The following is a 60,948-nucleotide window of genomic DNA, read 5'->3' as shown; positions in this document are numbered from 1 at the left end:
AAATGAAAGGCATTTTTGAAATTTTATATTTTTATTTTGAAAAAGTAAAATTGTTAAGTGTATTTAATGAAATTTATTGATATGTAAATTTTATCTAAAAATATCTTATAATTTGAAACAGAGGGAGTAAAAGTAAAAATGAATAAATAACAATACTGTAATGACCAATAAAATTTCAAATAAAAAATTAATTTTTTACTTAAAATATAACGCTACAAAAATATAAATAATAATGAATTAATTAATTAATGGGTCTTTTAAATTTATGTGGTATTATCAAGAGAATTTGAATTCAATTGAGAATTATCAAAAGGAAAATAATAATAAAATCTTTCAAATTATATAAATGATAATCTGATCTTTCAAAATGCTATAATTTTATTAAAGTTTTTAGGAACTCTTACATTAATAAATTTTAAATTAAAAAGATTATTTTACCGTTATTGATAAGTTGTGACTTTTTATTTAATTCTTGTGATTTTTTAAACAAAAATTATTATTCTTTAAATTATAGGATATTTTAATGAGAGCATCTTGTTGGAACCCCTTTGCGACTAGTTATGATCGGGAGAGCCATCTACATGGTATTTCTTTTTGAAGACCCATCCACAACCAACAATCTTCTGGTTGGGTCTCCGAGGAACAAGTTCCAACGTACCATTTCAAATGAGAGCATCAAACTTACTGCATAGCAGCATACCAGCCTGGTCACTTTAATGCATCAGCAACATTCGTTGGTTCTGTAGGGTCACGCGAGATGACACCGATAAAAAGGATGCTTGGGCTTAAAAATACGACTTTTAGATCGAGTCACCATGTGGTGACTATGGGTTGAGAACGATCACAAGATGGTGAATAAGTAGTCTCAAGAAGCATGGGAGAAGGACTCAACAAAGAAGGCACCGCGATGGAGGAATTAGATGCATCATCAAATTGAATTACAAATAAATCGTTAGAAGTAGGTTCGGTAGTGTCAATTGGCCCAAGACTATCACAAACTCGAGAGTCACAGTTTGTGGATTAAGGAGTGCTACACCTTGCTATGGACAGATCAGTAGGAAACATTGTAGGACTAAAGGTCCGAATCTCAGTGGGCTGAGCTTGATGTAAAAGGCCAAATTTGAAAGGAAAATCATGTTCATTGAAAACTACATGCCGTGAGATGAAGATTCTTTCATTTGCAGAGAGGCATTTGAAGCCTTTGTGTAATCAACTGTATCCAAGAAAGACACATCTATTAGTGTGAAAATCAAGTTTGTGTTTATTAAATGGCTCGAGGCATGAATAGCACTCACATCCAAAGACCTTGAGGCTATGATAGGACGGGTTTTTGCGAAAAAGAGCCTGAAATGGTGATTGGGCTGCAAGAACAGGAGCATGAGGGCCTTAGTTTTACGTTCGAACATGGTTTATGCCATATTTTTGAACTGAACATAGGCCATCTTCACATCACTTTTATGCTTCAGTGGATAAATCTCGGTAAATATACTAAAATCATCAATAAAATGAACATAATAGCGAAAAACCGTTTGTAGAGAGATGGTCTCCATACATTAGAATGAACAAGATCGAGTAGATTCAATGCATGAGATTCAGATTTATTGAATGGCAAATTTTTCATTTTTCCAAATTTCAAGCCTCACCCACCAAAAAAAAAAAAAAAAACCTTTATTGCCTCTAGAAATGTGAAGATTACAACCATGCAAAACCTTAGCCAAAACACCAAAAGATGGATGTCCTAGATGCCTGTGCCATATTTCAAGTTCCTCACTTGAGGTTGACTTATTTTGAACAATAAAAGAATAAGTATGACTACTATTATTCTAAAAGCTACTACTGTAATTTGGGGGCATCCTTTTTGTTGCCATTGTGGGAATTAACTTAGAGTCCTCCTCCTCCTTCAGGTGTTGCTTGAAGTAATATTATTGTCCTCTCTTCCTTCACAAAATAAAGAGTAGCATGAAATTCAACAAAGACATCATTGTCATTCGCAATCTTCCAAGGTTCTTTAACACATGAGGAGCATGTAGTATATCCTTTAGTTTTAGCTTTTCACCATTATTCATTAATATTCCTGCAGAACCAGTATGAGAGACGGCTAGTATGTCACTATTGCCAACATAGAGTGGAGACTTATCAGAGTAAGGGTGAGTTTTCAAGTTGATCCTGATTATTAGTCACATGTGCAGTAGCACAGCTATCAAGGTACCAATCATCATCATCTACTATCTCAAATGTTACGATGAATGCAGAGTGATAAGGAGGATCTTGCCTTGAGTCTCCAGTAAACAACCGATCATACTGATAGTAACAAGTGGTTTCAAAATAGCCAAACCTGCGACATAGTTGACACTCAACTTTGTTAGCGCCTGGAGGAGTTCAGCCATGACCACGATTACCTAGATTACCACGACTGCCGCGATGGCCGCCACCACGAGAGGGTGCACGTTGATGGTGGTCATGTGCTACAAGGTTAATAGAGTGGGAGCCCAAGTCAAGGTTGCTGAGTTCATTTAGTTGTTGAGGTCGTGCTTCGAACATCAAGAGTGCAGCTTGTAGTTCTACCCAGCTTAACTCAGCTTTCTCAAGTAATTGATATGTAATAGGATTATAGTCTGCATAAAGACCCGCAAGCACCTATGAGGTAAGATCATTAGAGGAAAGAGAGCAACTAGCGAGATGCAAGTTATCTGATATGGATTTCATTCTAGTAAGATAGTCGTTCATGGACATCGAGCCTTTGCGGATTCATTGAAGATCGTTACACAAAAGAGTAACTCGTGCTCAAGTGTGAGACCTAGTGAGTTCCTTTCGATTCGGATAAAGAACGAGAGGAAATGGGCGAAGAAAGGGGATAGATCAAATTGATTATTTTCTACTTCGAGGCCAAAGCAAGCTCCTATTGGTTACAATAGCATGAATGAGGCAACAAAAGCATGAAATTAGAATTAGAAGAAAAGAAGGCTTCGGAGCTTCTAAGAAAGTTTGTGACGAGCAACGACCTTCAGACGAAGATAAGTTTCGGACGAGTGGCAAGCTTTGGATGAGCGACGACCGCTAGATCTGGTTCCATTTTCTTATTAAAAACTTTGTGGCCACGTTCATCTTGAGAGATACACGATGGATCTAGAATGGATGCACGATAGGGCTTCGAAGGCAGAATAATCAGATCTTAAACACAGATCCGGAGAGGACGTAGGGTCAGAGGCAAAGGCAATGAAAAGGAGGGAGGGGGGGGGGTAAGGGAAATAAATAATCTTTTAAAATAAAAATTCTACGGAAGCGTTTTATTGGTAAAACGCTCCTGTGTCTCCACGACATTGTTTTTGGCTCAAGAAAAGTGCCACTGTACGTGTTTTCAAAATTTCCTTTAAAAATAAAAAAATCAATGCCCTGGTACTTAATCCTTATTATTTTAAAAAATTAAACTTAATAACAATAATAGTAGGTTTAATAGAATGAGCTAATCTCTTGTAACTTTGGTGAATCAAAAGGCTTGAATTTTTGTCAAAAAAGGTATCTACATTTAATAACTAACTGCGCCACATAATTGCCTCCAATAAGAAAATATCAGTAAGTAATAAAAAAAATTAAATATAATATGTTAACATTTGATAATGCTGTTGTTAACATTTAAAAGTTTAATATTAACATTTTTTATTAATGAAACTAACTTTGTCAGGATTAGAAAACTTAAAAACACATTTTATAAAATTAAAGGATCATAATAAAATCTTGTGTGATGAGGTTAAATAACTATAAAAGCATAGTTTTGCCTATATGATATTTTATCATTATTCTTTATAAATTACCATACAAATCCAGATAAAATTGGAAATGCCTTCTCTCTTTTTAGTGAAGGAGCCCTTGCAATTCTAGACTGTTGGATTAATCTATACCATTTGATCTAAATGGTTGAGAATTTCACTGGAAACATAATGAAAGGAAAACATAATAAAAAAAATCAGCACTTCGTTGGTTCTAGTGAAAGAGGTTTTAGCCATTTAAACATGAGGTTTGAATTCAAGTTCACTTCAATATAAAAAAAAAATGCCTTCTAGAGAACTATTTTCAATTGAGCTTAACAATGCTCTTATATCATCCAATCAAATAGCTATATGAAGCAAAATTAGTTAAAAAAAAGTTAAAACTTACTCCCTCCATCCTTATATATAAGATGTTTTCTAAAAGTTTATTTTATCCCTAAATATAAGGGATGTCAATGATATTTTTGAGTAATTAGACAATTTTTAATTTATTTTAAAAAATGAAATAAATTATTAATTGTATGTTTTTTCTACCACCATCATGATAGTAATTATGATATTATTAGGGATAAAACTGAAAAATTATTGTGTTTTTATGTGAGTTTAACTAGATAACAAACTTTTATTGATACACAAGATTCGATTAAAAATAATTTATATATAGAGACAAAGAGAGTAAGTACTTAACTTTATATGAAAAATGTACATGTCAACATGTTAAATATATAAGATTAAATATATAAATTTTAAAAAAAAATCTATGTCAAGAAGTAATGACATCTTCTGAACCATGCAACTTGAGCTATACACGGTCATTTGTCTTGAATGGGTTTCAAGAGGATGGTCTTAACGGTTTCTTCAATGCATGTATAATATCTCATCATTGTGCATGATCATCCTCTTCAATAGTTTCCCCTTTCATGTCGGATACTTTCTTCATTTGTGTCACCCATTTATCTTCTTTCTTCAATTCATGTGGGATTAGTGATTACAATCTCCAATTGCCACGTATTGCTTCGGTAATCCAGTCTCATCTTTTCTTCATCTATATAATCAAGTTTCTATATCCTTCCTCATAACTTGCACATCACTAAATTTCTATATAATCATAATATTTTCTCTTTGCATTTACTTGACTCCAAAAATCAGTTTCTGATTTGAATCATAACCAACTCACCTTAGAATCTACACTGAACACAAGAGTCATAGTCTATATAGCCAACTCATCTTAAAATCTACACTGTACACAGGATTTATATCTAACATAAAAATTCTAGAATTGTATTTTTTTTATTTTATTTATAAGTTACTTCTAACTTTTTTCTTTTTATCAGATACTTCTAATTATTTCACTAGAACAAAACAAAAGGTAGTTAAATTATTGATGTTGTCGAAAACAAATTCTCAATTTGTCATTATTAAATGCATTATTTTTAAAAGAGTCAAATGACAATTTGACCCCTAAATTATAGGTGCCAAAACATTTGAGACCTTAAACTCGTTTTTAGTGTAAAGTTATCCTTCAACTTTTAAAAATAATGTAATACCACCCTTATTGGTAATAAAAGTTAACTTTAACCATTAGTTGATCAAAAAATAACATAAGAGGATATAAAAAATTAAAGAATGAGAAAAAAAAATTATTAGTTATTTCTTGTAATTTTTGGGTCATTTTTTATCTACTAATAGTCAAAGTTAACTATTATCAATGGTAAACATTACACTGTTTTCAAAAATTCAAATGGAACATTATATTAAAAATGAATTTAGAGTCTTAAATGCTTTTGAACCTATAATTTAAGGGTGAAATTGCCCTTAATTTTTGTACTTAATAAAACAAATGCAGGAAAAATTCAATAGATTAAAAAATGATGCAAGTAATAAAAGCATAGTGCTGGAGATTTTGGCTTTCAATTATGAATTTATAATATACATTGATAATGTATTGTCGGTAATGTGAACCTTATCTGTTATCCCATTCAACCTTTATCTGTTTAACCCTCTTTTTTTTTTGGGGGGAGGGGGTGGGTTTCCTCTTATTCTCCTCCTACCATTTATATTTTCATTTTCCTTTGCCTCCGCACATTATACATACCTTATTACCCTCTTCACATGCCTCTCGTCCTCTGAACCATTCCTCTTTTTCTCACATCTCCTTTGTTCATATTTCTGCTTTTTAGGATGAATATTTGTCTTCTCTATTCCTTTCTTCTGATCCTCTTGCTTTATTCTTGTTCTATCACTGCTGCTCTTAAAGCATGCACCAACAAGGCTACTCAGTCTCACACCTTGCGTTACAAGTTATTAACATCAAAAAACCAGACATGGAAGGCTGAGTTAATGTCTCATTATCATCTAACCCCAACAGATGACTCAGTTTGGGAAAGTTTATTGCCCAGAAAGTTACTGAAAGAAGAACAAGAGCAGCATGATTGGGCAATCATGTACAGAAAAATCAAGAATCTGGGTTCGCTCACACCACCTCAAGGGCATCTCAAAGAGGTTTCACTGCATGATGTGAGGTTGCATCCCCACTCATCAATCCATGCTCGAGCTCAGCTCACAAATTTGGAGTATCTGTTAATGTTAGATGTGGATAGCTTGCTCTGGAGCTTCAGGAAGACGGCTGGTTTACCCACTCCTGGCAAGCCTTATGGGGGTTGGGAAGACCCAAAAATTGAACTTCGAGGCCATTTTGTTGGTTGGTTTGTTTGATTCAAAATCTTAACTTCTGTTTCATCATATCAAGTTCTTGTTTTCAATCAGTCATATGCAGTGTTTCTCAGGTTGATTTCTTCATAGATAATTAAAGAAATGAGAAGGAAGAGTGTTTGATATAATTTCTTGTTTCTCTTCACATTTGGAAGGACATTACTTGAGTGCATCAGCTTTGATGTGGGCCAGCACACACAATGATAGTCTGAAGGAGAAAATGGCTGCTCTTGTTGCCAATCTTTCTGTCTGCCAGAAAAAACTTGGTACAGGATATCTCTCTGCATTTCCATCTCTGTATTTTGATCACTTGGAAGAACTTAAGCCTGTGTGGGCCCCATATTACACCATTCACAAGGTATGTTTGAAACTTGTTTTTGAGCATATTTGGCTTAATGTTGTGGGATTTAATTAAGCTAGAAAAGTTTGACAGATAATGGCTGGCCTGTTAGATCAACATACTGTTGCTGGAGATCCTCATGCTTTAAAAATGCTGAAATGGATGGTTGAGTACTTTTACAGCCGGGTGCAAAATGTGATTTCAAAGTTCACTATAAGTAGACACTATCAATCAATGAATGAGGAAACTGGAGGAATGAATGATGTCCTTTACAAATTATATAGCATTACGGTAGGTTAGCAATTAACTATCTTCTTGTTTCATTTGCTGGTATGATGTTTTTCACCTCTTTCCTTGACTGATACAAGTATAGGTACCTTGAGATACATAGATTCAGAATTATAACTCATAATTCCCAATACTCGCTCTTATTAAATTCAATTCTGAGAATCTGTCTTGTTAATTAACCTATGCAGGGAGATCCAAAGCATTTATTGTTGGCTCACCTTTTTGACAAGCCATGCTTTTTAGGTTTGCTTGCGGTGCAGGTAGTGATTATATTAATTTCTTTATCATATAGGTTTTCTCTGAATTTAAACCCAGTTTATGGCCTGGTAGTGATTATATTAATTTCTTTATTATATAGGTTTTCTCTGAATTTAAACTGTATTTATGGCCTTACGTAATACCCAAACATTCAGTGGCTGGAAATTTCTCATCAAATTTGATCTCCCACACACACAAAAGTGTCTTGCAAATTAAATAAATTATTTATGCTGTATATAACAGTCTTGCCTTCTAAGTCTACATTATCATATCTTTTGTTATGTCTCTTAGCTTTCAGGATGTTGCAATGTCAGCATCATGATTTTATATTACTTCACGTTACAAAATACAAAGCCCAAGGGTTTTAAAATTCTCTGTTTCTTTTTCCCCAATACAGGCTAATGATATTTCTGATTTTCATGCTAATACACATATTCCAATTGTTGTTGGATCCCAAATGCGTTATGAGGTCACTGGTGATCCACTTTATAAGGTAAACTGCTTCATATAAATGATAACATAAAAGGAGCTATGGTTGTTTATTATTCGTTGCCCTAAAAAACTTATATATTTAATTAATTATCTATTTTGATTATATTATTCATATATAGAATTTACTTGTGACATTTTCTTCTTGCAACTATCTAATGCAACTACAAAAAACAACTACTACAAGGCTTATCTTACTAGGCGGGTTGACAACATGGATTGAGTGATATCATTGTGCTCTAATAAAAATATTGCGAACAATACTTTTTTGGGGGAGAAAAAAGCTTTCACCTTGTGCCCAAACTTGAAAATAATTAACATTTAAAACCCACTAATTTTATGCGTTCATTCTTATAGTTTAATGTGTGATGGTCTCAAGTTTCTCACTAACTCTATTCTTGCCTTTTGCTATGATAGGAAATTGGCACATTCTTTATGGACCTTATTAACTCTTCTCACAGTTATGCAACTGGAGGGACATCAGTTACAGAGTGGTGGTAAATAATGAGAAATGATTATTTTTAGTTTCATTTCGTCCATATAATGAACTTAAAATCATCCATTTGAACATCAATTTCCTACAGGGACAATAAGTAGGAAGTGTTGTGTTCCTTCTTGTTAAGCAGTTACTTGCTGATTCCTTCATGCTCATCTGCTTCAACTTTTTTGTAGGCATGATCCAAAGAGAATGGCAGATTACCTGAATACACCAGAGACTGAAGAGTCATGCACAACTTATAACATGTTGAAAGTATACAACTTATAACATGTTGAAAGCATACAAATTATGAGTTGTTGCATAATAAAAGTTTTCATTACATCAGAAATGAAAAATTAACTACACTTAATTCATTTCTTAGGTTTCAAGGCACCTATTTAGATGGACCAAGGAAATAACATATGCAGATTATTATGAGCGTGCCTTAACAAATGGTGTATTGAGTATTCAAAGAGGTAGAGAACCCGGAGTGATGGTTTATATGCTGCCACTAGGCCCTGGGGCTTCAAAGGCTAAATCTGAACGCGGTTGGGGAACAAAGTTTGAATCTTTTTGGTGCTGCTATGGAACAGGTATTCATATGTTTTGTTTATTAAATAATTCAAATTGTATCAAACTACAATATATACACAACTCAAACTTACATGCTCTTATATTCTCCGCTGTCTTTTTTCTGTGGTCAATGTTCAGGCATTGAATCATTCTCAAAGTTAGGAGACTCTATTTATTTTGAACAAGAAGGGAAGGATCCAACTCTTTACATAATCCAGTATATATCAAGCTCTTTTAATTGGAAATCTGAGTATCTCATGCTTAATCAGACTGTGGTTCCTACTACTTCAATGGATCCTTATCTACGAGTGACATTTACATTTTCTCCTACTAAGGTACCTATTACATTTGTATTGTGTTATTTATGCCATGCCAATTATTAATTATGATCATTTATAATTTTACCAACAATTACCTTAAGCTTGACAAACAATTTTGGAATATGATTTCTGAAAACAGATTGCTACTATCATATTTCAGCCCTGTAGATTTAGTCAATAACAAGAATTGTTAACCACTCAATTTTACAAATGATACTTGCTTTTGCATGAATCAGTTATCAGTCCATTAGAATTTTGACCTCCAATTAATTTCCCCCTATGTAATAACAGATATATATTTTATATTTAATATTGCCCTAATAGATAAGATCCATATATGATGCCAAAAATTTCTCTCGACTTGACACAGACATGCAGTAGTTTGCCCTTATTTTATTTATTTTTTTTTAAATTGCTAAACGAATTGGCTGAATGACAATTGATGGGGTATACATTGAAATGTTCACTTTTGCAGGGATCTGGTTCTTCTTCCACATTGAACTTCCGGATACCAGTGTGGACTCGTTTGGACAATGCCAAGGCAATACTAAATTCTGACACCCTATCTATGTTATCTCCTGGTACTAGAACTCTTCATCTAGAATCTCTCAGAAAAAACACGGGAATAAGAAGTCTGTCTCAACAAAATTTCTTTTATCCCTATAATTTCAAGCACATGTTTCTTAAATCAACATATTACTGTCACATTTTGTCTTTTTATTTATTGAACTCTTCATTTTATCTCGTGCACATTTAGGAAACTTTCTGTCAATCACACAAAAGTGGAGTGCCAGTGACAAGTTGACCCTTCAATTGCCCATTACTCTTAGAACTGAGGCTATAAAAGGTACTAATGCATGTATGCCAGTCACTATTATCACTTTCAAGAAAAGAATTTTTTTTTTCTTATTACTCATTATGTTTTCTGAATTGAAATCAGATGACAGGTCAAAATATGCTTCTATTCAAGCAATTCTTTATGGTCCATATCTTCTTGCTGGTCATACCAATGGTGATTGGAACATTACAGTTAGTTCAAATGCATCCATTGATGACTGGATTACTCCAATCCCTGCAAGTTACAATAGTCACCTAGTAACTTTTTCTCAAGACCTTTCTGGCTCAACTTTTGTTTTGACCAACTCAGATCAATCTCTTAAGATGATAAAATCACCTAAACCTGGAACTGCATTGGCTCCTCATGCAACCTTTAGACTTATCTCTAGTGAATCCTCCTCAAAAAGGTCTTCAACAATTGGAGAGGATTCTATTATTGGTGAATCAGTGATGTTGGAACCATTTGATCTTCCTGGAATGCTCTTGAAGCACCAAGGAGCAGAAAATAGTAATGTCATTGTGGATCATTCTTCCAATGGTGGGGTCTCTAGTGTTTTCAATGTAGTAAAAGGATTGGATGAACAAAAGGGAACTATATCATTAGAATCAGAAAGCAAAAAGGGTTGCTTTGTGTGTAGTAGCGGCTCTGGTGCAATTGTGAAGCTCAAATGCAAGTCTAAGTCTCATACTAATTTCAAGCAAGCTGCTAGCTTCATAGCAAGAGAGGGACTAAGCAGGTATAATCCTATCAGTTTTCTGGCTAAAGGAGCAAAGAGGAACTATCTTTTGGAGCCATTATACTCCTTCAGAGATGAAACTTATACAGTTTATTTCAATATTCAAGCCTCCTCTAAAGAGTGAGTGGTGGGGAATTGATTTGAAAGCAATAGGTACCTCAGCAGAAGAAAATGACAATGTCACTTCTAGGTAACAATCCCATGGAGTAGTTTGTAGTACCTTCAAAAAAATGTTAAGAAGATGAAGAAGAGCTTGTACTGGATGATTATGTAAAGACTTTGGTCCTTCCTTTTTCTTCTAAACCGAAATAAATAGAATCTCCTAAATCCAAAAAAAATTTGAAGAGGTGACCCAGGAAAAAAAAATGAGAACTTAATATTTTTAGAAAAAATTAATCTGCAAGTCTTTATAGTTTTGTTAAATTTTAAATTAGATCCTTGTAGTTTATTTTGTTTTAATCAAACCTTTATAGTTTAATTTATTATATATGTTAACCCCTAAAGTTTAAAATTAATAATGAAGTATAAAATTTTATAAAACAAAAATAATCTTGGAATTTACAAAAAAATTTAATTTAATACCTTGTTTACAATTTTATTATTTTTTATTTAAACTCAGTGCATAAAAAATAATTATATAAACTTTGAGTTATAAAAAGTATTTAATTAATATTAAATTTATATAATCATATAATAAAAATATAAAAGTTCTTGATTTTATTTTTTTAAAAAAAATTAAGGACTTTAACCTTTAAGAATTAAAAAATTTAATTGATCAAATTATAAAGACTCAATTAAATAAAATAAACTGCAGTATTCTAATTCAAAATTAAGTAAAACTTAAGACCTTGTTGATGCATTTTTTCATATTTTTATTAACACAAAATATTTTTCTTGGTTACATCGAAAGCATTTAAATCTCTCTACTATTTTTAAAAATAATTAATAAAAAACATTAATTATTTTATAACATTAATAATTAATAAAAAGCGTTAATAAAAATAACATTAGTTAAAAAAATAATTATTCTTATTAACATTTATTATTTTTCTTGGTTACATCAAAAGTATTCAAATCTTAAATTTCTATTATCAATCCATCAATCGTTACTACTCGAGTTAATCTATGGTAGATATTACTTAATATTTTCAGTCTCTTTACTATCATTTAGGAGAGATTTTCTAACTTTTTTCCTACTCATGTTATGAAGTCTAGTATGTGCAGTTAAAAATATTCATTTTATTTAATGGTGGTTATGTAGAGGATTTAGGTTCAAGATTGGAACATTGTAGCCTGCGGATGAAAAAATATATTTAGAAAAACGACTAAAATTAAATCAAACTTGGTATTAGGGAACACCAAGTTATTAAATAAATTTATTTTTAATTTATGATGAATTAGTGAGATAATATTTTGACCAAAAATGAGATATCATTATTTAATTATCATTTTTATCATGGGAATATCTTCAAACTACATAATCTTTGGTTAACATTACTTGATCCTTTTTTCTCATACTATTAGACCAGATTTCCTTTTTCTGGTAATACATGGTTTTTAGCTTTGGGCAATGAAAAATTACTTTGATATCAATTAATATATTATATATATCATATCAAATATAAAATTTGTGATAAACTTTTCACGAACTATGAATAAAAAAAGTTCATTCCATGATTTATTTACTTGTACCTATCTAACTACAAGAAATTATTGTTATTATTATATTATTATTTAACTATTAATTATCACATTATTGTTATTATATATTGAAACATTCTTTTCGAGCAATGTAACTGTATCTGATTTTCTTCTTCATGTTGTTCTTAGATAAGTGCCTTTAATTTTGACCATATTCACAGCACCCACGGATAAACAAGCGTCACTAAACCACATGATTTCTCTCGTGTTTTTTTTTTTTTTAACCAATTCTCTTTGGGTTAATATAGGCCCTTCCATTTTAAAATTCAATTCCAAACGCACGGGTAATTGTGTGTAAACATTTTCTTTCTAATTTTCAATGCAGGGGTTCAAGGCATAGATGTAAATCCCTTTTGATTTGTATTTGTATAATTTTTTTTAAGGACTTAATTGTAAAGGTAAGAATGCTTAATTATGATTGTGATGGACCAAGTTCCTTCGGCAGTTCTTTCTTAAACCCTACAAGAGTAAATGTGTGTTCAGATTAAAAAATTTACAACTAAAGTTAAAATTCAATTAAAATTAGTAAATTGATGTTAGAAAAAAAATTTATGACTTTAATGTAATTTATATTTAAATATTTTTTTTTATAAATCAGTTGAATAAATTGAAAATTATTTAGATGATTTGATTCATAAGTCAGCTAAGATATATAATGATAAAAATGAGCATAAATTTTGTTGTATATATTTTTGTGACTAATTTAATATTTTTAGAAAAAAATCATATACTTTAGATTACATTTAAAAAGTTAGACTTAAAATATCTAAATAAATTAATTGTTTAAAAATCAAAATTTTAAAAAAAGAGCATGAATGAAATGATAAATTATAGTCTATATATAATTAAAATTTAATAAATAGTCTAACTTGATCTTCTTTAAAAAAATTAAACTTTAAATTTAAATTTAGAAAAACAATATATATAAAATGAGGTGTTAAATATTAACTATTAACTATTATTTATAATACTGGATTACTCTTGCAAAAGCACCAGTAGTTCGGTCTCAACCTCGCCAAACGCTATATTTCATCGACACCACCTTCTTCGACCTCATCTGCAACATTTTCATAGACATCACCTTCGCCGTTGACAACACATTCCTTCTTTACTTATCTTGTCTTCTCCATGCAAGTCAGCTTTGCTATGCTCTAGACTATCTCCGTTCGTGCCAAAAACACCATGAGCACTGGTTCAATCGACGAAAGATCAGACAACAATAATGGTGAGCATAATCACTAGTCAGATTTGCAGTGAGAGATCAAATGGTGACCAGCACACTCATAAAAGTAGAGACTTGTGAAGGCAAAGGAAGAGAAATCATGCCACTCGTAAATGAAGAGAGGGAAGACAGCACGATAAATCAATGCGAGCAACACACTGCACACACGGTGAAAATCGGGTCTCAACAACGGTGGCGGTAGCGACTGTAGCTGTGATCTCTCATCAAATCCAACAAGGTTGGGAGTATGAAGGGCGAGCCAGAGCAACCATAGGAACGGCAATGATGATGATCTGAGTAGAGAGCAAGCAACTGAAGAGAGAGAATAAAAAATTGAAAAAGCATTTGATGCTCCAACATTCATATATTTGGACACCCAACGTTATGGAAAAGCTGGATGGTTGAGGTTTGGCAAAAACGTTGGTTTGAACCCTAACTAAGGTTGGTTATTTTTTGCTATCCATACATGATAAATAAGGCTTTTAAGATCCTAACTTAGGTTTGATCTCTCCTAACTTAAGATTCAATCCAAACATGCTCTAAGCCTTATAGAATCTCAGTTGGCCGAAGCTGTAACAGCATTCACTTTATGTTGCATAAAAATGTTATTCAAACGCGTAAATAACATTTAATATAAAGACTAGTTTCTCACTGTATGTACTGTAATTTTAATCAGCAAGTAAACCTACTTACATGCACTTCCGACGGGACCCAGCTGCACTGACTCGTCTAAGTAAAATATGGCCTCAACCCAATTTAGCAGAACAATTTGATTCACAAGGAACTAACACGTTGTCCAAGTGGAAGATATGGCAAACACTTGAAAAAACTACATATGCTTCTGCAAACTGCATACAAATCATTCCACAACTAACAGATTGTTTTTGGTTAATCCCCCACCAATAGTGGGAAACTCCGGTGAAAGCTGCCATTCACCATCCACCAAGAATTTGATCTCATACCTGCACAAGACATTTATAGCTCAAGAGAAGACTCACGGCTATTAAAGGACCAGGTTCGAAACTTCATTTAGTTGAGAAAATGGCACCTTCCTGGTCTGAGCATCAATGTTGATGAGAACTTTGTATAAGAACCATCATACTCTGGTGATAGGTACTCTCCTTGGCTCCAACCATCAAAGCTGCCCATTACTTGCACGCTCTTAAGAGTTAAGAGCAAAAATACGACAGAATAAACAGATAATTCAGACGTTAACCAGACACAAACTAAATACCAAAACATTATATAAAAGCTTAGAAATGCAGTATTTCACAATAATATTATAGATTCTTGGGAAAATGACAAATAAATTCCCTCAAAATAAACAAATGACCAAATAGCACCATGAAATGTGGTAATTGATATAAAGACTTTATATTCTTTATTAACTTTAGGTATTAACAACTATGTTTTTTATTATTTTGCTTAGGGTCAAAAACATAATTTTGCCCAAAAAAAAAATTTGTCAGATAAGTTCTTGGGGACTTCAAAGTAACTACTGCCTTTTGTGGTACTTATTTGTATTTCGATGGGATTTATTTGCCATTCTTCCTAGATTCTATTCACTGGCAAATGAAGCCAATGTTCAGTCCTATATACAAAATTAGTTGATTCAGATGATATGGCAGCAAAAGCAACTTTGTTGACATTAAACTATCCACTGTTTCCATGATTCAGATTAAAGTTTCCATAGAATAAATGAAGGACTATCTTCCATATTTACCTCAGCCATGCCAACCCAAAATACAGGAACCTCTTTGGATTGAACTGAATCTACATCCTTTATCTGTTCCTTCAATTTCTCATGCACAGCTTTGGAGGCCAAACCATTGCATATGCATCGACAAAGACATGGAAGAGGCAACAATTTATCAGAACTAGAGAAACCCCTACCCCCTCGAGTAACATATTCAAAAGTAGGAAATTGCATGTATTATATAAAATGAATACATAATGATCACATGAAATCAAGTAAATCTATATATAATTTTCCTGAAATTTATTCATTAGCATTACATAAATGGACCAGTTCATATGGAGCATGCAGAAGAACTGCAACACCATTCTACCTTCTAAACGAGAAACAAGGTGAGATTGAATATATTTTCCCTTGATCTTCCTTGAACCTCCTGGAATAGCAGACTGAGCTATTTCTTCAGCAAGTTTGACCAAAGCCTTCATCCAAAGCAAACATTATCAGAGATTCGCAAACAATATTAATCAGCTGAAAAGAGTTTTAAACATCATAGAGGAAAAATTTACAAAGGTGTTTGTCATTAGAAATCGCAAATTAAACTGAGTAGAGGATTAAATAGCATTTAATTTATAAGATGACATATCATTATCTCATTCTCATTATCATAATATTAACATTAATAGCTTTCGTCATCAAAATCTTAATCGAATTAAGATTAGCTATTCAAACGATTATATAACTACTTATAATAGTTTCAATCATCAAATTTGATTATAGAGAATATAACACCGTAACAGGCAAAGGCAAGCATCGTCAAGGTACAACTTCAGTAACGATGTAGGAGGGAAACATGACCCATAATTCATTACGAAGGTGGAATTTGTGTGCTAATCTCAAGTTAGAACAGTTCACACAAAGCAAGATTAGTCTAATGTCATCAATAGAACATGAGTACATGGGAGCAGAATTGGTAATTCCCACAACGAACATCATAGTTACAAATAAAGTGCTGATATATTTGGAGCTTTCAGAATCTGAATTCAGCCAAAATTATAGAAACATGAAAAGTTAAAAATTCAGGAAAAAGCAAAGGCTGAGATTAGTTTTCATAACGCCCTTCCACAGAATTTCATGACTCAAGCTCAAAGCAATGAAATGAAAGACATTATGATAAAGACTCATACAAAACAAGACACTCCCTCTGGTTCTAATTGTAAGAGCTTTTTACCAACTTCACAGAGATTAAGAAATAAAGTTAATAATTTGCAATTAATGTGTTAACAATTTGTGATAGTTTTCCTCAAATACCCCACTTATTTAATTCACTCTATTTAATAATTTCCTTTGCAGATTGCAGTGTAAAAATGGGGCATTGAATAGGGGTACTCCAGGAAAAGATAATTAATGTGGTAGACAAAAGTGGATGGGGTCTTACATTAAGGACCAAACCAAAGTTCTCAACGGTTTCTTACATTTAGAACTAGAGGGTGTAGTAAAAATCACAGACTGCTGGGCATAATATTAGGCAGCATATATCTTTCAAGAAGAATGTTAGGCAGCATGAAAACGGCACAGAAAGTAAAGAAGTTGAAATTGATTTTAACCTGAACTTCAAGCTCCATGACAGCAAGTTCACTTTTAAAGTTAACCAATGATTCCTCCTTTATTTGCAACTGTAGATAACAGAGATCAATATAGGATGGCGGTTTCTTATAAACATATAAAAGTAAAAGAGAAGCGCATTATTCATAAATCACGAACATAGCTCATCCATTAGATTGCATGCCAACATTTTTTTTTTTTTTACACATTCTTAAATTTGAACGGTGGAGCATGGTGGCCACACCTAGTTAATATTCTATTCCCTACAATTGTTTTTATATTTTTACAATGTAAACGAAAGAATCCCCACAAAAAATAGTTACAACATGAAATCAGGAACCATTATTAGTTGAGTTCAAAAAGGACCACCAACTTCCACGAAGAAAATAAAAATTAAGAAAAGACCAAGAATTAGAATGCACAAGTCTACCCAAACACGCTACGATTGATTAACTGATTCAAAAAAGATAAACATGCATATGGCATTAGATAGTTAGATTGGATAACTTAATCTTTAAAGCATCTAATTTGGTATGTGTGCTCCAAATTTATCCCAGTGGATGAGTCAGCCCTGACTGGTAATTAATAAAACATGTAATTGCAACAATTCCCATTATCTGAATGGACTTGCAGTTAGCCTAATACAGAAAATCAACAATATCAAAAGACCTAAAAACACTTAAGAAATTCACACTTTCTTCCACTTTGACGTGATATACAAATCCAATTCCACTTGTCTGCTGTTTTTCTATTAATACATTTTATTTTACCAATAATACAGCCATAGATCATAATCTTGTTTTAGTATCATATAGGGAAGATGCAACATCCAAATTAGTTGTCTTGATAAAACATATTCTGTTGCTTTTGATTCTAGCATAGACATCTAAGGTAATGTTCAAACCGATTGCAATGCATGGGACCTGAGTTCCACATGAGGGGGTATGGGTTCTAATGTGGAATTAACATTGACCTCCTGTTCTCTATCCCCATGAACTAGATTTTGACGTATGGCTGTTCTAAACATTCCAATTATTTCTCTAGCCAACCATTGACAATCAACCACGGAAGATATCTATATAGTTTGTGAGCAAAACGCAAACCTAATATATTCAATATTATAGAAGATTGAGAAGAAACCCAGACTCTTGAGAAATAGTTATACGGAAAAACCTAGATTTCAAATTAAGAGCAATCCAAAATATCTGATCAGACCTGTCTTTTGAGGAACCGATTATGTTGGTTGGCTTCACTAAGCTTCTTTGTAAGCCTCGCTCTCTCAGTATCAGCAAGTAGTGCTGCTATCTTTTCGAGAAAGAAAAAGATCCAAGTAGAAAAATTAAATCCAACAGAAAGCACAATCATATTGTGCAAGAAACAGGTAAACTTAAGTAAGCACAAATCTGCATGGGAACTCAACCCTGTAACGTGAGTTAATAGATTTTTACCATTCCTCCTTGCAGTGGACAGTGGTAATAAACAGAAAAGATGAAAACCAAATATGATCATTATAAGAGTCAGTTGTGATCAAGACAGATTTTCTTTTTCAAGTTCTGCACCTTACACCAATCCTTCCAATTGACTTCACTTATTGTATATAGAGCCTTGCAAAAATTACTGATTGATAATACATCTCAAGTTATGCACTTCATGTCCTAGATTAGAGTTGCATTTCTACTTCAACTTTTACAATTTACAGAATCCCTGTGACTAGGAGCATATAGGTGCATCACCTTTCATACATAAATGAATAAAAGAAATAGTAAAGACAGGAATTGATTTTTTTTTTTCCAATTTATAATGGAATGGCAAGAGGCTATTATCTGAAATTCAGAATTATTTGAGTTTTACGATAGCAGGAAAAGAGAACTGAGAGCTCCTGAAAGTGATTTTAAAAATTTTAAGATATAATAGATCCTGCTTTTAAAAATAATTAAGGAAAATATTAGGAATTCCATATTTCCCTGAGGTAGATTAACAACTAGCAGTCATTGGCCTTTCTGTAGACATCCATGTAGTAGAATTGGAAATTACCTGTTCACTTGTCAGTGGTTGTTCCAAAATCTTCTCCGTCGAGTCTTCAGATGCATCCTCATCTTCATCAGAATCACCTTCAGACTGTAGCCATGTAGACTCATCCAAACTAGTTGCCATAGAATGTGCTCTATGGAAACATGGCCTATTTGGATATACTGCATTTAAGATTGAGATTGGGTAGGAAGAGGCCAAGCCTCGATAGCCCAACCTTAAACTCAGGGCAGTCATATTATAAGAAATTCTATGAGTGCTTTCCCACCCCGATGTTCTTGATATTCTTGAAAACAATATTGCCTGTGGCTGGGAGTCCAAACAACACCTAATAAAATAAAGAAGATCGTAATTTTTATAATTACTTTTTACAAAATTACTAAATTGAGTTTACTGTACTGCAGTACTGTAGAATGAAGCATATGAGTGCAATATCACAAAAGACAAACCTCAATAATATTAATACAAAGAATTCAAACTTTGGGTGGACAGGAGGAAAAGGGAGCAGACTAGGCGGGGAAGAACAATGGTGATGTTTAGACAGCTGGTCAATCTGTAAAATTAACTTCAAATATGCTTACCTAGCTGTACTTATCTCCATCTTGAGGAGTTATATGTTAGGTAGTACAAGCTGAAAAGAACACAAAGGGAAACATCAGCTATTGGATTAGCAGTCTAGTAACTAAGAAGCCATGCTGCAAGGATGATACTATTAAGACGGGATGAGAAATAAATCATAGACAAACAAAATTTTGTAGACATATTGTCCTCTTGCAATGAGAAGCCATTGCTGCGCATGAATAGCACAGAAGTAGTCCCATGTAGCAACAACAGTACCGCATGTCACGCAGTTTGCAGTATGCATTCATCAAATATTTTCTCCAAACCAGAGGAAAAAAGACAAATTGCATTCTATTATATAGTAAACCTCTCCTCAAATCCAAGCGAAGCCTCCCCAGGCACATGCTAATAGAGAGGGGAGAGCTCCACATGCCCAGGCATTCACTCTGAGGCAAGCGAGTACAGAACTGCAAATGATCTTGGATCATGCAAGAATTAAATGTTTTGCTACAAGTAATTGACAGAAATTCTGTCAATACCCGTTGAAATTGTGAAAACTGCATCATTTAGTCCTTGTCTGAGGAATGCTAGAAAACTACATAAATAAAAGAGGATTTCTCAACTCTAGACTACCCTTTCAGCTGGAAGGGAATTAAAGAACGCACAGGAATCACTACAGTGATAACTAAAATGAGCACCGGACAGAAATCAATGCTCGCTTTGAGACTTAAAGTCTTGATACAAAATTAACCCGTCTCCCGGAAAATTATAGGGTATCATGCTCCATTATGAAAGGAATACGAAAATTCTGTCATCAAAAAAAAAAAAAAACACTTACGGAAGCGTACATATTCTAACACAGAAAACGAACCATCGTGGAAGCGGAAGCAAACTATGGGGCACCGTGGCAATTGAAAGCAACGAATGGAATAGGGTTAGCATAGGCACTTACGGAGTAGAGGAGGTTGAGGATTAGCACGCGCCGGCGCTGTGCATTTCAGTCGCCTCCGTCACTCCATACTCCTCGGGTTTCGAGTTCTGAATTCGCGGTCGAGAAGGAGGGAAAATGACACGTAATGGTGTAATCATGCCACGTGGCGAAGCGGAGGCCCTTGATCATCATCATGTGGGAATTGGAGTGAGTGGACTGCGACTGCGAGGCTTGAGGAATAAAATAACTTATGTGAACACTGATTTACCAAAAATACCCCCAGTTTTTTTCCTGGTTTTTTATCTTGTATACAGATGTCAGATGGTACTGTAGATCCGACTTTTTCGTTTTAAAAAAAAAATGTTATGGAGCACTAGAATTGGTAAACAGACGGGCCTAACTTATATGGGCTCGGCCTTTATGGACCTAAGCCCGAAAACTCAATTACCCTAATTTCACCCAAAAGTTGAAGCTCGGCCCTTTTTCAAAGGACTCAGGGCCGAGCCCATAAGCTCGTTTAAGGAAAAAAAATAAAATAAAATTTAATATTTTAATTTACTTAAAGTATTTTAAAATTTAAGATATATCAAATCAAAGTCTCACATAATTTAAAAAATAAACACAAGATTTAGAAGTTTAAATAAGATAAAGACAAAAGTCATTATCAATGCTAATCAAAATCTCCCTCATCACCATCCATAAATAAAATGTTATTTCCAACTCTGTCATAGGTTTGACTGAGAGTGAGAGACTGAGAAACCGAGTACAAGTGTGCTACGTAGGGTTTTTTTGGAAGCTAAAAGTCCAACCCCAATTCGGCCATTCTCCAAAGTCCAATATAAAAGCAAAAAAAAAAAGTTAAACAAGCTTAGCAGGCCATCCAAGCCCGAGCTCCTTTTTTAGGGCTTAAAAGGGTCAGGCTTCAAAACCCGATTATCCTAAAAGTCATCAAATTTTTAAATCCAAACCCTTATTCAAAACGGGCTAAAATGAGCGGCCCATCAAGCCTAGTCCTTATTCTCAACTCTAACACCCATCTAATGTTCTCTTGCTTTTTTTATATTTTTATTTGTTATTTTTTTAATATGATATAGTAAATAAAAGAGGAAAAGAATAATGTGGGCCTTGTAATAGAAGCGATGCATGTGAGATTTACGAAAAATAAATTGTTGATACAAAACTTATACTTAAAAATGAAAAAAATATTTTGTCTATTTTTATCTTAATTAACGATAGATTTCATCTATTTTTTTAAACCTATATGAACTTTTTTTAACATGGATAGTTATAAAATATAAGTTTTGTTTATTTTTAAGATTTTATTTTCATCTACCTAGCCATTAGTTGAATGTTAAATCATGTATATTGAACTAAAATACCTTTATTTAAATATAAATATTATTCAAAAATCATTTAAATTACCAAAAAATTAATTTGCATTATTTAAATGAATTTATTTTGTAAAATTTTAAAAATATTAAATATATAAATTTGTTAAAAAAGATATTCAAAGACGCAGTGTATGGATTCAATAAAGAGAAAAATAAAATGAGATAATTTTTAATAATTTGAGGTAGTTAAAATAATATAAATAAACCTGAAAACTCAAATTGTTAAGAGTCAGACTTGACTATAAATTTTTTTTATATATTCAGATATTTTAAACTCTGTATGAATTGAGATTTTAAGAGTAATGGAGAAAATGTAATATTTTAATAACCTTAGTTTTTTAAAAATTAAAGTAATGTGGTTTTAAAAAGTTATGTGTAGGAGCTACCATTAAAAATTATGAGCTAAGTCTAGATTTATAAATTTAAAAATTTAAGTAAGGTGTAAAAAATAATAAGATTTTTATATTTTGAGAGACCATATTGGATTTTATACTAAAAATTAATGGTGAATATAAGATTTTTAGTAAAATAATAGGTGTTGGATATACAAAGAATTTTTTATATATTCTCTCCATTAAAAAATATAATGTGTTTTTTTAGGAGTTGAATGTTTAGAAATATAAGATAGTTTTAATCATTTAAAATGTAATCATTGTTTTTTTTCAAACTTACCCCTATTGAATAAATCGCTTTATATTTATTTTAGAGTGAAATTTCCTATTAAATATAGATAAATATAAAAAATGAGATTAATTTGAAAACAAATAATCACTTTTATTGAGGGTGAGTTTTAGCTATAAATACCTTATATTTTTGAACGAAAAAAGTATTTATTGTTAACACAAGGTTACAAATCAAAATAGTTTGTGTGAGCATATACATATATAAAATAAGTTTTTATTTATATTCTTCAAATGCATAAGGAATAAAAATTTATTACTCTATTATTTATATGTAAAAGTTGATTATGATTTGAACACTTATGAAAAATATTGATGCAATTATGTACCTCAAGTATGAGCAACAAAATTTATCGGCTACAAATTAATTACATAATATTAATAAATTTATCTTTCACTGTACACCTAATCTTTTCTTAATAATTATTGTATTGCTTATAATGTTTATACATATGATTGATAAATGGTAGCAAAACATGAATTATATTATTTGGTTGACTTAGAACCATTATAATTATGCTTTATAAATAATATTATCATATAAACTACAGTACGTTTTATTGTAGTATATGTTTTATTTTCCTTAAAGTGATACACAGGGTAACACATTTTAGGAAAAAAAAAACAAGTTAGATTATATTTCAAATTGCAGGATGTGAGAAATTTTAAGAAATAATGATATTTTTTAATATGTATAAGAGTATCACATAGAAGTCATTTTTTATAAGTATCATCTTGTTAAAATTTTAATCTTATACTTACCGATTGTGAGGATATTTCAGGAAACAAAAAGATGAAGAAGAAGTGTTTTTTAAATTTTAACCTACACAGGATAATACACTCTAAAATGAAATAAGTTATTATTTATATTTTTAATATGTATGAACATGGAAAATTTTAAAATACAATATTCTTTAGATTTTAATTTGCACAAATTAATAAATTATAGAGTAAAATACACTAACATTCCTTTTATTTTGTTAGAATTATAAGGACTTCTAAACTTACACTTTAGTCTCATTAATCAAGATTATAAAATTTAAATAAATATAAATATAAATTATACTGACTAATTTATCTCTTATTCCATTAAGTTTTTTTTTTAGATATGCATTTGAAATATTATTTTACTAAACTTACTCCTTTTATTAAAAAATATAAGACATTTTTTAAGAGGTTATGTCTTAAGAGTTGGATATTAAAAAATATAAATTATTTTTAATGTTTAAAAGTTTAATAATTGATTTTTTTTTCAAAAATGCCCATAATGAATAAATTATTTTATATTTACCTTAGAATGAAACACCCAATTAAATAATAAATATAAAAAGATGGTGTTATTTTGAAGACAAAAAACTACTCTATTTGAGATTAGATTTGATTAAAAATATCTTATATTTTTTAAAAAATTACTAAATAAATTAATTTGTATACTAATAAATTTAAAATATAAATAAAAAATTAAAAGAATATATCAAAAATAGTAACTATCAGTTAATGATTAGATGGGTGAAAATGAAAACTTAAAAATAGAAAAAATACTCATATTTTGTAACTCTTAACCATTGATTTCATAGAAATTTTAAAATTTAAAAATATTTATAATGGAGATAAAATAAAGAACAAATATATTTTTTACTTTAAGAATATTAAAATATTTTTTAATATTTATTTTATTTTTATTCTCAAAAGTTTAAATATTTTCGTGCATCACGCACGAGGCATAGATCTAGTTTAACTAAAATTGATTTAATAACCTATTTAATAATCTTCTTTCTCCCTCTCGATCTTGATAACTCCTCTCTCTATGTCTTTCTAATAATGAGGGAGGATGTCAAGTAGCTATGATGTCCTATTGTAGAAAAATAATTCTAGAAAATGAGTAGACACACGACGAAAATTAGCTGCACAAGATCAAGCTTGTTTAGCAAGCACGTACACAACTTCATTAGCATCACATGAAATTTTATGAACTTTCACCCTCCAATCCCAAACTAATAGAGCTTGAATTTTAGAGATGACATTTATATTTGAATGTTGGGCCGTCTATCATTGACAGAATTAGGTTTAAGAATCACTTAATGGTACCTAAGATCCCAAGCAAGTTTAAGACCCTACAGACACATCCAGAACTAAACAATCGATAGGTGATCACCATTCATATTAAGCATGAAATGATCTTTAAACCACCCCTTAAGTTCTAACAAGCACCACCGTCTCCTCTCTTTTTTTCACTCATGCACATATTAGATCTTTTTTTTTTTTTTGCATAAAGATTATGTCTTAATTTACACATTTGTAAGATGGAGATTAATTTTATGTTTCATACCTTAATTAAAGCCGTCCATCCTTTCCACAAGGCCTTTGTGACTATTACGATGAATCAAATATCAATGCATCTATAATAATTATGACATTATCAATTATCAATTATTCTAATTCATAATAATCATGCAACTCATCTCAAATTTTGATAGGTTTATAGGACCTACTATAATTTTGATTTAAAATATGAAGTTAGGTAGTGTTTAAAATGCTAGATTTGAATTTTAGATCACATTTAAATTTATGTATTTAACATTTATTTGAATATTGTAAAAAAATTAAGATAATATCGAAATCCATAAATTTTTAAACGATCAAATAAGAGATTTGGCTCAAATTTAAATTCAAATCCACACACACATATACATCCAATGATAGCATAATAGAGCTGTTTCTTATGAACATTCATTCTTTTAGTACATCTTCTTTCCAACAGCTAAGGGCAATCTCATTAAAAATGTTGAAACATTGCAGACACCTCAATGTCTGAATTAGTTGTCCCTGTAGAAAGAGGTTGAATTTTGGTGCTCATTAGATTGATAAAATCTGAGTCATCAAAAATTATTTTTAGTGGTTTAAATTTAAAATTTCTAACCTGTAATTCTTTACATAAAACTTATTTTTTGCTAAAGTGACGGTCATAAAATTATTTTTAATTTCAATCTGTACCTATTAAATTAATAATTTATTAAAAATATGAAAAGACAATTTTATTAAATTTAGATTGTCCAAATACTGATGCCCATCACTTTAAGATATCAATCAAACAAGGTCAAATTTAAACAGCTCAAATTAAATCTTTGCTTTTCAACTTCTGCCAGTGGAGGGGGTAACGAGTGAGTGTAGCAGTCTTTTGTAAATGAAATGGGCCCATGAAAGGTAGTTTGTTTTTCGGGCTAGCCTATCGCTTCTTCAAGCGACGACTTACATTTGTTTGGCCCATTAAGTTGTCTTAACATCAAAGAAAGCCCAATGGATCTTCGCGCATTTCTCTTGTCCCGAGCTTATTATTTTCAGTGTTTTAAAAACCAAACTGAACCAGTCAATTTAACTGGTTAAACCAGAAATTAGCTATTGATCTAGTTTGATTGACCCCTTAGAACAGGCCATAAAAAAACCGGTCAATGATTAAAAAAATTGGTCAAAAATTTAGAAAACTGGTGGAAAATCAAACCAGTTTCCTTAAAAATCGATCTAAATCATTTAAAAATTTTAAAAAATTAACTTAAAGATTAATTAAAATAAAGAACAACCAAATAATAATTAATATTAATCATGTATTCATCAAGAATATATCATTTTACCAAGCATTTATTAATTTTTTTTGAAAAATACAAATATTTACATATATTTCTTATTTATTTATTTTACATAAATTAAAAATATATTAATTTTATGTTAATCAGTTCAACCACAGTTGAACTAATGAACAATGAACTAGTGACTAGTCCGATTCAATAATCAGTCTGATTTTTAAAACCTTAATTATTTCTCATATTAAAACTATATGTATATAATTGTTTTCTTTTTTAATGTAAATAAAAATCTTCCTGTTGAGCAATTTCTTAGTATATTTGTTTGTTTGTTTTTTTGAGTTCGGAGTCATGCCATGATTAGGCATTACTCACCTAAGTTTTTGTTTAGCCCATTAAGTTGTTAGGCCCGATGCATCTTTGGCATTTCTCTTGGCCCAAGCTTATTGTTTCCCATTGTTAAAACCATCTCTATGTAATTGTTTTCCTCTTTAATGTAAATAAAAATCTTGTTGTCGAGCAATCTCTTATTATCTTTGCATGGGTCCTTTGAATCCGGAGATATGCCATGATTATGGTGAGCTCTCGAGGTACAATTTATCTAAATTTTTGTGCATTAAGAAAATTATTCAAGCTTATAAGTTATACTATTTAATATCTATAAGTCATTATTAGTGTGGCTCATCTCAAATTTTGTGAAAACAAGGGACCCATGATAAAGTTAAAGTAAAATTGTGACAGGAAATTTCTCAGTATGCATATTGAAAAGAAATGGATCATTTGGCTTTCTCTTTATTTTCCGATCGTGACTAGAAACAAAGAAAGATTTACATGACGTGAAGCGCAGTTTTATTTATTTATTTTCAATCGCATTCAAGTCGTGTTCAATTTGTTTTTTAGCCATCAAGTGGCGTTTTTATGCTCCCAAAAAATTACTTTAATGTTATATTTATCTTTATCTATAATATGTAAAAGTTGTGCTGTAAATTTATAATATTTCTATCACAGTCCATCCCTTTGATATTATCGTCAAAATTGAAGCGAATAAAATAAACAGATTACATAAGGCATTATACATTCTCAAGAGTCGGTTTACGAAAAGACACACAATATATTTTTTTTTTTTGGTAATTTACTGTTTTAGTGTTGTTCCCTAATTTGTTTTTTAATAACTACATACATTTTCCTGACGGGAAGTTCGGGAAAAGATAAATGTTACTATGTACTATTTATGGTTTATAAATATGAATAAAAAATTAATAAAAGATATATCCATTGGGGTTAGAGGTGGGAATCAAAACAAGTCTAACAGTAATGGGCCTAGTCCTTATGGGCTTGACCCTTAAGAACTCAGGCCCAAAAATTCAGTTACTTAAAATTTGATTTAATTCTAAAGCCTGACCTTTATTTACAGGGCTCAAGGTCGAGCCATTAAGCTCTATTTCTTGAAAAAAAATTCAACATTTTAATTTAAATATAATATTTTAAAATTTAACATAAAATAAATTAAACTCTTATATAAAATTTAACAAAAGATTTAAAATTTTAAATTTAAGATCAATGTAAATCTAAATCTTTCTCATCATCATTTAAAAATAAAATATTATATCTTTCAGATGTAGATCTACTTGTTAAAGATAGAGGTAGAGATTTAATGTTAATTATCTCAATAATTTCTTCTTTATCAATTATAATAAATATTAATCAAATTATATTATTGTCAGTCAAATATATGTATGTATGTATATACATATATAAGATAACTTAACTTATCGGGGTTTAAAAGATCACTCGGGCTCTAACTTTTTTTTTACAAAACTTATCAAAATTAGACCTTTAAATTCAATTACTTTTAAAAAAAATTAATTTAAAAAGTTAAAATTTTTATTTAAATAAGACTTTTAAACTTCACCTTTATTCTCAATTCTAATTGGGGCTCGTTCGATAGTGTAGCAAGGAGAATCGCATTAGTCCGGGTTGTAGTGTAATACTGACCCCTAACCCTAGAAGCATCCGAAAGACCAAAACGTGAAAACGACAACGCAACCGCCCATGCACGTCAATTGTATGGCTGCGTTTTGTGGATTGACAATGTTTTATTTTCCCCCATCTTTTTGTTATGACGAGAAATAGGAACGAAGACTAATTTTTATTGCTAAATCAATGCCAATTAAATTTGCTTTATATGTAAGAATTAAATCTCAACCTTCGACTACTTGTTCAAAGAATAGGTCAAAAAACTACTTGTCAAGAATGATAACTCTTTTGTTTTCTAAATTATTATTAGTATTATTTAAATTATCTCTAGTGATTACATATATTAAAATGGGTTTTAATAAGATACTTTTCAATGCAAACAATTAAATGAGGTATTCTAAAAAAATAGTACACACTTTTTTACAAATAACTAACCTAACTATTTTCTTAATTTTGACTCCCTTCTGTCCAAACACTCTTAAACTTATAAAAATATTTTACTCTTTAATTTTTCTTTTCACTAAAAAATAAAGTGTATTTAAAAAATATAATTCAGAGCAATTGAATAGAAATAATATGGAAATAAAATTAACTACTACATTTTTATAGAAATTAATTATCAAATACGTAAGACATATTAATATAATTTACGTTGATGACAATTACTTTCTGTTCCAACTTTGCTGGTTGCGGTTCTCCTCCTTCTTGTAGACCCACACCAACGCCGCCGATTCGTTGTGCAAATTAAATTTGTCTAGTGATGTCCAGTTAAGAAAGTCACATCAAATCAAACAAGTTGGAGGAAAATGACAAAAAAACATTCATGAAATGTGTAGATAAGAATTTAACATCATCACGTGATGTTTAATTTTTAGTTTCTTGTGTTGTATTTTAATTTTTTTATAAAATTATATATTTGCTTTTAATTATTATTGTTATTATATGATGAAAATTGACTATTTTGCATGGAGTATTGATTAAAGCGAACTATAAAATGACTATTTGTTTATCAATCAACTAAAGTAATTATTTTTTAATTCATTTATAAATTATAAATTTGGCGTGAAGGAGTAGTCATTTTCTTATGTTGAGAAATGATTATTTTAATTGATGTATTGATTGAAACGGAATACAGAATGACCACTTATTTATACAAATTTATTTATCAATCAACTACAACTAAAATAGTCTGTTTTAGAAGGAAGTATTCATTTTTTTAATTCATTTATATACCACAAATTTGGCATAAAAGAAATAGTTATTTTCTATGTCGTTCGAGTCAATGGCCCAATTAAAATAATTATTTCCTAACATATAATAGTCATTGATTTTTAGTGTTGCACTTGACCAACAAAAAACAATTTGTAAAAAAAAAAAGTCATTTTCTATTTCATTTTAGTTAAAAATTTAATTAAAGTAATCATTTCTCAACGCATACTAGTTATTAAGGGCAAAGGTGTTATTTTGTCAAAAATAAAAATGTCAGACATGTTCTTAAAACCCAAATAACAATTGTCATATTTCCTGATGCTTAGTTGCCATTTGCATATTTTGAAGGTAATTTTTTGTTATTCTCCCTCAAATTTAATTTAATTGCATGTGGAATTATTGCTTTAATTATTAATTTCTTCCATCTCGGTGAGCATCTTTTACATAGAGGATACATGGAGGATTCCGCTTGATTTATATCTCTTTATTTATCCTTTTTCTCTCAAAGTATATCTTCATTTATCACTAATCATACTATCTATATATAAAATTTAGGAAAAATACAATAATTGATCTTTATAATTTTATCGAGTTTTGCTTGTAGGTTATATAGTTTTTCAGTATTTTCAATCCTTATAATTTCAACAAGATTGAGTGATGTTTGTTCCCCAAGTCTATAATTTTAGTATTTTAGTGTTTTCAGTCCCTGTAAGAATTGAAAACAATGGGAAAAAATACAGGGACAAAAAGAAAAATTTGATAACACTATAGAAATCAATAATTATGTTTTTCCAAAATTTATAACAAACTACATGTAAAGAGGATGACAAACTTTTTAAACTCCAATGTTCTAAGAAACCATATCAGACTAACTTTTGAATCTAAAATCAATTTTGAGTTCGATTTGGTCTTGAAAGAAAACCAATCAAAAACTAATAAAATCAACCTCAAATCAGTGATTGAACTAGTCACATCTGTAATTAGATTCAAGTGTGACTTCAGGCTTGTTTAGTTTATGTTTTTAAAAATACAAAAATTGTTTGTGTTTGGTATTCTTATGAAGCATTGTGCTCCTTTGCTTGTGCTTGGCGTAGCTTTGTTCTTAAATAAGATGTTAATCAGTGGAGAGACTAGTCATTTACATTTCAAAATCAATTATAAAGTGAACCTTAATGTAGCTAGGAAACAACTTAGGTCATCTTCTTAAGAGCTTGGAGGAATTGCTAATGAGCTTAATCCAAATGTTACAAGTTACTAAAATGAGTCATTGAGTTGTTTATCTAAGTGAAAAAAATAGTAAAACTACAAATAGAAAATAAAGCTAAAGAATTAAATGTAAACTCCTTAAGTGGAACCTTGGATTTTAGATGTGTAAAAGAATCCTTATCCTCAATTGGTTATCGCATTTTCATTATTTTCCCCCTTTGGCTGAATAGAACCTCCTAAGTAGACTAACCTAGGATGTTAAACTAATCTAGTTTAATTCTTTAATCCATCAACTAAAATCATAGTTCATTTCCCTAGTTGGGTTTTAGAGTTATCAAAGTGTCTTGTTAGCTTTCCTTTAGGATGAGCCATGGGTTGAAGTGATTAGATTATGTTACAAGACTATGTAAACCCTCTCTAGCCTAATGTAAGTTCATCTCACATAACTATAGAGGCAAACCAGGACAATATGAATGATCAAAATGCACAAGTATTCATTCCATTGATATGAAAGTATATCACATGTTTGTTAAAAGGATAGTAACAAAGCCAGGCATTCTCATTACAAAAGAGATGAATTTCAACTAGAATTACAAGCCACCAATGTATCAATCCTAGACTGAGAATCAAAACATTGAGTAAAATGAGAAAGCTAGGGTTTAGAGGCGTCATAGCCATGTGAAGTCCTTGGATACATCCTCCATTTCATCTTCTCTCTAGGATCCCATGTAGACTTTAGCCTTCAATTTCTATCTTTTAAGCTACAATGGATTCTCTTACTTGGCCAAACCCTTTCATATCCTTTAATAGTGATTAAAGCCTCCAATCTTGGTAGGAACACGTGATAGGATGAACTAGATGATAGGAAAAGAATAAAGGTGATCTTATGTGATTTGGTTGACAATTGAGTGAAATATGAAGGAAACTTTTTTGAGAGAAAATTGAAAGACCAAGAGAGAAAATATATGATTAAAGTGAGAAAATGAGTAAGAGAGCGAATGAAATGAGACTTGGCCGAAAATCAACAAAAGAGAAACTAAAGGAGAATAAGAGAAAACTAGCAAATGGTTATGGTCTTCCAACTTTCATCCTCTGTGGCTGAAACTAACTTTGGATTTAGAGGGAAATGGTGATGATTCCAATATTTTAATTAATCTAATGTGATGCACCATTCCATGTTTAGCATACACCTCTTTGTTGTGCTCCACAAATGCATGGGTCATAGTAAATAATGTAATAAAAGTAAAGTATCATTCTCTCGAGAATTTGTTTAAAAACAATTATCAAACAAAAAACTCAGCGAGTTCAGTTAAGTTAAGCCAAACATAATTAGGTGAAAATAATTTTACAAACTAAACTAGCACTAAAAAATAAAGAAAAGAGAATGATTCACAAACTTCAAGCACAAATTGAAGCCTAAGATTATTTATCCCCTTGCATTTCATAACACCAAAATTATCTTATCTTATAAATACTTTTAATAAAAATAAGTGCTAATCTAGGATTTTAAAAATATTTGGACAAGCTCTCTTAAGTCATGAATAAGTATTTAATTATATTAATTGCTCAATGTTTATTACAATTAATAAAACTCAAATGTAAACACTAACCTTAATGTAGCTATGCAAGGCTAGCAAGTATATCTCTATCTTACTAATAAAAATATTCATTCAATATGCGAATATCTAGTTGTTGCACTATTTTATCCAAGTTTTACACTTAACCTAACCCTCTCAAGTATCAATCAAGTGAACCCAACATTTAAATGGTGGCCAATCACTTAGAAGCATTAAGGAAAGAGCAAAACAAGAATGCACACGCGTGCGCACATAGATATATATATATATATATATATCATTAATCACAAAAAAGAGAGGAGAAACTTTAGTATTAATCCATACAAGGGTTTTAAATAATTCTAAAACAAAGAGTTTAGCTACTCATAAGCTTTCACAAATTATAAATACACAAAATATTTAGACACATTTTAGATTACAAAAGAGGAAATGGAAGAGGAATAGAAAAATCAAAGAGAATAAATTTTAAATGTCTTTAAAGCTTCAATCTTTTGATTCCAACTCTTTCAATGCCAAACCCTAGCACAACCAAACCCCAAATGTGTCTCAAAATGAGTAGAATGCCTTTTGAGTCAAGCTCATAGCATATATGTATTTTACCCAAACATTTTCAGATAAATAAAATGGAGCGTTTTGTTGATAGCGATGAAAGTCACGAGCGAAAGTCATAACTTTAACAATTTTACACTATTTTTACAGCTAACAAAAATTATTCACTTTGTACTTAATTTCTTCATCCAAAAGCCTTCCAAAAACATCAACAAATAGTCAAGTCTTAAACCAAAATAATACAAAATTAGTCCAAAATTATTAAATTAAAGCCAAGAATGTAAACTCAAAGCAAAATGCACATTTTACTAATTTGGGCAATAAAAACATATACAAATGAGCTAAAATAGGTTAGAATCTAAGAAAAATATGATAAAATAACATGAAATTTTAAGGGTTAACACTCTTTCTCTCTTCATATGTCACGCCTATATGCTTCTCATGTGCTTCCTTGAATAGCTTTGCATTATCTCTACATTTCTTCCTTTTAATTTCATCTACATCACAATTTAATCAAATAATCAATTCAACCATAGTGTGACATTATTTGATTAAACTTAGGTAAGAAATTCAACTTCACCATAGTGTGACATTATTTGATTAGACTTAGGTAAGAAATTCAACTTAGGTGAGAGTAATAATAAAGAAATGTGAATATAAAAGACAATAGAAGACACAAGTATAGAGATGCATACACTTGATCACAAGTTTAAGACAAATGAAAATCCCTTAGAAAGACAATTTTAAAATTTGTAATTTTGTAATAATTCTCAACTTGAGATGAATCAAGAAAAAATAATTCCACCAATCATTTTAGCCTATTGAAAGACATAATCTCAATGCTTAACATGTAAATTTGGAAAAAAAGTCACTTTTATGCCTAAAATGCCCCTAATGCAAGTTAACACTACATTTAGGCAAATATGCACAAGAGAAGCTTAATGACTCAATTAAATACATAAGATGATTATTTTAGACTATAAAATCTATTTATAAAATGAGTATTATCAATCAGCTATTATAATTTTTCTAGATCCTTTACCACAATTTTCTTAAAGTTCCTAAGCTATCAAGAATATTAAGAAGTGCAAACATTTACAAAAGAAGTAATTGTTCATTCCTCAAGAATAAGTATAATGTAGGTTTTCACCTTAAAAGATATGAAGTAATCGATTTAGTAGAGGTACTTTTGAAAAAAAGTAATGATTACATTTTAAAAAATTTAAAATGTCTTATATTTTTTAACATTTAAATTTTTAAAAAATATTTTATATTTTTTAATGGAGGAGTTACTAAATTTATTTGGAACAATCGAGATGAGTAGCACCAAAAGTTAGTATTTGGATTAAAAAATTTATAATTAAAGTTAAGAACAATTGAGGTTAGAAAAAAAGTTAGTGAATATAATGTGATTTATGTTTGGATATCATTTTTAAGTCAGTTGCAAAAATTAAAATTTATTTAGATGATTTGATTCAAAAGTCAATTGAAATGTAAAATAATAAAAATAAACATGAATTTTCTTATGTATATTTTTTATGGCTAATTTGATATTTTTAGGAAAAATATTAAACTTAAAAAATAATTTTATTTATATTTTTAAAAAATATAAATTTTATGATACATATTTTTAAGAGTAATTTGATATTTTTTAAAAAAGAATATTATTATAAATATATTTTAAAAAGCCAATTTGGATGTATAATGAATTTTATTATATATACTTTGGTGACTTAATTTAAAATTTTTAGGAAAAAGTAAACTTTGAATTACATTTTAAAAAAAAGGTAGAATAAAAAACATTTCATAGGTGGGGTATTTTTGCGATCTAATCGGCAATAACTAACTATTAAACACATATTTTGTATATTAAAATAATTTCACTTAAAAAATCATATTATTAAATTACAATTATATCTTTTTTTAGCCAAGAAAATTACAATTATATCCGGCCGCCAAAAACAAAAAAATTCTATTATATTCAACGAACCTAGAATCTCCCTACCATACACGTGCTACATGTTATATTAAAAAGATATACTATTTAAAATATACAAGCAAAGAAGCAATTTGCGAGATTGGGAGGAGAGAGAATAACCCGGCACATGTTGCTTCTTTCAAGTTTCAACCATCATCACCGCGCGTTGAAAGAAAAACTCCATCCCCCAACTTCAGTTAAAACGTTCTTCTAAAGTCTGACGCCCGTTTACATTTTTCTTTCCCAAACAAAATTTTAATTAAGATAATGAGCTTTTTATTTTTTAATTGAGGTCGAGACTTGGGAGGTAATTCAAACACACACACTAGTGTCACTGTAAAGTTGCGGAGAAACCACGGCAATGGTTATGAAGGAATCATTGGAGTTGCAGTGTGGTGAGTCCCCCGAGGCCGAGGTGCCTTGACTGAGACGACACATAATTAATTCTCATTTCATAACATATCCCCCGTTTTTTTTTTTTTCCTTCTTTCTGGCTTCTGTCACGTCAGGACCACCCATCTTGAATATTCAACGTGCGATTTCGTCTTCGGATGATGTGCTGCTGACAAGCTTAGAAATCCATATTAGAAATTATAAATTTCTAATACAGCCTGTAAATTAAGGAATATCCATATGTTTTGTATTTAGCAACTGCATACTATTTTCATTTATAATTTGACAATCATGAGTAAATATATATATTCCTTTATTTTAAAATATAAAATATTTTTTTAAAAAATAATATTTTAAAATATAAGACGCTTTGATAAAAATAAAATTTTATTAATGATACTTTTTTAATATTATCCTTACCATATATTCTCTTTTTTTAATATTCTTTTGTCAATAAAGTATTAAATGAAGAGAATTTTTAAAATTTTATATTTTTATCTTAAAAAAGTAAGATTGTAAAGTGTATTTAATGAGTGAGATTTTGTTTAAAAATGTCTTATAATTTAAAATGGGGAGAGTAATTAAAACTGTTTCAAATTATAAGATATTTTTAGATAAAATTTTATATATCAATAAATCACATCAAATACACCTAATAACCTTATTTTTTTAGAACAAAAATATAAACTTTTAAAAATATCTATTATTTAATATATTGAAAAGAGAAGGGACGTAAATTAATTATAGAAAGAAAAATAGTAATATTAAAATTCGCGTATTTACTAAAACTTTAATCTATCCAAAGTGTCTTATATTTTATGATGAAAAAACTCCTTTCAAAGTATCTTATAATTTGAGATGGAAGGAGTATTATGAAATAGTTGATGTTTGAGATAATCATCTTTTTAAAAATAATTATGATCATTTCAAACATACTTGGATGTATTAGAAAGAGTTTTATCCATTTCAAGCGTGATGTTATTTAGAGATGATTTTCCTGAGATGTGATGCAAAGATGAAATAAAATGGTTGATGATTGATGTGATGACTATATGTAAGAAATTGAGACTTGATATTTAGAAAAGCAAATAAATATATGAATTGGTTGGTTCATTAAACTTCTATCAAAAATTTTAAAGTTCATATTTTTAATACTTCACCTCTTGATTGTATAAATTTTTTATACGTTAATATGATACATCATATCATATGGTATGATTTTCTTGTGGCCTTTTATTAAAAAAAATTGATACTTGATTTTTTGTCTGCAGCATGATATACCTCTACTATTCGCATAGTAATACGGACTTTCTTGTAGTTTTCTAATATTAACCTATTGTGAATTTTAGGATGACTGACAATTTTTTTTTAAGGAGAAGAGTCTTACTCTGTTAATAATTAATAATGTAATGGAGGTGCAAGTGACGGAATGTAAGGGTGTGATCAGAATAAGCATAACTTGATTTTATTGAGAAATGATTTATAAAAAGATTGTGAAAACTTAGTGTGTGTCTAGATATGATTTGCGAACCAGTTTTTAACTGATATAGTAATGTAGGTAAGAAGGATCAATTGTTATTGAGATATTAAATCTTATTTATTATCCCTTACCGTTTTCAAGCAAGGAATCCATTAAAGCTTTGACAAAGACTCTAGAGGAATGAGCCTTTGGCGTGGCATACGTGTCGTTTGTTATCATTATATAGCTATGATGACCTGAGATTTTGACGTTTTGTTTTGTTTAATTGGAATATTTTGAATAACACTTCGGTTTGATTTAAATTTCTTCCTTTGGGTTTGGATGACTTTTGTGAACGAATTGTTTAAACTAACAACCATTGTGGACTGAACCCAATCGTTGAGAGTATTATTCATGACATTAAACTATTAAATACCACCCTTAAGCTGCTCAATTTTTTAAATAATCTATATTTTATTTGAATGATCAGACACATTAATGTATGACTTTATAGTTAGTGGAATAGAAATGGAAGGCATGTTGAAAGAAGGCTATCTAATTTATAGAATTCTATGTCTGGGCGTTTCTTAATAGAGAAGAGAAGAAGCCCGACAAAAAGTGGTCAGTGACGAGTGAAACTGTGATAGTCATGGGATATGAAAAGGAATCAAATATAAAGGCAAATGTTTAATGTTTGCCCCTTTAATCTTCATAGAACAGGCAGAATATTAATTTTAATCTTATTTATAAAATTTTTATTATTTTTTACATTCATCTTATTCTTTTATTTTTATTAAATGCTAAAAAATTATTAAATATGATTTTTTTTATTTTTATTAAGAATAAATGTAAAAATTTATTAAATTTTAAAAGAAAGTTAACGAAATTTAAATTTTTTATTCTGATAAAATGTATTTAAAATAATTTATAAATAAGATAGAGTAATTATAAAAAAGAGAATGTTTAAGTGTCTTATAATTAATGCTATTTGCAGACCTCTCCGCATGTATATATTATTTTAAATTTGAACGAAGGTCACGAGAATTTGTACTCTCTCGCGACTGGAGCTTTGACTTTGAACCAAAGTTATGGCCAGTTTATTTAAAATTAAAAAATAAATGATTTTTATATAGTTTAAAAATTGTGTAAAAAATATTTATTTTATAAAGATTTTACAAAAAGCAAACATTACTTTATATTTAATTATAATAAAAAATAATTATTAATTAATTATTTTTAAATTTTATGATATTCTCTTTATTTTTATTTTATAAAAATAATTTATTTTTATATTATTTTAAATATGCTTATCTTGTCTTTTTTGAAGTATATTTTTTTTCATCGTATTAATTACTTTTAAAAAATATTTAAAATAAATTCTTAAATGATAAGAAGTATGTTTTTTTTTTCAAATTTTGATTATTTTTAAAATTTTAAATAAAATATAATAAAAAATTTATAAAATAATTTTTTTAAGAAATAAATGATTTTTTCATGAAATACTCTAAAACAAACAAGCCTTTAGAAATCTCACCGGCCTCACCGTCACTGCCATTTAAAAATTTATAAAAGTTACATGAAAAAACATTGGTCTTTGGTGGGAGATTTATTTACACTTAAAAAGTTAATAAATATTGCAATTTATTAAAACTATACATTTTAACAAAAATAATCAGAAAATTGATTAAGGGCATTCTTTTATAAAATGTGTTAATACTTAATATAATGAGACTAAAATGATTAATGACGTCAATATAACTTGTTATTCCATTTTCAGATTATTCAGCCATTTGATCAAAAGTTTGATGGAATCCTAGTTCATCTATTTTTAGAAACTTCTTGGATTCTGTACTGCCATATTCAGCTTGAGATCTATAATCTATAACCTATAAATAACACAACCTTTTATATTTTTTTTTACAGAGAATGATAATTATTTAATTAAGTACTTCATAAAAAAGTTAATATTAAATTATACTTTTAAATATTTTAAGTGCTGCAATATAGAAACATGAGTATAATTGAGAAAATTAAGCTGCAATGAGATCTGATTTAGTATTAACTTTTTTAATGAGTACTGTGATTGTCATGATCTTTTTTTTAGGCATTTTGACTTAGCAATGCATGGATATCATTCATCAATTATTCAAACATTTAATTAAATCCATTTCAGCCAGGCGATGACTAAGGTAAACTCATTTACAGATTTGCTTCTCCCAATCAACCTTCCTATATTGTTGTATACAAATAAATTTTAGAGTAAAATGTTTTGATCATCCTTTTAGTTCACCTAATTAGCAACACAGACACAAAAATGAGAAATAAGAAATTAAAAGAAACAAAAATAAGAATAGGAGAGTTAAAGTAGCTGAAATTTTACATAATTAAGATATAGAGAAAAATTGAAATTATAAAGAAATCATTATGAAACATGAATTAAGATTTGGATCCAAACTCATGATTTTTACATATTCAGAAAAAGAAACGAAGGAAGATAGAAGGTAAATGATTTAAAAGGTATCTAGAGACATTTAATGCAGTAAGTATTTGATAATAAAATGTATATTTCACCTTTCATTAAAAAAAATTAGAATGGAATTATGAAAAATGCACCTATCTAATTTTTTTTAGAATTTTTTTTAATATTTATTTGTGTTCAACTAAATAAATAAGTTTCCAATTTTTTTTATAAGCAAGTTTCCAAATTTTTTAATATCATAAATATCAAACAAGTTCAGAGTTATTAACAGTAGTCATACCATTCCATGTGCTAACCTTTTTATTTCATTCTTTTCCTAACATTTTCAAGAACCAAGTGGGGCCTTTAATATTAACACTAAGAGAGAAGAATTGTGATTGACCAAGTCCAACTACATGTCTTTCATATTTCACATGAAGAGAGAAATAAAACGTATCCTCCTTGTTCGACCTAATGCTTTTGTATTACATGTGGAACGAGAAGGATGGTGCTGTACTCAAAGTTGTTTCAAAAGCTGCTATGAATTACTTGGCTTCGTGAGTCAACAATGGGTGGTACGTGGGAATTAGGCCCACGAGAAATGTCAGATGTTGAATGCGGAATCACCAAAAATGATAAGAAAGTGCAAAGCATATAATCTCTTTCTCCCTCAATGCTCCTACGAGCCATAATATAAAATCATGTTTTAAAAGTTTTATTTAATCTAAAATCTAAAATATTATTAGTATTATTTTTTTAATTGTACCGTTTCTTTATTAGGTAATTAATAAGAGTGTGTTGAATAAGTTAAATGTCATATTTATCACACAAAGGAACATAAGTAAAAGATGTAAAAATTTTAGAAAATTAAGATTTCAATTAATTTTTTTAATATAAATTAGTCAACAATAACTTATGATCTTATATCATAATTTGAAGGGAACATATAGTTAGATTTTTTTTTCCATCATGATCTTTGGAAGAGCGGTGATATAGATGTTCAGCAAATTTGCTCATATGATAATCTTGTAGATTTGTTTAATAAGATACTACCAACTTCAATATTTGAGAAGTTAGTATATGGAATTGGAATGCGCAGATTCGGAATATAAGTATAATGTCATCAGGAGGAAGGAGTGATATTGTTACCAAGGGGAGACTATATGGAGTAAAATCTTATGTTGTACTCTTTTTCTCTTTCTAATGTGTTTTGTCTTACTGGGTTTTTCTGAAAAAATTTTTAATGAGGCAAACATTAGTGAACATTTAAAATATTGTGTACTTTTTTTTTCCTTCACTAGGTTTTTATCCTATTGAGTTTTTCTTAATAAGATTTTTGAGACACAACGTTTGTTATGGATATCCAAAGGGGAGTATTATAAATATTATATTATGGATGTCTATAACTCATAGCCATTAGGATTTTTTAATCCTTAATGTCCTTATGAATGGCATGAAAAGAGTTTCTAGTCTTAATACGTTATAATCTTCAAATATTACATAATACACATTATAGACCTCATTATATCTTTGTAACATGAGGTTAGGACTTGAATAGTTGGAGGCCTATAAATAGAGGTTATGTCCAAAATATATATACACTGATGAATAAAAATTCTCCTCTATTGTTTTCTGTCTATTTCTTGTATTATCTTGTCCTTCTTCACCTTCATATTAACTATATTTTACAATAATATACATAAAATAAATAGGTTTTTACATCGTGCAAAACTTAAAAAATGGGCTTATTTTTATAATTCATAAATAACGCAGCTTATTATATATTTTTATTTAATGTTAATATTCATTATATGTACATATTTTTAAAATAAAAAAATACTTACATGAGCGAGCGTGAGAATGAATGACTGATTCTGAAGTTACATACAACACAATAATACTCTAATACTGAGATTAGGAAACAGTCCATTTCCAGCGCGTGGGACTGAGTCTGAACCAAAACACAATCAAAACTCTGTTTCTTGCACTTAGACAGTATTAGTACTTTGTGTTTCTTCAATTTTTTTTTTTTGGCCAAGAAACAATTAATCAGTATTTCTTTCATTATTATAAAATCCTGACTCCTCTTCATCCGCTCCTCATAATTTGTCATTGAAGTATTCGTTTGTGACCCACGCATCACCTTTCCCTTCCGAGCCAAACGTCCTCTTTCTCCTTTCCGTCGCAACCATTTCATCTTTTCTTTCTGGTTCTCTCTTTCTCTGCTGCCTTTCTCTATGGAGAACTTGAGGGTCTGCTCAGAATTCGCGTCCACAGAGGCGTGAATCTCGCTGTCAGAGATGTTGTAAGCAGCGATCCTTACGTTGTCATCAAAATGGCAAGCAGGTAATTCAATTTTCAGGGAATTTTCTGACGTCTTCTCGATATGGCTTTATCTAGGTGCTTTTCGGAATTTCGGTTCTCTGTTTTAGCTTTCTTTCTGTGACGGTTTCTCTTGGCTTGTTGACTTTGTTTCTGGTTCAGGGTTAATCTTTCTGGTGATTTCCGTCGGTGATCTCAATCGTTTTTGGTCTATTCTTCTATCTTTTCTTGCTCCTTCATTATCTCAATACTTTACTTTTTATCTCCATCATTAATTTTTCTGGCGATTTCCTTCTCTAACCGCGCCGGCTTTGTTTTTACTGATTTGACTTAACCAGCTGCCAAAAAATTTATTTATTTCTCCTCTATATCAAGTTACTAATAATAGGCTGAACAATTCCGGCTACTTTTGTCGTCAGAAGAGTAAAGGCTTTCTTTTAAGTTACAAACAACAAATCATCACGCATTTATGTCGCTGCACAAAAAATTAGTCTGATAAAAAAGACTGGATTTCCCTTTGCCGTGCCAGTTCAATTTTCCGTGGCTGTGTTATCATTCATAGTACTCATAAATTACCCCACTTTGGCCACATTGTGGGGATACTCGTTCTGGTGAATGTATGTTAATCTGCTTAGCATATTTAAGCTCTGGGATTTGGTTGTGTGGTGTTAAACCAGCTTTACCATTGAATTAAAATGAGATAGGGTGGTAAACTTGTAAATTTTCTTGCTGTACTTTCAAGTGATGTTTGCATATGATGTCTGATGTAGAATTGAAGACTCGAGTGGTGAAGAAGAATGTCAATCCTGAGTGGAACGATGATTTGACTTTATCTATTGCAGATCCTCGTCTCCCAGTCCATCTTGTAAGTAATTGTTCTTTTGAAACTCTGTAGTGTAGCCCGTTGAATAAAATTTGGGATCATAAAAAAACGAAATGGAACTTGAATTGACAATCTGTATTAGTCATGTATCTGAAGCATATTCCCTGCCAGTATTTAATATCAATCAAGCTACTTTGCCATTTTTCAGGTCTTAGTACTTGTTGGGTTTATGATTTGAAGACTCAATTTAAATCAAATTCAATAAAAATGAATTCCATATGGATATGATAATCAATGAATATCTTTTTTTCTTGTATAATTGTATTACAAATAGAAGGATGTGAATCTTAAATCACGATCCCACGACCCAACTTACTTTTACCATCTAAGACTAGCTTAGGTGGCTAATGAAATGAATATATGAACACCAATATGTTAGCTGTATTTGGGGCCATATGAACATAAGAAAACACTGAGACCCTATTTTGGTTACATTATCAACGCATTGAACACTACTTGGTTATTGGGGTTCACAAAATCAATGCACTGCTTGGTTACAGGGGAATTCTTGACTACATATATAATGTAGTGACAGAATGCAGAGCCGGCGGGTGTTAAAAAAAAAAAAAGAAGAAAAAGACATGGCGTATAGGGAGTCAATTATCAAAGTGAGTGTTTCAGATTTTGAGATATATTGAGATACGTATTTTGGGTAATTCTATTGGCTTTTTACCCCAGCCAATTGTACAAGGAAACTTTCAGGTTAGTTTAATTGGTTAAGTCTAATTTTGCAGACGTTGACACATCGTTCGCCATCTTATGATGTGTCGTAACTTGAATAAAATCAAACATTGCATTGGTTTGTTAATGAATATAGTATCTTGTCATCAAGACGTTGAATTTATGCCATTGTAAACATAAAAATACGCGGATCCTCACAATCAATGCATTGTTCAGTTACTGTATAAATTCTTAGCTGCATATATAATTTACACGCTACCTATGCACAGAATGGATGAACACTTTCTGAAAGTTAGTGTTTTAGATTGATGAGATTCATTGAAACACGAATTTTGCTCATTGTCTCTTTACATCAGCTGGTAAGGGAGCTTTGGCATTAATATCCTCCATTTTCTTGTGATTGCAGTATGTGTATGACAAAGACAATTTTTCAGTTTTGATGACAAGATGGGGGAGGCTGAGTTCGACATCAATCCATTTCTTGAAGCTGTGAAGATGAAGTTGAAAGACCTCCCAGATGGAACTATCATTACAAGAATCCAGCCAAACCGGCAAAACTGTCTCGCTGAAGAGAGCCATGTTGTCTGGAATGATGGCAAAGTTGTCCAAAACATGGTTCTTAGACTGAAAATGTAGAGTCTGGGGAAGTGGAGCTCCAATTGCATTGGATTGACATTCCTGGTTCCAAGGGTCTGTAGCTTTGTGCATGACATGATCAGGTTCCCCTCTCTGCCTTGCACATTGTAAATACTAAATACTGAGACATGCCATGCAGCCTCATAAGACTCTACCATGTTCTTTCATTTCTTCTGTACTTTATCTTTTTCCCTTTTCACATCTAGTAAGAACAAGCTCAATGTGTTTTAAGTGTTTTTTTTTTAATGTTTTATCTGTAGTCATCTGTCATAAAAAACATGGCTGCAACTAGGGGCGAAGATTTAATAGACCAGCCATCGGCTGTTTGTGTTGCCAGTGTATGCACATGAGCAGCACTAAATTAGTTGGTTGTTAAGTTTTGTGATGGGCGTGATTTAGAATATATATATTTTTTAATATGGCTATCTGACAGAATTAGATCCAAATATTGCCGGGTTCAATTGGAGATAACTCTCAAAGAAACTTTTTTTGCATCCTAGCGGACAGGAATTAGATAAATCATGTGTTAACTGGTCATAATCTCTTCCATTAAACCCAATGCCTGTTGGTGATTTAGAATGCTCTATCATACAGTTGTTCAACAATTTTAAATATTAATTTTTGTAAGTGAAAACTATCGATAATTTTCTTGACAGCAATATTAAACAGCGATGTCTAATGAAGAAAAGGAAGATATCCGTGGGGCAAGCGTCCTTTGTGGAGTCTTATCTTTTTTTGAGAGATGATATGTGAAGGCGTTTTATCCTCGATGAAGTTATTAACAATTTAAAAGAAAATTCAGAAGATTCTGGTCCTAAGTCCTATCTTTTCCCTGTGTGTGACGTTATACTTATTTTTCTAATATTTAATTTCTATTAAAAATGGCTAAAATACATTAAAGGAATAAAAATAAAGCTGCACAGAGGTATCACCAAGGGTAAGAGATTTTTTGTTTTTAAATAACAGAGTAATTGAGATATGTTCATACTGTCAGCCCCCATGCTCCTTATTTTGAATTTCTTCTTTTTTAAAATTGGACCAGAAATCATCCTTGATAAAAAGAATTTGGGCTGGAAACATTGGGCCGAAATGACAACCCTCAATTTGTTCACCATGAAAAGAGGAAATTAGTGTTGTCAATGTATCAAAAAAATATAGTGAAAAAATAACCCAAAAAAAAAAATATTAATGGGAGTTGAGTCTAGGAGAAGGGTTTAATTTCTCACAACATGATGAATTAAGGCTGGAATTCTGCTTAAGAGAAGTGCTCAACAATGCCTCAAACAAAATTACTTCCAATAAGAGATACCTATGGATAAAAAAAAAATTCAAATTTTTTTTTAAGAAGTCCCGCTGTTCTTAAAAAAATATGGGTGAATATAAATGCACTTTGGTGATGATTGTCAGAAGTTCACTAATCTTAAACAAAATGCTCAATGGAGCTTTATTTTGGGGATGAACCTTGGGAACTAAAAATAAATATTTATCTTTCTTTCAAGAGAAGAGTTCAAAATTTAATGGTCAAAAAAGGAAAATATCAACATTGCTGTAATAAGCTAATATGAATTATATCTATCAAAAAGATTTTCCTCAAATTATTTAATTGTATAATTTCGCAGTATATCATATCTATTCAAAAGGGTTTAGTTTTATATTTTCCTCATATTAGGAGGGTACAAGATCTATTTTTCCTCTACTTATCCAAGTTATTTACTCTCATTACTCGTTGTCTGGATTGTTTGGTTAAATTTGGATGATTTAAATTCAATATTTTTGAATAAAAATGACATTAAACTATTAAATAAGAAAATTTTCATAATAGAAAATAACTAATAATTTAAAAATTAGCATGGAGTTAAGAAAGTGAAATAGCCCACATTATAGTCATAAACAACCACGAGCCCATCCAATCCTTACAGGACACAAGGCTGGCTTGATATGATGATATAATTGTATGTGTTTAGAATCTAATGGAAAAAATCCATGGCAGGAACAACAATAGAACTGCTACAAGTATATGCGGGAGGAAGCCTCCCTCAGGTTGGGTGACACTAAATTGGCAGTGAAGAGTATTACTGGGAGGGCTGGAGCAAGTAGGCTCCTATGCACTATCAATGGAATCTAGTTGCAGTGTTGTTATAAAAATAGTATGTCTTAAGCACAAGTTTAAAGGAAGAGTTTATCTTAAAAAACTAACTTGTTGGGTGTAAGTCTGTCTTCTACTTCTCATTTTCATTGCTTCTTTGCTTCCAATGCTGCCTCTTGCCTCCCGTCATGTCCTCCTTCGATAGCAAATACCAAGATGAACTCATTGCCAATGTTGCTTATATTAACACACTGGGAAAGGGTATTCTTGCTGCCGATGAGTCAACTAGTACAATTGGCAAACATCTTGCCACCATTAACGTTGAGAATGTTTTGAAACAAACAAGCTTGCTCTTCGTGAGCTCCTCTTCATCGCTGCTAGTGCCCTTTAATACCTTGGTGGTGTGATCTTGTTTAAGGAAGCTCTATACCAAATATAGCTTTAGGAAACCCTTCCCTTCGTGGATATGTTGAAGGAAGGTGGAATCCTCCCTGGTATTAAGGTTGGTAAGGGTACAGTTTATAATGCATAGAGACTGATATGTATATTGGATATGATATATATTCAATATGTTAATACTTTCATTTTTAAATATAGGATATGATATGTTTTAATACGTACATAAATTTACCAAAGAATTATTAAAATATTAAAATATAATTTCAATTAAAAAAATATCCAAACTAACATCTATTGTACTTTTATTCTATCTATACTTAACTACCTATCACTTAATTTCTATTAATAGGTATAAGATGATATAGTATTAAATATCTTTTCCTTTTCAACTATCGTCTGTAAAAATAAACAACTTTATATCTAGTTTATTAAGATATATGTTTGTTACTCCAAGGTTGTCTGTTCATTTTTATTAATGTTTCACATCTTAGACTTGCCTTGCTTAATTTGTATTCTTCACTTTTCCTAGCTAAGAGTCACAAATTAGTATGAACACAAATTAAGTCTTCTATACTTTTAGGGTTTAACTTTTCTCTTTTCATTAAATGGATGAATAAATAGGTATTCCAATTCCTTTTATAATATGATGAAGAGCAAGGCCACATTAAAAACTTGTCCTTTTGAAGCATCGGCCCTCAATCTAAAAGTATTGAATATCCATCAAAAATTATTTTTTTAAAATTAAAAAATGATAATTAGAGATTTTATGAATATGTATAGAAGAAATATTAGTAGGGATACAATAAAGATATGGATACGTGAGGTATTTAAAGTTTTGGTCTTTACAAGGTACAATAGAGCCTGTTGGAACGAATGGTGAAACCATAACTCAAGGTTTGGATGGTCTTGGCTTAACGTTGCCAAAAGTAGTGTGAAGTTGGTGCACAATTTGCTAAATGACATGCTGTGCTCAAAATTGGTCTAAATGAACCATCTGAGCTTGCTATCCACAAAAATGCTTATGGCTTGGCTCGCTGTGCTATCATATGCCAGGAGAACAGCCTGATTCCCATTGTGGAGCTTGAAATCTTGGTTGATGGACCTTATGACATTAACAAGTGTACTGCAGTAACTGATCGAGTTCTTGCAACTATACACAAGGTGATGAATGATCAGCATGTGCTGTTGGAGAGTACTTTATTGAAGCTTGACATGGTGACCCTTGGATAGATGTGAGAATATGGACCAATCTGACTCATATGAGTTGGCCCATATAAGTTAAGAGAATACAAGTTGGGTTGGGTTCAACCTATTTTTTATATGGTTAAAAAAAATTTAAATCTAACCCAACCTTTAAGGATTGGCGGGCTAAATGGGCCAACTCGCCAACCCATTTTTTATTTTTTTTAAAATACACTTAAATAATAAGTTTTAATTTGATTTTTTTTATGATTCATTCTAAATATACCAAATATTATTTTATAATGTTTGTACAAAATATATAAATTGATACAGTTAAGTAAATCGTGTTGATCTGGTTTATATTTACAAAATTTTTTCTTTTCTCTTTTTTTTTTTTTAATTTTTTTAACAATAATATGAGTTAAATGGGCCAACTCTACCCATCGGGGTTAACCCATATAGTTCACGGGTTATGTAGTCTGGGAAAAAAAAAAATTTTTATTTGAGTTAATTTTTTCAACCCAACTCGACCCATATGACCAATTATTTGGGTCAACTCACATAATTCAACTCTATTTTTGGCTCCACCCTTGGGTTAGATGCTCAAAAGGTGACACCAAAAGTTAATGTTGAGTTCATTGTTAGAGCTTTGTAAAAAACTGTTCTCACTTTTATTTTTTTTGTCTGGTGGTCAGAACGAGGAGGAGGCAACCTTCAACTAAATGTCATGGGCACAAACTTAAAGAGAATTTATTATAAAAAATTAACTTATTAAGTGAGAGAGCTCTTTATATTATAAATCTAACTCAACTTATAAGTTTTTTATGATATGAGACTCGTTACATATGGGAACTTGCATTTCACGACAAGCTGAGTATGGCTATTGTTGATAGATTACACATGGCTTGGGAGTGTGGCTTTAGAAGAATCAAGTTAGACGTTGACTGTATGATTGCCCTTAACCTCCTAGCATAGGAAAATACCTAGCCTAATTCCTATGGCAGACTGCTTGGGTAGATACATTCCCTGCTACATCGTGATTGGGCAGGTTGACGTAAATGACATGTATCATTAAGGCAACAAAGGTACATATTTCTCAGCCTCGTTTGCACTTACTTTAGATAGAGGACAACACTATTTGTGTCAACCTCCTGATGGTTTGAAAAAGATTTTGGACGCTAATGCCCTGGGCGTAGGACAACCACGTCTTTGCATTAACACATCCTAGTTTTGATCTTTCCTTGTTTCAGCCGAAAAAAAGAATCTGATAAAAAAAAAATAGTACTGTGTGTTTTAGAAATCCGTTCATCTTAATCAAAGTGTGACGAAAGTATGTGAGAGTAGATTTATTTCAAAAGTTGCAAAAGCTATTTTTAATGGGCTTTCAAACACTCGTGCGTGATGCTTGATAATAACATATGTCTAATAAATACTGCGGCCAAATCTAAATTTTAGAAAAATCGTATTGAACAATTGTTGGAGTACATTATTTGCCAAAAAAAAGACTAAAATATTTTGAATTCATTCTTAACTCCCCTACATCATATCTAAAAGTAAGATTGAAGGATAAAAGACAAAAATTTCCCTCCTTAATTTCAGCTTATAAAAATATCCCATCCATCCTAATTTATAAGGTATTTATGAAAATTACACATATCAATAAAATTTATTAATTATCCTCTATAATTTTATTTTTTTAAAAAATAAATATCTAAAAATACCTTTCATTGCTTGTGAAATGATATTAAATGATTGCCACAGCCTGTTTTTTGGCCTTTTGACTTTTGTCCATGTGTAATCTAAATTTCAGTAAACGTCTTTTATTAGGCTATAGTTTTGAAATGAGGGTTTAAAGCATTTAATTTGTGATAATTATTTGAATCTCTGTTTTTCGTTGGATGAAATTTCTGTTGTGTGTAGTTATTTATCCAAGGCGGTGGAGGAAATCAACAAATTGAGATCTTTAACAATAATCGGCGAGATCACGCAAAATAGTAGAGTGGGATATTGGAGAAGGAGACTAAAAATACGAACACTGAGAGAAAAAGAAGACATTGTGGAGTGAGAGATTGATGATTTAGCCCTCCCTGAAATAGCCCTATCAGTCAGCGTTCGCATTTGGTGCATCGAGTACGAGTACTCATTAGGCCAGAACATTTCAATATAAAATACTCCTTTATTTAAAAATAAAAATATTTTTAATTAAATTTCACTCCTAATAAAATAATTATTTATTTTTAAATTAATTTTATTTTTTTATATATACCCATACTAAATATTCTATAATAAATATAAGTCATTATTAATAGAGACACTTTAAAAAAAGATAATAATTATATCTCAAAGATTAAAAATGCCTTACATTTTTAAACATCCAACTCATTAAAAATGAAAGGATTAACTTTATCGTTTATTTAAATTAATTTTTAAATATTTTTTAATATTAAATTTATTAATATAAAAATATAAAAATTTAATATTAAAATCTGGACTATTTTTAATATTTATGAGGGAATAATTACTATGATACTTATCACTTTCCACGAGATCTGAAGCATTTAAATTTAAAATTTTTTATTTTATATTCTTAAAAATATAAAATTATTAATAAATATGTTAATATCAATATACTAATACAATATAATCTAAATATTTAATTTAATATTAAAAATTATATTTTTTTAATATAATTATCTAGATATATTTTGAACAATTTAGATATAATTTGAGAGATATAATTTAATATTAAAAAATTTATGAATTTTTTAAATTAATTATTTAAATGTACTTTAAATTGTTTAAATTTAATATTAAATTTTTTATACTTTTATATTAATAAATATAATATTAAAAAAAATTTAAAAATTAATTTAAATGAATGGCTATATCATTGTAGAATGAAATGAAGGGCCAAAACATGCTGGCCCGAGCATCACGGATGCAGACACTTGTCAGTCACATTGCATGTTTCAAAAACTACTCTTTACTACCTTCTTCAAATAGCTCGATATATATTTTTTTTTAATTCAGATTATTTTTATAATTTTAAACAAAAACCAAAAAGTTCGCCCTAAGTGATTATTTTGTTAAAAAAAATGCTTTTTTTTTTAAATCTAAACAAATGGGCCCTCAACTTCAATATCAATAGTGTGTAGCATCAAATGGAAATACAGAACGTTATATTGCCATCTGTTCAAAAATTATGCCTTTCTTGTGCCTTGATTTTTTTTTTTTGGACGGAAATGCATCCGTATTTTTTCAAAGGCAACAGCCAAGAGGGAAACATAAAGATTCTAAACAGAGCGCAGAATAAAATTGCAGGGCCCTAACAAGCAAGACAAAAGCAAAAGCAATAAAATCTGGCAAATATCCAATCCGTAGGAAGGAGATGAGCCTTCTACAGTGGAACCCGAGATTCCATGGCATCTGAGATTAGAAAGGACGATAAAGAGAGTGATGGTGAATTTACCCACCGAACTGGGGACACTTCCTAAAAAGCATCAGCTGCAACTCCTGCAAGGAGATCAGCAGTATAGTTTTCTTTTCAAGAATTAAGAAAAGACAATAGACACTCCAGTCTTAGAGGCTATAGGCTATAAGGTTCAGGGTGTCTGAGATAATCTCACAACAGCTCCAATCATACTGATCAAGACAATGAGAGGCAATACAATTGACAAGAACTAATGAATTAATCTCATGAATAATATCGTCAATCCCATTTCATTTGCTAACGTCAAAGCTCTTCTCTGAGGGCAAGAGCCTCAGTCATAAAGGCAAAGATAGATCTAACTTTGCCCATAAAAGCCCATATAAAATTTACAAACCAGTCACGACAGATAATGCAAATAGCAGCTTCTCCACTCTTGACATTATAGGCACAATCACGGTTAATTTTCAAAGTCCCTACAAGAGGAGTGTTCCAGACAATAGGCTTGGGAGGAGACCCAAGAACAAACATTAGATTCACTAGAATTCACACTACAGTCCTAATATTTTGGCGTAACAGTTGCGCTTGTTTAATGAGCCAAGAGGGATTGGGATCTATTTGATTGAAGACTTTATTGTTACTAGATTTTCCAGATCAGCCATAAAATCCAGCAAATAAAAGCAGCATCATAATCATCAGATTCTGCTGCATTCACAAGAGAGCTCCACCAAACATCAAAGCTCTTGGTACTTACTTTGTCAAATTTTAGACCAAGATGATAGCCAAACCAAACACTTTTAACCTAGGGGCAGAAAAGAATAAGTGTTTAATGGCTTCCTCTCCTTTAAATTACATGAAGGACATATCTTAGAATGGCAGGCCTTCCTTGACAAGTGCTTCATTAATTGCTTCAGCTTAATTAAAATTCGCCAGATGAAATGAGTAATTTTGAGAATAGCATTTAACTTCTAGATTTGCTTCTAAATCTCATTGGGGATGCTAAATGAAGGGCCAGCTTTTGGCTGTAGGGCACTTCTGTTTTGTGCATCCGTCCTTATATCCCAGCTTCGTTGCATGAGCACTATTGCGTGCCGCAGTCCGTACCAATTTATCCTCATCTCACAGGAAGGTATTGGCAATTGCAGTATAGAAGAAATAATCTCATCGTCACCAGACCCATGAAAGGAGATAAATCCCAAGCACCATGCACAAAAAGTTAAGACGCACGCCCCTTATTAACAATATATATATATATCTCACAATCCGTGGCATAGTAAAGAAATTGCACATTAGGTACCCAAGGATCTTTCCAAATTCAAATAGATCGACCATTGCCCAAATTCCATAGCAGATTATTTTGAAGAACATCCCTTCCATCCACAATGCTAGACCAACACCAAGATGCTTTATACCCCTTCTTTGCCTCATAAAATTCATTCTTCGGAAAATAGATTCCTTTAAGTACCTTAACCCAAAAAGCATTGGACTTCGAAAGACTCACTATTAGCTAAACGGGCATCGTTCATCTTGACAAAATCTCTAAATCCCATCCCTCCTTCATCTTCAGTTTTAACAATTCATCCCACGCTATCCAATCTGTGTCATTGCCTTCCCACCAAAAATGAGACACGATATTGTTCAATTCTTTGCAAGTCTTAATAGGGAATCTAAGGCAGTTCATAGGGTAAACAGGTGTAGAATTAATGACAGCTTTTACTGTAGTTTCTCTACCTGCATACAAGAGTTTTCTCGCTCCACCCTAGCACCTTCTTTCTAACTTTTTCCTTGATATAAGCAAGGGGCTTGATGCTTGGCCTTCCCCTAAAGATTTGGAATTCCCAAATAAGTTCCCTAGTTTTCCACCTCTTGGATGCCCAAAATTTGACAAACTCTATCAGTCTATCTTTACAGTCACCAGGAGTATCGTTGGAGAAAAACATTCCAGATTTGTCAACATTAGCCTCCTCAACAGAAGTTGAACCGCAAACTGTCAGAATCTTAGCAAGCTTTTACAGTTATGGATCCTGCTTCATGAAGAAAAGGGCATCAACAAAAACTAAAAAAAAATGAGAAAGTTCTAGGCAATTATTGCTATTAATACCCTTAATTCTTTTAGTTTTGCTAACTCTTGGTAATCATACAAGATAACAATTCCGCCACAAGTATGAATAGGTCGGGGTAAGGGGTCTCCCTATTTCAATTCCCTTCCTGGATTAACGTTAGCAACTTTTTCCCCAGACAAACACACGTTGAGAGAAACAGATTCAACATAAGCCATTATCAGATTCACCCAATCGCAGCAGCAGCCAAATTTAAGGAGAGTCAATTTAAGAAAATCCCATTCTTCCCTGTTATAAGCTTTGCTCATATCCATTTTGAGAGCAAAACTCAACTTTATTTTCTTCCTTCGTGAATAGTGATATACTTCATGGACAGTGATAATAGTTATCGTGAATTAAACCCCTCAAACTAACGCACTTTGATTAGAAGAAATGGTTATCAAGAATAGGTCTCATGCGGTTTGCTCAGATTTTTCAGATAATCTTATAAGAATAGGTCCTGTATTCCATGTTTTCGCGTATATTTTCAAACACTTTGGTTTTTGGAACATATTATTTATGTTAGGTTGTGTTTGGATGGGTGGATTTAAGTTAAGAATTTAAATTTAAAATTTCATATTTAAAATCTCAATTTAAATTCATAAATTTTAAATTTTTTGTTTGGATGATATAAAAAATTTCAAATTACAATTAAAAATTCTTTGTTTGGATCTAAAGTAAAATTTTAATTTTAAATTTTCAAATTCTATATTTGAATTTAAAAGAAATTTGAAAGATTAGTTAAATTTGATGATTTGAATGGCCAATTTCTAAACGAAATCAAACAAACAATGTCGACTAGAACTGTGAACAGGTGATGACCAGGATAAAATGTCCAACCTCTACTGGGATTGGACCTCACAATGGTGGGGACGGGACAATTGACTTCCACCAGAACCAGACCAACGATGACGTTGGGGATGCCAACTTCCACTGGGACAAGGTTGATGATGACATGCAACAGACAGCCAACTTCTACTGAGACATAATTGACGAAGAGGATGGGGACCGAATGACTGCCTTTTATCGGGATTGAACCGATGATGATGATGAGCATCGAACGGTCGACTTCCACCGGGACGAGACTGACGACGACAACAGGCATTGGACCAGAAGTTGCCCTTGTAGTCCAGGTCATCGCCATTGGTTCGGTCTCAGTCGCTATCGATCTAGTCCTAATGGAAGTCACCAATGCAGTGCAAGTCATTGTCGATTCGGTCTCGATTGTCGTCGACGGTTCGGTCCTTATGGAAGTACCTTGTGCGGTCTAGGTGGTCACTATTGGGTTGGACCTTGTGGAAGTCGCCAATGGTTCGATCCCGATGGAAGTCTCCTATGTTGTCAAGGTGGTTGTCGTCAGTCTGATCCTGTGGGAAATTGCCCGTTCAGTCCCTATGAAAGTCACTTGTTCGGTTCTATTGTCACCATCGATCTGGTCCCAATGGCAGTTGCCCATCCAGTCCCTTTGTTGCCATTGGTTCGATCCCCGTAGAAGTCAGCTGTCTCGTCCTAGTCAATAGTGGCAGCTTATTTCTGTCAACTTTAGTGGTTTGGTCCAATTACTTGTTGGCTGGTCGATCATGCCTTCATACATTTGAGTCAAATTACAGAAGAGCTTGAGTTAAGATATGAAATAATAGGGGTTTAAAATGATTTTAAATTACAAAGAATTAAGGGAGAATTTGAGATTTGAATTTGGGTCAAATCTAAATTTATGTATTTTTAATTATTCAAACAATGAATTTGGCTCAAATTCATATATAAACAATGGACGGTCTAAATCTATGTGTATCCAAATATAACATTAATATTTTTGATATTTTATAATTCTAATTTCAAGAGTTCAGTTTTGTGCCATCAAGTGATGAGCATTTAGACCATCCAGATTTTTATATAATTTGTTTTTATTTTTTATTTTATTTATTATAAAAATTATAATAAATATAAAATAAAAATTTTAAAAAATTAATATTGAATTGGATCATTCAGATTAAATATGTATCATCCAGATTGATGATCAAGTAGATTTATTAAAATTTTATATTTTAATAATATATATAAAATGTAAAAATAAATATGATAAATTTGGACTATCTAGATTGGTCATCAGCTGATGAACACTGAAATTGAAACCCTAATTTCAAGGTCAACTTTTTTACTATTATTAAACTTTAAAGTTTATGCTTGATCCTTAAGGCTAAGGGTTGCATTGTAAGAGACTAACTCTTTTTTTAGATATATCCTTGTTGGTTAAATTTAATCTTGAAATTTAGCTGTGGAGAGGGAATTGGACTAATTTATATACTCTCTCAAGCTCCATTTGTAATCACTATTTACATAAAGTAAAATAACAAAAAAAAAGGCTAGCATGGCTGGGATTTTCTTTTGTTATTGATTTATTTAGTAGTCTAAGGCCCTATGCTTAAGTGGCAACATAGAAGTGAGAATTATTTATGCCACATTAATTTATTAAAGCTAAGGTTATCAAAAGCTTGGTTAGCTTAGCCCTACATGAGCCACTTAGGCTCAACTATTAAGTATCGGACAAGAGTCAAGTCTTATCTTGCCTAACTTGACCTAAACATATTAAATTTTTTAAAAAAATTTGAAAAATATTTTCACCATGGTATTATTTTTTTTGATCAAGAGTTATTATGTACTATATTATTTTTATATTTTTTATCATTACAATTTTTTAATCACTTTCAAAATTCAAAATTTATTTTTAACTTAACATTATGTAAAGTAATTGATACCTGTTGATTATATGTAATTTCTAAAACAATTACTTTTGATCCTAATATTATTTTATAAATAATATTTTAAATATAATATTGTATTTTTCATAAAAAATTTTTGAGTTTGGCCAAACGCAGCTTGAACACCTAGGCATTGAGCTAGCCTAAATTGCATATCAGGCTAGGTACCGAGGCAAGGGCGATGATTCCCCAACCTGACTCGTGTGTGCCCCTAATTAGGTTTTACTTGTGTGTTAGACACAAAGAAGTTTAAAAAAAAAAGCTTATTCAATTATGGGAAAATGTATTATCAAATGTTGAATATTAAAGAATTAAATACGCATAAAATTCAATAAGATTTTTTACATTTTATTCCAAAATAACCAACTTTTCAAATTAAATTATTGTAAGGGGCTTTTTTCATTACATCAGAAAATTTGAAACCTAGTAACTATTCATTTCAAGTGAGCAAGGTAAGTCATCCCATTTCTATAATTGTCAATTGCTGCTGGTCACCAAAGTAGAGGGAGTACTTTTTTATATAAAAAAAAGAAGAAAAAACCCAAGGGCAATAAGATCAACTAAGGTTATTGTGATCCATTTTTAAATACGCGTGCCTGGTTTGTAACTTTCTCCGTGATTCTGCCTAAACACATTCTTTGACATTGACTTTTCAATAGCTGCTACTGAAATAAATAAATTGGCTTTTCAAGAGTGAGGCAGATTCTGAACTAAACACAGGAGGCGGAATCATAAAAACTCTTGGCTCTTAAGTAACACTTCATTTAGGATCTTAAAGATTTGCTTGCTGGGAGTGATACTACGTATGATTCAAGCTACCATGGCAGCGGCACTGGGCAGGCTTTTGCAGGGACGTATTAAGCTTAGCCAAAATTGTGCAAGACCCAGATTTGACGGCAAGCAACTCATGAAGCTTGGCCTTTAGCTGCTGAATAACTTTTCATGTACTGATTTTGTAACACTTTAGCTTGCTAGCTGTTCATTGTTAGTTTATTACAAATGCTGGCATCTTCTTGTCAAGTGCTTTGCCATTACTTAGATTGCTTTCATCGACACGTGGTTCTCTTTCATTTGATTTTTGCAATGGCCACAATGATGAATCGGCTCATAATTCACGTCAAGAGAGGGCAGGATCTTGCTTATCACAATGTCGGAAGCAGCAGTGTTTACGTTGTCATCAAAATGGGCGAGCAGGTTTTCCAATTTTGATTCTGTTCTCTTCCTCATTTTTGGACTTTTTCTGGTTTACCTTTCTATCCTTGTTTTTGGAATGGTAGGAACTTCAGCGCCTTCTTTTTCTTTCTTTCTCTTTCTTTTTTCATTTTTAAAAATTATGCGAACTAATTTGTAAAGTTGCTCCTTGAAAAGAGGGCAGGGGACCAATTCACACATCCTAAATCAACAAATTTAAAAAAATCTCACTTGAATCACCTGACAAAGCTGAACAAATTCTCTTTTTAAACATGTTTTCCATCATCATTCATTGCCGACCACTTGTTATCACTGGCCAATGGCTATTAATGCCTCCCGCTACCTCACTGGCGTTGTTACTGAAACTACCATCAACAATCACCAGCCATTCGAATGAGTTTTGTTTCCCCACTTTCAAATTAAATACGATTATTAAAATGGAAGTCAAGCATGCTCTTAATCTTGTATACTTACTTTTCTCATTTTCAATTAAATTTGCTTACACATTCAAGCGCTGGTATAGTGTTGAATTAGCTTTAAGATTGAAACTATAAATGAGATAAGGTACGTAGCAACGTCGTGCAAGTTTCTAGCTGTACATTCAAGTGATGTCTGCATATAATGTCTGATGCAGAAATCGCGAGACTCGAGCGGTGAAGAACGATGTCAATCCTCAATGGAATGAAAAGTTGACTTTCTCTCTGGAAAAATCCACATTTCCTAGTCCAACTTGTAAGCCACCATTTTATGCAACCCTTATGCCCTGTTTGGTAGCATGGAAACTAGGATTGGAGAAGTGAAAATAGAAGTGGGACTGATAAATAGCTTGTTTGTATAATGAATCTCACTATTTTGGAGAATCTAGTTCCATTAAAACTAAACTCACTTTCATTTTCACACCCATGAAACTACTTCTTCCCTCACTTCCTTCAAAAAAATGACCCACTTCTACATGGATACCAAACATTTTATAAAATCCCGTTTCCACCTTAGTTTCTTCCTCTTTCACCCTCCACTTCCATTTCCACTTCTATTAAAAACTCTGCTGCCAAATGAGCTTTGGATAAATTTGTTATAAAATCCCGTTTCCACCTTAGTTTCTTCCTCTTTCACCTCCACTTCCATTCCACTTCTATTAAAAACTCTGCTGCCAAATGAGCTTTGGATAAATTTATAATTGAAGGTTGAACTTATACGCTTTTGATTTATTCTTTAATCACTTCACGTGACTTAATCATACACTTTAATAATGCATAAGGAGTTAGTTATCAAAGCAGGGTTTCACGTTTTGATAACGTTTCGAGATTTATAGGATGCGTGAGTAGTTCCCCTTGGCTTTTTACACAAGCTAATGTTACTAGGAAGTTTTCAGTTTCAGCTAGTTTAATTGGTTAGTCCAAGTTAGCAAACATCTGAGCATGACATCCTTCACTGTCTTGTGATTTGTAATAACTCGAACCAAATCAAATAAATATTTCATTGGGGTTCTCACAATCATCAACTCTTTGCTTATTTACAGTGAAGATCCTTTAGCTACATATAGAATGAAACTCTTACCAAGTTTCAGATGATAAGAATCACTTTTTCTTTTGAATAAGATGGTGAGATTCGCTGAAATACAAATTTGGTTACTGGCTCTGTCACTTCTGGCAAGTGAGCTTTGGTAATGACATCATCAAAATTGTCTTGTGATTGCAGTATGTGTATAACAAGCACAGATTTAGGCTTGATGAAGAATTGGGGAAGCAGAGTTTTCCATTAATCCATTTCTTGATGCTGTGAGGAGGCGGTCTGAGAGCCACAGAGATGGGGATATCATCCGAAGAATAGAACAGAACCGGCAAAACTGTCTTGCTGAAGAGAGCCAAATTGTGTGGGAAGATGGCAAAGTAGTTCAAAACATGTTTCTTAGACTGAAGAATGTGGAACGTGGGGAAGTGGAGATCCGATTATCAATGGAGTTACTGGTGGGGTTTGCTCAAGATCACGTCCAGAGAGGAGTGAATCTTGCTATCAGAGATGTTGTCCGCAGGAGCAGCGATCCTTATGTTGTCCTCAAAATGGGACCCACGGTAATTCAATTTTCTTTTTTTTTTTTTCAGTCAAGATCTCAACTTTACAACCTTGAAGCTCCTTTTTTTTTTTTTAAAAAAATTGAATGACTTTTTATGTATGTTTAAGGATAATCTATTTTATTAAAATAATTTAAGCCACTTTGTTAGACACATTTTAAGTTTTATATATCTTAATTTACTTTGTAATTACTAGATATGGGGCTTTTTTTCTCTAATATCACCTCATTTTTATCGGATGGTGGGGATACTCATCTTGTGCATGTATGTTCATGTGCTTAGCACAATTAAGCGCTGGGATTTGACTGTACAGTGTTAAGTTAGTTTTAAGATTATATCAAAATGAGATAATGTAGCAACCTTGTAATTGTAAAATTTTGCATGATGTTCATTCGCGTGATGTTTGCATATATATGATGTCCGATGCAGAAATTGAAGACTCGAGTGGTGAAGCAGAATGTCAATCCTGAGTGGGATGAAGAGTTGACTTATACATTCCAGATCCTCCTCTCCCAACAGTCCAACTTGTAAGTCACTGTTTCTTTTGGATCTCTGTTGTATGGTATCATTGAACAAAGTTGAGAACATAAAAACAAAATGATATATACTTGCATTGACAATCTTATATGTTAAGTTGTTATTATGATTCAAGTTTGATGGGTTTATTGATATGCAAACTTGAAATCAAATTAATCAACATCCTCCATTATTGTGCTGTCATGTGAATGCAGTTTGTGTATGATAGAGACACATTTAGTCTTGATGACAAAATGGGGGAGGCTGAGTTTGACATTAATCCAATTGTTGAAGCTGTGAAAATAAGGTCGGATTTGGAAGGCCTCTCGGATGGAACTGTCATTAGAACAATACAACCGAACCGGCAAAACAGGCTTGCTGAAAGGAGCCAAGTTGTATGGAGAGATGGCAAAATTGTTCAAAACATGGTTCTTAGACTGCGAGATGTGGAGTCTGGCGAAGTGGAGCTTCAATTGCGTTGGATTGACATTCCTGGTTCATAGGGACTCTGTAGTTGTGATATTGTAAATATTGAGACATGCAATGCAGCTTCAAAAGCCTCTACCTTGTGCTTTCGTTCCGTTTAAGCTAGAAATTCGAGTTTAGCTCAAACAAGCTTGATAAATTCTAGAATTAGATTTAATGAAAAATGATAATATTAAGCCATTTGAACTTATTCGGCTTGATTGTTATTAAGAAATTTTGTTTAGTATTTTTGTTTTTCCCTTTTCACATTCTCGTAAGAACATACCCAATATGCTGAAGTGTTTATTTTTCCCCTTAATGATTTGTCCTGAAAATGTATACGTTGCTGTACAAAATATAGCCACTCTTGGCTCGAAGATCACTCATTTCTTGTGCTTTAACCATGTGAACACATGTTACCATGTCATGAAGCTGAGCTTATACGATGTCAAAATCCACCCATTGCATTGGACTTATCGGGAGCTGGAGTTTATGGATGAGTTTTGCAGAGGGCACAAATATCATTTTGCACTGTGATTCATGTTGTTCTTCATTTTATCTTAATTTGGTAGATAATCTGCCATGGAAAGCAAGCCAAGCAATCAAAAGAGATCTTGGAGAAGAATATGTGTTCCAAACAATGCAAGACCTAGGAACAGAAGGATTACAAAAATGAAGATTGAGTGTATTGCTTGCATCCTTTTTCCTTTTTCTTTAGTTCATAAATTCATGATTCCAGAATCAGCAAAATGAAGCATAAACTTATCGTTCTCTTTTGTTCCCCCTCTAAGGGATTGTTGTAATTCATTGTCTTCTTTATTTTATATCTGTTTTATTTCCAAGTCTTTGCCTTGAAGCCTATGACTTTGTTTTTTTTTTTATTCCATTGTCAGCTTTTCTGAGAAATCCACTATACCCTCCTAACTAATGCAAACCCCTGATGTGTAGGACCATTCTTACCAACGACGATCTTATGGATACCTCAAAATATCTTGAACATTTTTAGATAATGTGATTGTATATCTTAGGATTCAAACTCAAGATTCCAAAATAAGTTGGTACAACTTTCTCGTGTTGAATGAAATGCCCTTGTTAGCTTATGACTTTTGTTATGTTTGATGGTCCTATAATCCTATTGTTGCTTTTCTCTAATGTGATTTTTTTGCTAGTAAAATTTTTTTGATAAGGTCCTTTTATAAAGGTTTAAAAGTAAATTTATTAATAGCTCATCAATT

General features: G+C 31.2%; 2 protein-coding genes and 3 pseudogenes across 7 annotated transcripts; 4 read left to right on the top strand and 1 right to left on the bottom strand.

Annotated features, from left to right (window-relative positions):
- Nucleotides 1–5,868: 5,868 nt before the first annotated feature.
- On the top strand, nt 5,869–11,126 carry LOC129303518 (uncharacterized). 2 transcript variants are annotated; one of them, XM_054942893.1, is made up of 12 exons: nt 5,869–6,468; nt 6,635–6,837; nt 6,913–7,110; nt 7,296–7,367; nt 7,763–7,858; nt 8,272–8,351; nt 8,527–8,605; nt 8,715–8,925; nt 9,044–9,240; nt 9,701–9,806; nt 9,983–10,072; nt 10,166–11,126. In XM_054942893.1, exons 1-12 carry the CDS (start codon nt 5,949–5,951, stop codon nt 10,921–10,923), a joined length of 2,610 nt encoding a protein of 869 aa, XP_054798868.1. In that variant the 5' UTR covers nt 5,869–5,948; the 3' UTR covers nt 10,924–11,126. The 2 variants fall into 2 exon arrangements, with proteins under 2 accessions (XP_054798868.1, XP_054798869.1); XM_054942894.1 differs by lacking the exon at nt 7,763–7,858.
- A 3,156-nt stretch (nt 11,127–14,282) lies between these two features.
- On the bottom strand, nt 14,283–20,669 carry LOC129300407 (protein PTST, chloroplastic-like). 5 transcript variants are annotated; one of them, XM_054938975.1, is made up of 9 exons: nt 20,562–20,669; nt 19,630–19,679; nt 19,055–19,376; nt 18,236–18,325; nt 17,023–17,091; nt 15,792–15,897; nt 15,446–15,534; nt 14,771–14,883; nt 14,283–14,684 (listed from the first exon to the last, which is right to left on the bottom strand). In XM_054938975.1, exons 2-9 carry the CDS (start codon nt 19,647–19,649, stop codon nt 14,582–14,584), a joined length of 912 nt encoding a protein of 303 aa, XP_054794950.1. In that variant the 5' UTR covers nt 19,650–19,679; nt 20,562–20,669; the 3' UTR covers nt 14,283–14,581. The 5 variants fall into 5 exon arrangements, with proteins under 5 accessions (XP_054794950.1, XP_054794980.1, XP_054794958.1 ...); XM_054939005.1 differs by having other exon boundaries at nt 14,283–14,687; nt 14,778–14,883; XM_054938983.1 differs by lacking the exon at nt 20,562–20,669 and adding an exon at nt 20,448–20,544.
- Nucleotides 20,670–41,074: 20,405 nt separating this feature from the next.
- On the top strand, nt 41,075–43,897 carry LOC129301914 (protein C2-DOMAIN ABA-RELATED 5-like; annotated as a pseudogene).
- Nucleotides 43,898–45,791: 1,894 nt separating this feature from the next.
- On the top strand, nt 45,792–47,906 carry LOC129302560 (fructose-bisphosphate aldolase 6, cytosolic-like; annotated as a pseudogene).
- A 9,331-nt stretch (nt 47,907–57,237) lies between these two features.
- LOC129299061 (GTPase activating protein 1-like) lies at nt 57,238–59,923 on the top strand (annotated as a pseudogene).
- The last annotated feature ends 1,025 nt before the right edge of the window (nt 59,924–60,948 follow it).

Source organism: Prosopis cineraria, unplaced genomic scaffold, assembly GCF_029017545.1.
Source record: "Prosopis cineraria cultivar Desert tree isolate PC_DT_omini unplaced genomic scaffold, ASM2901754v1 PC2, whole genome shotgun sequence".
NCBI lineage: Eukaryota > Viridiplantae > Streptophyta > Magnoliopsida > Fabales > Fabaceae > Prosopis > Prosopis cineraria.
Note: the sequence above shows the minus strand (reverse complement) of the source record. Positions and strands in the feature narration are given on the sequence as shown.

Coding starts and splice junctions, on each gene's coding strand:
- LOC129300407 (XM_054938975.1), bottom strand. CDS start 19,649: ATGGAGATAAGTACAGCTAG. Junction 18,326..19,054: donor AACCACTGACAAGTGAACAG/GTAATTTCCAAT, acceptor TTTCTCGAAAAG/ATAGCAGCACTACTTGCTGA. Junction 15,898..17,022: donor TCATGGAGCTTGAAGTTCAG/GTTAAAATCAAT, acceptor CTTTGGATGAAG/GCTTTGGTCAAACTTGCTGA.
- LOC129303518 (XM_054942893.1), top strand. CDS start 5,949: ATGAATATTTGTCTTCTCTATTCCTTTCTTCTGATCCTCTTGCTTTAT. Junction 7,111..7,295: donor ACAAATTATATAGCATTACG/GTAGGTTAGCAA, acceptor TAACCTATGCAG/GGAGATCCAAAGCATTTATT. Junction 7,368..7,762: donor TAGGTTTGCTTGCGGTGCAG/GTAGTGATTATA, acceptor TCCCCAATACAG/GCTAATGATATTTCTGATTT.